The 72,089-nt window shown below is 43.6% G+C and overlaps 4 non-coding genes and 5 pseudogenes across 4 annotated transcripts; all 9 read left to right on the forward strand.

Moving 5' to 3' along the window:
- The first annotated feature begins 8,063 nt into the window (after nt 1-8,063).
- On the forward strand, nt 8,064-8,236 carry LOC137080107 (U2 spliceosomal RNA; annotated as a pseudogene).
- A 462-nt stretch (nt 8,237-8,698) lies between these two features.
- Nucleotides 8,699-8,851, forward strand: LOC137079755 (U1 spliceosomal RNA; annotated as a pseudogene).
- Nucleotides 8,852-14,369: 5,518 nt separating this feature from the next.
- LOC137080120 (U2 spliceosomal RNA) lies at nt 14,370-14,558 on the forward strand. Its single transcript, XR_010905996.1, has one exon. It is a non-coding gene; the product is annotated as a U2 spliceosomal RNA (small nuclear RNA).
- A 238-nt stretch (nt 14,559-14,796) lies between these two features.
- Nucleotides 14,797-14,960, forward strand: LOC137079746 (U1 spliceosomal RNA). Its single transcript, XR_010905688.1, has one exon. It is a non-coding gene; the product is annotated as a U1 spliceosomal RNA (small nuclear RNA).
- Nucleotides 14,961-28,038: 13,078 nt separating this feature from the next.
- On the forward strand, nt 28,039-28,211 carry LOC137080083 (U2 spliceosomal RNA; annotated as a pseudogene).
- Nucleotides 28,212-41,003: 12,792 nt separating this feature from the next.
- LOC137079757 (U1 spliceosomal RNA) lies at nt 41,004-41,141 on the forward strand (annotated as a pseudogene).
- Nucleotides 41,142-48,489: 7,348 nt separating this feature from the next.
- LOC137080111 (U2 spliceosomal RNA) lies at nt 48,490-48,661 on the forward strand (annotated as a pseudogene).
- Nucleotides 48,662-63,925: 15,264 nt separating this feature from the next.
- Nucleotides 63,926-64,115, forward strand: LOC137080121 (U2 spliceosomal RNA). The gene has a single exon (XR_010905997.1). It is a non-coding gene; the product is annotated as a U2 spliceosomal RNA (small nuclear RNA).
- A 5,997-nt stretch (nt 64,116-70,112) lies between these two features.
- LOC137079754 (U1 spliceosomal RNA) lies at nt 70,113-70,275 on the forward strand. The gene has a single exon (XR_010905695.1). It is a non-coding gene; the product is annotated as a U1 spliceosomal RNA (small nuclear RNA).
- The last annotated feature ends 1,814 nt before the right edge of the window (nt 70,276-72,089 follow it).

A 72,089-nucleotide genomic window follows, 5' to 3' on the forward strand; every position in this document is an offset into this window, starting at 1 on the left:
ATTTCATATGGAGATAGCCCTTTAAGACCCTTATGGGGTGCCATTCTCATCTCGGCTAGGACAACGGGCAACAATTTTGGCCAGTCACTGTGGCCTACTGTATGCATTGCTTTTCTTAATTTGTCCTTAATGGTTCTATTGGATCGTTCTACCACCCCGGATGACTGTGGATGATACGGGATATGGTGTTGCCACGTGATTTGTAACTGTTTTGTCATATCCATTAATACCCTTGCAATGAAAGCAGGGCCTTTGTCTGAGTCAATGGCGAGTGGTATACCATATCTGGGTATAATTTCCCTCATTAGATGTGTTACAACTGTCTTTGCATCCTCCTTAGCGCACGGGAAAGCCTCAATCCATCTTGAAAACTTATCAAAAAAAACAATAAGTATTTGAACGGACCTTTTTTAGGTAAATGCGTAAAATCTACTTGCCATTGTTGTAACGGGCTATCCGGTAGCGGTAAAGTCTGATGCTTTGCTACTGGTTTTGTGGTATTATTCATTGCACATGTCACACATCTCCCTAACGTATCTTGTATTCTTGCTGCCAAATCTTGTATGCATAAGAATTTAGACATATCCTCATATACCCCTCTTTGGCCGCGATGTGTGACACCATGAAATTCCCAAATGAGGAAATAAGCGCATGAGGCTGGCACACAAACGCGGCCATTATTATCAATAACAATGCCCATTGCATTCTTGGTACATCCAATTATGCAATCAGGAATCCACTGCCGGCAATAATTAATCAAACCAAGTAATGCCATTAACACATGCTTATTGGCTGGTCGTTTTGTGTCAACAATTATTTTTATTCGCTCTGGCGAAAGCAGCTTTTGGCCCTTCGAGAGCACATGACCTAAATAGTTGACTTGTGATAAGCAGAACTGCATCTTTTGTCAGTCGCTGCAAAAGGCAGACAGTAGCCTCCCTACAGTCTGCAGTGGTTTCACCAGTAACCAGGATGTCATCTGCATACTGCAACATGCATGAATTCGTGGGCAATTTAAGATCAGACAAGCAGTCCCTGATTACCTGTGTGAAGACTGCTGGTGAATCAACAAACCCTTGTGCCATTCTTGTCCAGGTAAACTGGCGGCCCCGGTGCGTAAATGCGAACAATTGCTGTGTGTTCGGGTGCACTGGGACACTGAAAAAGGCAGAGCACAAGTCAACAACAGAAAAATATTCATGATCTGATTTTATCGATGACATGATGGCCGGTACATCAGGAACCACAGGGGCCACTGGAACAATTATTTCGTTAATTGCCCTTAAGTCCTGAGTGAATCTCCAGGTACCATCAGCCTTCCTCACTGGATTCACAGGCGTGTTATATGAACTTTTACATGGTACGACCACTCCCTGTTCTATTAGAGAATTCAAGACCTTGTCAATACCCAAAGCTTTGTCTTCTGACAGTGGGTATTGCTTCCTATATACAGGGTCGTGGTGTTTAACAGTGGCTTCGTATGGTGGGCAGTTAACGAAGCCCACATCATTCTTATGTGCCGCCCATAAATGATCAGGTAGGCCCAGACCATTTAAATTTTGATTTAAATTTTGATCCCCTGTTTGGGACATGCAAGCGAAATTATGAGGAACCACAGCCCCATGGATGGCCATCAAACAGGTATTTTATGTCGCAGAGCTATTGACAGTTAGCTTAGAGCCAGAGAAACAGAAGCTTAAACACAGCTTTGACATTAAATCCCTTCCTAAAAGGTTAAAGGGGGACCCTTCCATAAACACAAAACGATGTCTTAGTCGAGTGTCAGGGTCATCAGCGCAAAATACTAAAAAAGGAGGAGTTAAGTGACTTTGAAAGGGAACCCCATCAATTCCCACAGAGCTAATGGTTTGTCCAGAGACAGGTCCCTCATAAGTAGACCCCAGCGAGGACATTGTAGCCCCTGTGTCCAAAATGAAGCTGTATATAGAGCCATTTACATTCAAATCTACAGCTGGCACATCGCTGCTGAGCAGCGAGTCAAAGTTGACAGATAATAAAGCCTCATTGCAGGAGCGATCGCTGGGGTGTGTGCTCTGTGGGCGGCCCTAGTGATGGTAATATGGGCCAAGCCCCCCTCTTCCTTTGATTTGAGGAGGAGGGGCATCAGCAGGCCCAGTGCTGCGCTGGGGGTCATAATTACCATGCCTCGCTTGCTCATAGTGCTGAGGACCCTGGAAACCAGGTCCAGCACCATACATAGGCACAGACAGTGGCCCATTTTCAAGACAGCGCCGGTCTGTCCGTCCGATATGCGCTTCCTGCACTCCCTATACCAATGTCCTGACTTCTGACAGTAATTACATTTACCCTTCTTCCTACCCTTATTCTGGCCTTGATTCTGAGGTTGGACTGCGACACAGGCGACGTTTTTCTTAACACCCTGAGTTTGAAACAACCCGTCAGACTCTAACGTTCGAATTTTGGCTGCAACATCTTTAATTTTCAGCGTACTTCTATCACTGAGGTGATGTTTTAGTGTATCCTGATGGGCGGGAGTACAATTAGCCATGAAAGTAGACAAGAACATAGGGTGTTCCTTGTTAACATCTAAATCCAGCCCACCAACATTCATCCAAACATCGATAAATCGCTTCATAAACTGCGATGGCGGTTCATCCTTTTCTTGTTTACAATTAGTGACCTGTGACAAGTCACAGTTCGCTGCTTTTAGATTTAGCAAGTATTTTTTCAGGTTTTTTTCCAATTCTTTGAGCATTTCGGGCGCCTGATCACGCCATCTGAGACTAGTGACCGTTTTTTTTTTTGTTCTTCGAGTTTCGTCCTTTACCTCTTCCTTTACCGTCTCTATTTTATCGGTTCATATTCGTTATCATCACACTCATAATTGTCCGAATTGGTCCCTTCACTTGTAGGAAGTGACGGATAAATTTTGGGTATTTCTCTTATTTTTTGTTCTTTTTTTGTTTTCGCGAGGTTTCTCTGAAACCTGGAGGGGTGGAGACGGCGGCGAAGTTTTCGAAACGCACGCCAAATTAGACGGTGAAACATAAGGTGGAGGATTTTCCCGTGGCAAAGTACAATGTTCTGACACGGCAGTCGTGGGTTTGTTCTTTTTTGGACTGTTCTTTTTGAGTTTTTCTGGGTTAGGAACAGTTTTTAAGACGGCTTTTGGCACGTATGCCCGAGTTTTGTCTCTCCATACATCAGCCATTTTATACCACACGTCATATCCCCATTTCATATAATCATAGTCCCAGTTTGGATCACCCTGTTTACCATAAATTGGGTCAAATGCATTACGTAGGAATCCAGGGTCGAAAGTTCCTTCCCTAGGATAACTACGCCATTGTGTACCCTCTGTCCAGCCGGCTAAATTATCCAAATATGGATTTGTATAATATCCCCAACTACATCTTTCCATCCATGCTTTAGGAGTTTCACTTGGTTCTGGTTTTGGATATGTTTGCCCCATTTTCAAAGATTAACTGGCCAGACACTGACACATACAGTTCAATCAATCTATGTATTTCTTTATACAAAAGTAGTATAACTTTTTTCCCTTAAGTTTCTCAAGATACAACCAGAACAGGTAGTGAATCAATTTAATCTCTTACCTGTCTGGATGTATCCCGGACGAGCCCCCAAAACACTGTAGGAAATTTTTCCGTGTCTTTGTGTGCCTCAGTCTCTGCTCAGCAATCAGTCACGAGATCTCGGGAGAGTGCAGGTCAATGAACCACACGAATGAAGTCAATATGGTTTATTCAGAATGCAGCTCTCAAAGTACAACAGGAAAAACAGTGATATTTATACCATCAATCCACGCCCTAATAGTTGGACGCACCCTGCATAGGAAACAGAAAGATAACTCCATATATGTCAATAATATGATAGAAATGAACGCCTTTAGCTGTCAAATACCAGGAACAGATAGCTCTGCAGTTAAATGATAACAGCTGGGTGGGTGTGCGCTTTACATGCACACAGCAAAACAGGAAACAAACACCAGTTCCCTTTTTATGCTTGCAGAAGGACAGTTTGCAGAAAACACATACACAGAATATATTTGCACATATAATCTTTCAGTTATTTTCTATTATAAAGGTTTGATGTTATTTATTGAACAAGTTGTTATTTATCAGTTGATGTTACACATATTAATAAATTAAAGCATGTATCATTTTGACCAAAATTGTTTTAATTTGTTCATTTAATGTTTTAGTGAAATCAAAGTCACATTTTTTAACAGACAAATATTAAGAATATACCAATTATATTTAATTTGATGTTTAACTAAATTATTTACATACCATTAACACATTATACATACAAAATATAAATTCATTCACTCTTCAAAACAAAAAGGTCCTTGATAATTGGCTAAAACACAGCAGTTAAGCCACATCTGATTCACACTGCCAATCAGTGTGAGCGGCACAGGAGAGTCCCAGATGTGAAAAGACTTTACCCTACCGATCACTCTCTCCACTATAATTCTGAGGCGGGCAATGGCTTGGGTTTGTTCTGTTTCCTCCTTGCTAAATTGAGCTGAACGCTTAAAAGGTGGAATGATGAGATTAGCTCCAACGTCAGCAAGGAGGTCTTGAATGTGGAAACCTTTATCTGCCACTATGTTATCTACTGGCTCCAGCAAGGGAAGGACTCCACTGATCCTGGTGATCTCCTTATCAGAGATGCACCCACTGTACAGGGGTGAGACGAATGTCACCAAACCATTAGGAGCAACTCCAATCAGCCCTTTCAATGTCGTCCTGTTTTTATAATTTGAAAAGGTTTCTGACTGCAAGGTCAGGGATGAGGCTGTCTCCAGGGCAATTTCTGTGCAGTCCAGTATCACTCTGACATTGGGACAGTACCTCTGAAATTTAAGGGGCATAGTGGATTTAACCTTTTCCCTGCTTATCCAGATGGGAAGAGTGAGCCCAGCATCATAAACAGATAATTGGCCCAGGTAATGGTAACCCTGCTGACCCTGGCAATGCTCACATTAAACATGTCAACAATGAGCTGCTCCTTCATGCCAACAGCAACCCGCATGGAGTACATCAAGAACTCATCTATTAATGGCATGATGCGTGGTGGGCTGGGATCTTGGCAGCCTTCCTCACCTGCCCTCTTTGCTTTGGTCCAGTACACCAGTCTGAGGGCAGATGGTGCAATTGACTCCCAAAAAATTGTAAAAACGCTCTCAGATGGGAATTTGGTGTAGAACCGCATTTGGTCGTCCGAAGCACAATATCGACTGAAGAGAGCAGGGGGTGGTAGGTCAGTGTTTTTGAACATGGCTTCTAAATCATGTATGTAATCTAAAGCCTCATCCAGAGCACCTGTAAAGATAAAAATAAATTAAAATAATATTATATCATATATCTTTAATATATTATAAATGCTACACATACACAGACACGCACGCACACTCACTCATACACACACGCACAGTCACATTCACAGACGCGCGCGCACGCACACACACACACACACGCACACACACACACATTAACTCAGTCACTCACTCGCAGGCAGGCGCGCACGCACTAACGTGCACACACACACACACATATTGACAAGCGTTAATTACGCATTATGAACAATCTTACCTGCAGGTGGGTGTGTCACGTAGTCGTGATCCATCCTTACTGCCTTAGCCACCATGTCTCTATCTTCACAGGGTTGCTGGATAGACTGACGTTTGACGGTCCTTTCATACACTGACTCCCGTCTCAAAGGAGCAGTAAAATTGTTCCAAGGGAATGGGCTCGGGACAACACCACTTTTCAGGCGAAGAACGACGCAGCCACCAACATAGTCATCCAGAGCGAAATGCCAGCTGCAGACATAGGTGCTACCTCTTTTTACATTATAAGAGTGGCCTCTTATAATGTAAAAAAACCTCCACTTAGGTTTTAGGGTTGGATCCACAGGAAACGAATGGAATGAAAGGTAAGGCTGTTTTTGGGTGGAACACGAACAGCCTGGAACACAACAGAAACTGTGGCTCTTTGATTCTGACATTTTTCGTATCTGCCGCTTTGACAACAGGAAGTTCTATGCACTTCAGTGACGTATTTCCGTTCGAAAAATGCGGAAGTGCGTAAAAGGTCTATGGTCTGGTTAGCAGGATTTTGGTTAACGGGCATTTGTCCAAAGCTGTAAATATCCACAGCGGTGTCCGTCAGGGGTGTCCATTATCTCCCCTTCTGTATGTGGCCTGCATTGAGCCACTGGCACAAATCTTGAGAAGGGATAAATGGATTAAAGGACTGGACGTCCCAGGGACTGGTGGACTGACAGCAACCTGCGTTTTATATATGGACGACATAACTGTCCATATATAGAGCATTGGACTTGACTGACTGGTACGGTCGGGCCTCGGGCGCCAAGCTCAATAGGAACAAGTCCGAGGCCCAGCTCTTCGGGCCGTGGGGGGACGTCGACACAGGTGGACTGGATCTGGATTTTAAAGACAATGATTTGAAAGTTTTAGGTGTAAAATTTGACAGAGAGGGTGGAGGACGGAGAAACTGGACTGACATCTTAGGGAAAGTTAGGCAAAGACTGGGTTTTTGGGGACTAAGACAGATGACAATAGAAGGGAAGGTTTTAATTTTTAAAGCCGTAATTTTACCACTGATTTTACTTGTCTGTTCTGTTATTAGTCCCCCAAGAAGATTCCTGGCCAACCCTGAGAGGGTGGTATTCTTTTTCCTGTGGCGGTCCAAGTGCGAATGACTGAAAAGGGAGGTCTTTAAAAAAAGAAAGGAAAATGGCGGGAAAGGCCTCCCTGACCCCCACTTGTTTTTAGGTAGCCGCTTTACCGCCCTCCACATCGGCTATGCACTGACCCCATCCAGAGAGAATAAGACAGCGGCCATGGCTCGTTTCTGGATGGGGTCCTACCTAAGAAGCCTAAAGATTTTACCTACTGATTTGAAAACCCCAGTGTCTTTTAACTTGCCAAAAGAGTATATTTTTATCAAGAAATTTTTAAAGAAACACTTTTTTACAAACAGACGATGTGACAATTTTAACTAACCATAAGTCTCTTATCTCTCTTGTGCAGGATCGAGAAAAGGTGAGCCCAGTTCCAGGCCTCACGCCAAGTGAGGCCAAAGAAGTTTGAAGGAACGTTGCCCACCCAGCTCTCCAGAACAGGCTTAAGGACTTGGCGTGGATGGTGGCTCATGAGATCCTCCCGGTCAGGGCGGTTATGCACTCCATAGGCATGGCCAAAAATCCCACCTGCCCACGGTCTGGGTGTAAATTCCCGGAGACCGTCTACCATCTGCTCTGGGAGTGCGGTGCTGCGCGGGACCTGTGGGCCAGGGCCGGCCCCCTGTTTTTCCCGTGCCTGCCAGCGGGTGGGGCCCAGGTGGATTACAGGCTCGCCATCCTACGGGTGGGTCAGGGCCTAAAAGCCCTAACAACACAAGAATTTGCATCGCTCTGGCTCACCCTTAACCTGATAAAGGATGCCATCTTGGTCACCAGAAACCTGCTGGTGGGGAAACGCGTGACGGTCTCCCTCCACGCGAGCTAGCAGAGGATAAAATCAATGCTGCAGGGTGGACCGCACGTCATTATTCGGATGGGGGGGCCAAGACCACACGAGAAGGTCCCAGCCACCACCGACCTTGGCCCCCCGTAGATGCACCCTCACCACTCTGGCTACGGAAACAGCGGGCCAGCGGGCCGAAGGAGAGGGGATTTCCGCTGGGCTCTGGAAGCGAGGAGTCTTGAGCCTGTTCTGGAGAACTGGAGTGAATGGACATGTTTTGTAAGGGCTCGCCCTCGATCCTGTACAAGAGATGGAGTTTTAATTGTCACGTTTTAGTCTGTTTTAACATGAATATATTTATTGGTTATTTTTTTCATTCATTTTATCCCTCTTTTAACACCACACTGACATACATGGACTTTTACACAACACATCAACTGATTTAAACAAAAAATTGTCTGTTTTAATTGGTGTAACTATGTATTTTTATTTTTAAAACAAGAAGAAAGAAATGTGTGGCATAAATATGAAAATGAATTGAAATCAATATGAAAAATGTAACAATAAAACTTTTCGAAAGAAAAATCTGTTCTTATCAGTTTAATATCTGATACGTTCCCTATCCGGGGACTGCATTTTAAATTGATTTTTGGCACATGGAGCCGGAACCGGGGCTTGCTCCGTCCACTCCACGCATCGACCTGGTATTGCAGTGCCTCCAGGAACGGTGTGCTTCCCCTTTTTGGGGACTGCGAATTGTTGTGACTAATAGAAGAACCAACAACACCACTGGAATTTTGTCAGAGAATACAGAAATACGCAGGAAGCGCATACAAAATGACGATGACGTGACGCAACAATGACTGTGCTATAGAGAAAGCAGCAAGCTGCGGTCATATGAGCATAGAAAAAAAACAAGAACAAAAGCGTCGGTTGCCGGCCGGCTGACTCATCACCGTCACAGCACGTTTTTTGATGTCCCTCTTATTTGAGAGTCTTTACCAACAAGCTGATGAGTCGAATCAGGTGTTTGTGCTGGATGGATTAGGGACACCTGATTCAAATCAAGGTCACGCATGCACGCAGCAGTCAAGCGATGGAAGGTGCCCCGCCCTTCCTTTTCTTGGGGGAGGGGAAGGTCACCGTGTTTGAGGATGGCGAAGGGGGATAGGGCGCCTCTGCCTGGAGGCCAGGCAACTCATACTTACCTGGAAGGGGAGACAACATGATCAGGAAGGTGGTTCACCCAGGGTGAGGCTCGGCCGTTGTGCTGACCCCTGCGAATTCCCCAAATGTGGGAATCTCGACTGCATAATTTATGGTAGTGGGGGACTGCGTTCGCGCTCTCCCCTGTACACACTGGTTAAAAGCAGATAACGTGGAGGGAAAAAGCGTGCGGTTCTTAACGGTTGTGGCGTCGCCCACTGCCCAAATGGGTGAAGTTGCACCAGTTTTGTCATGTTTCTGTCTTTTTCTGCTGTGTCAGCCAGTGACCCGGAGAGTTCAGAGAACTGAACTGCGTTTGTTTTCATCGAGGTTGTCGAAACCTGCAACCGTTTGCCGAATGTGGTTTTTCCCACAAACTTTGATATTCAACGGACGAGTTGATTGACAGCAGTGGTCCCAAAGGCAAAGTTGTTCGGATGGAGGTTTTCTGTCCTATGGTACGACTGTCTCGTGCGCGTGCGTGAAAAAGCATGCGACAAATGTTCGCCTATAGCCGCTCTCATGTTGTTGCTTTTTCATTTTAAAAAGCGCCACTAGGTGGCCATTCACTGCGTCCTTTCTCGCCTGACCCCAGACTGAGACCGTGCACAGGTGTACCGGCTTGGGCGAAATTGTCTCGTTCCGTCCAAGAGCTATAGCCGTTCTGGCAGACCCCATGTCGCCCACACCGTAGGTTTCGGCCTGCCGCCGCCAAGCTGAATCGAAATTCCCACTTTTTTTCCGATCTGGACGGACAGTCAGACTCCAGAGAATCTTTCTGCACTGGTTTGGGCCAGATCGGGCAAAAGACCTAGGACTAGTGTGCAAAAGTAGGTTTTTCACAAAATCCCAAATACCCGAAAATCCGAGGCCTGCGTCTCACTTGGCTCGAGCCAAAGATTCCGATGATATAAGACACTTGGTTCTGCGGCATGCGGTTTGGGAGATACGAGCCATTTCGTACTTTCGGTGGCTTGTACCATCTCTCAAAGTTTCAGGTCTCTACGACGTACGGTTCGGTCTGCCCGGTCACATTTAGGGCAGAGTGCGTTGACGACTGAAGGTCCTCGCAACAGCAGTAGGGTTTCCGGGATGCACTCAAAAGTTGTGGATCGATTTTTGGGGTCAGGCAGCGCTGGAGCGCTGGCGGCCCTGAGGTTGGATCCATCTATGCCAGGAGGCCTGGTTCATCCGCCTGGGTCATTTTCCATCAGGCCAAACAGAGGCTTCCTCTACTACCCAGGGCAGCCCATGTACTGCCGAAGGTGTGGAGGTGAAGGGCACGTCAAGGCAGACTGCGAGGGACTGCGGTGTCGTCTTTGTGGGGCAGCGGATCATGTCGGTTCGGGCTGTTCTGCCCCAAAACATTACAGTCTGTGTGGGAAGCAAGATCATCTGTATCTAGCGTGTCCACTGCGGAGCAAGTCATATGCAAGTTTGCTGAAAGAAGGGGAAGACCTGCAGGCTGATCTGGAGGCGATACTCATAAGCTTACCGGCTGTAAGGGAAGAGCGGTCCGGGGGGAGGACAATGGTAGAGGTGCAAGAGAAGGATGGTGAACCAGACCGGGGAGAGGTGTATGTGGATAATCAACCAGCCACTGGCAGTGGGGACTTGATTAGTCTGTCCTTGGATGAAAGTAAGGGGGCAGTAGAACAGCAGACAAATCCTTCTCAAGTCTGGTCGGAAATGGACATCGCAGAGGTGTGGTCGGGAGCCTTGGGAGTGGGAGAGGAGCAGGACCTCCTGGAGCCGACACTGGGATTGTCGGATCAATGAGATGGAGTGTCTAATGGGTCCGAAAGGGAGAACTCAGCTGACTCGAGGCCTGGATCAAGTCGACGCCGGACCTGGGATGATCTGAGGGATCGGAAGGAGGAGGAAGGATGTAAACTTAGCAAACTGGAGGACGCTGTAAGTCAAGATACGGCAGGAAAGGAGGACAGAGAGGAGGGGTCTGAAGAAGAGGAAGAAGGAGAAATGGACGCTGAGTGGGGGTACAGAGTGGAAAAGGATGAGATGATAACTGGATCTGGTGAATGGACTGAGGTTGCTAGAAGGGTAAGAGGAAGAGGGATAAGAAGGGGTCCACAAAGAAAAGGGAATGGGGAGGGATAATATGAGGAACAAGTGGGATGGGGGGAATCTTGATGGAGGGTGGGGTTTGATGGGGGTTTGGGTAGCCTTCAAATGGGGATAATTAAAGTAGCAACTTTCAATGTAAGGGGAATGAAATCTTTCTGTTAGAGATTTGTGTTATGATGTTTTGTTTCTACAAGAATGCCATTTGGAGAATGATAAGGATGTGGAGTGTTTTTCAAAAGAATGGATTTTAGGACCATCTTTTTGGGGAGTGGGAAATGTGAGGGCGGATGGGGTGGGGATTCTTTTTTTTTCCGTGGGAGGTGTCAATTGAAGCGCCAGGGGTAATTGTCCCAGGAAGAGTGATTTTTGTGGATGCTCGTTGGAGAGGGGTTGCTGTCCGTTTTATAAATGTGTATGCACCCAGTAAGCAGGGGGAAAGGGAGGGGTTTTTGGAGATTTTTTTTCCTTTACTGTACACTAACCGGCTGGTAGTTCTAGGAGGTGATTTTAATGTATCTATAGGCAAGGGTCAGGGGGGAGGGCTGGAAGAGGTAATCCAGGTTTTTGGGCTCCAGGATGCCTTTCGGGCAGCGGGTGATGGGGGTCCTGGTTATACGTGGTGGAATAGTAGGCAGGAGGCTTCGCGGCTAGATTATTATTTTTTTCCCCAAGTCAGTTAAAGTTAGTGGGTATACTGTGCAGCCTATGTGGTGCTCAGACCATGGCCTTGTGGGTTCTTGGGTGGAAGGGGAGTTTGGGCAAAGGGGGCGGGGGAGGTGGAAACTGAACACCACGTATCTTCTGGACCCAATCTTTTGCAGGGTTATGAAGGAGTTGTTTATGGGGTGGAGGAATTTAAAAGGGTTTTATCAATCTCATTCGGACTGGTGGGAAGGGGTTAAAGAAAGGCTAAAGTTTTTTGTAAAGAATGGGGCCTGGCGCTGGCGCCGAAAAGACGACAACAGGCACAGCAGTGGACTAAGGAGTTACAGGGATTATGTTCGCAGGGGTTTTTAAACTCTGCACAGGGGTGGAGGAAGGCAACTTTTCTGCAAGAAGCTTTAAAGGAATATTATAGGGGGGAGGCAAGGAAGTTCCTGGTTCAATCAGGGGTATGTAAGCATGGGTTGGATGAGAGACCTACAAAGTTTTTCTTTGCAACGGTGAAAGGTAGGCAGAAGCGAAGTAGTATAAATACTACTAAATACGGCTGCTGGTAAAGTTGATTCAGTGGAGGGGATGTTGAAGGCTGCAGCCACCTTTTATAAAGATTTGTTTTCGGACAGGGAAAGGAGGGGAACAACAGCAGAGCTTTTTCTTAATGATCTAGATAAGAGGTTGGAGGATGCAGAAAAAGTTAGCCTGGAGGAAAAGGTCACATTAGAGGAGGTAGAGGTAGCAGTAAGATCCCTGAAGGGGGGTACGTCCCCGGGTGGCGATGGTCTTCCAGCCGAGTTTTATCAGGTTTTTTTGCCGTTAGTAGGTTTGGATTTGGTTAAAGTATATCAGGAAAGTTTCGAAAGAAAAGTTTTGGCTCTTTCTATGAGAATGGGAATAGTGACCCTGCTTCATAAGAAGAATGAGAAAGAAGATCTGGCAAATTGGCGGCCAATAACCCTGTTGGCTACGGATTATAAGATCCTGGCGAAAGTCCTAACTACGTGTCTTAAGAAAGTAGTAGGATCGGTAGTCCATCCTGATCAGACATGCGGAGTCCCAGGAAGATCGGGTAGCCTTAATTTAGCTCTAACTCGGGATGTGTTTAGTTGGGCAGAACAGCGTCAGCTTCCGTTGGCTGTTCTGAGTTTAGATCAGGAAAAGGCATTTGATAGGGTGAGCCACTCTTTCTTATGGTCTGTGCTGAAGAGACTTGGGTTTGGTCCTGTTTTTAGAGCCTGGATACGGTTATTGTATAACGAGGTAGGGAGCCGGATCGGGGTGAACGGGTTCTTTTCTGAAATGGTGGAGCAATTAGGAGGTGTGAGGCAGGGGTGTCCATTGTCACCCCTGCTTTATATACTATCATTGGAGCCTTTGGCTTGCCGGCTGCGTGCGTCAGCAGCATCAGCTGGATTAGTGCTGCCAGGGGGAGCAGGAATAAGGGCAAAAATTTATGTATATGCGGATGATATGACGTTTTTTTTTTACCACGGAGCAGGACTTTGTGGGGGTAGGGGAAGTTTTGCGCGCTTTTTCCGGGTGAATGTGAATAAGTCTTCAGTGATGTTTGTAGGACAATGGAGCGGGAGGACTTCCGTCCCAGGTGGGTATGCTTTGTGTATGGATGGTCTTAAAATCTTGGGGGTGCGGTTTTTCAGGGTTAATAGTGGCCAGCAAAATTGGGAGGAGTTGTTAAAAACTTTGCAGGGGAAGGTCAGGAAATGGAACGGAAGGGATCTGTCCTTATGGGGCAGAGTGCAGGCGGTTAAGACAGATATGCTGCCCAGTATGAATCATCTGGCATATGTCTTCCCCCTGCCCTTTTGGCAGGGGAGGAGAATGGAGAAGTTAGTATTCTCATTCATTTGGAAAGGAGGAACAGAGCTGGTGTCGAGGGCACAGATGTTTAACCATCTGAGGAAGGGTGTGAGAGGAGTGCCATGCCTCACTTGGAAGACTGCAGTGCTTTTTACTGCCTTTGCGGCTCACCTGGTTGTTCAGACCCCAGAGCACAAAGTGTATTTTTTATTACGGTTCTGGTTAGGATGGCCATTGAGGCATTTAATAGAATGGAGCAATAGGGTACCTTGGTCAGTGGATAGGCCTGAGCACTATAGGGTGGCTGCAGACATTATCAAGAGGAACCAGTGGTGTTTGGAGCAGTCATTGGTGTTGGACCATAGGAAACTGTATGCAAGTTTGGTAGAGACTGCAGTAGTAGAAATAAGGTGGACGAGGACTCCTGTGGAAGTAAATTGGCAGGCTTTGCAGCCAGATTTTTTGATTGGGGTGTGTAAGGATTTGAACTGGTTGGTGGCTTTGGGGAGGCTCCCAGTGCGGGAACGTTTGTATAGGCATGGTCAGGGTAGATCTCCGTGGTGCCCGGGGGGCTGCGGAAATGAGGAGACCATTGAGCACGCTTTGTGGTCTTGTCCGGGAGCAGTCTCTTTCTGGAGGGCAGTCGCAGGATGGTGGAGAGAATGGGGAGGGCCAGCGATCACTTGAGATTTGGTGTTATATGGTTCAGGGTTGAGGAAGGTGGAGAAGGATAGGAGACGGGTGGTGTTGGTAGTAGTTTCAGAGGGGAAGCGAATATTATGGGAATGGCGGTCAAGGTGTTTAAGAAAACAGTTGCCTAGTATAGAGCCCCAAAGACTGTTCTGGGCTCTTATGGCTTGTGTGTCTAAAGAGGTAAAGGGATATAGAGCTTCTATTGGGGAGGAGATGGTGCAAAGGGTTGGGGGGGGGTCTTGCTCGAGTTGGAGTGGGATAAGGGTTTGGAGGGGGTTATTGGTTATTGTGTGTGTGTGCTTTAAAATGTTATATTTGTATTAAGATTAGGAGATTTGTGTTCTGTTTCAAGGTACTGTAAAGACTGTGAAGGAAAGAAGGAATTATGTTGAATTAATGTGTGTGATGTATGGTTATGGTATAATAAATAAAAAAAATAAAAAAATCTGTTCTTATCAATTTAATATCTTATACGTCCCCTATCCGGGGACTGCATATTATATTGATTTTTGGCACATGGAGCCGGAACCAGGGCTTGCTCCATCCACTCCACGCATCGACCTGGTATTGCAGTGCCTCCTGGTGGGCTGACCCATCACAGCACGTTTTTGATGTCCCTCTTATTTGAGAGTCTTTACCAAGGAGCTGATGAGTCGAATCAGGGGTTTGTGTTGGATGGATTAGGGACACCTGATTCAAATCAAGGTCACCCACGCAAGCAGCAGTCAAGCAATGGAAGGTGCCCCGCCCTTCCTTTTCTTGGGGGAGGGGAAGGTCACCGTGTTTGAGGATGGCGAAGGGGGATAGGGCGCCTCTGCCTGGAGGCCAGGCAACTCATACTTACCTGGCAGGGGAGACACTATGATCAGAAAGGTGGTTTACCCAGGGAGAGGCTCGGCCATTGCACTCCGGTTGTGCTGACCCCTGCGAATTCCCCAAATGTGGGAATCTCGACTGCATAATTTATGGTAGTGGGGGACTGCGTTCGCGCTCTCCCCTGTACACACTGGTTAAAAGCAGATAACGTGGAGGGAAAAAGTGTGCAGTTCTTAACGGTTGTGGCGTCGCCCACTGCCCCAAAGGGTGAAGTTGTACCAGTTTTGTTATGTTTCTGTCTTTTTTTGCTGTGTCAGCCAGTGACCCGGAGAGTTCAGAGAACTGAACTGCGTTTGTTTTCATCGAAGTTGTCGAAACCTGCGACCGGTTTGCCGAATGTGGTTTTTCCCACAAACTTTGATATTCAATGGACGAGTTGATTGACAGCGATGGTCCCAAAGGCAAAGTTGTTCGGATGGAGGTTTTCTGTCATGTGGTACGTCTCGTGCGCGTGCGTGAAAAAGCATGCGACATACGTTCGCCTATAGCCGCTCTCATGTTGTTGCTTTTTCATTTTAAAGCACCACTAGGTGGCCATTCACCGCGTCCTTTCTCCCCTGACCCCAGACTGAGCCCGTGCACGGGTGTACCGGCTTGGGTGAAATTGTCTCGTTCCGTCCAAGAGCTATAGCCGTTCTAGCAGACCCCGCCTCGCCCACCCCGTAGGTTTCGGCCTGCCGCCGCCAAGCTGAATGGAAATTCCCACTTTTTTCCGATCTGGACGGACAGTCAGACTCCAGAGAATCTTTCTGCACTGGTTTGGGCCAGATCGGGCAAAAGACCTAGGACTAGTGTGCAAAAGTAGGTTTTTCACAAAATCCCAAATACCCGAAAATTTCTTTCTGCTACCCACCTTCAATTTTTATTATTTACACTCTTGTGCATTTTCTTAAGAATGTGTCAGGTTCAATTACTCTTTCGTAGCTTCAGCTTTGTTGTTTAACGTGGCGGAGAGACAAATGTACAGACACAGATTTGTTGATGTGATGTGAATTTAATTGGAATTCACCGCTTCCCATATGGGCGTCGCCTTTGCCGGCTCCCCTGCCGCTGCGTCATCGTGTCATCACTTCTCGGCCTTTTGGCTAAGATCAAGTATCTAGTCAGACGGTTGAGACTGCGATCGCCTCTCTGAGGTTTCCTGGCTCGAGATCTTTTTGTGTCCCGAGCCGCACAACTTTTGAGAGGTAGAGTGATACTGCTTTTTTACGGTTCAACAGTTTTAAGGTAAGACTTTTATTATTTTATCTATTTATTGTATTTATTGTTATTTTACAGTTTTTAGACTGTTGGTGCCTCTACCATGTCGGCTGCTCGTGCTGGCACGCGGAAGCAATACAGCGTGCGCTTTTTATTTAGAGAGGTGGATGGTAAGCTCCTGGGGTTGTCTCGCCTAGACTTCTCCAGGAAGCTGATCCAGAAAACCCTCAATTTTAGACCTGAGGATCTAAACTGTTTGATGACTCTGCCCCTGAACAAGGGTTTTGATTTGAGTTTGAAAACTGCTTCCCTGCTGAATGACTTTTGGCAAAGGTTTGACTCTGTTAAGGCCCAGTTCTCCATGTTCAATGTGGAAAAACTTTCAGATAACACACTTAAAACTGTGATTGTCAGAATGTTTAACAAAACAGTGACATGGGATGATATTTGTGTCTGGTTGGGTAGATTATGCACTGTTAGAAGTCAGCCTATCAAAGTGCTAGATGAGGACGGCATTTGGAACTGCTCCTGGCGGATTCCCATTAAACAATGGGAAGAGAACCAGAAGCCTTCGCTCAGCTAATGAGTGAAGGCTTGTGGTACCATCACAGAGAGGCATGAAATCCCTCTCTCGAACTTTTTCTTTCATTGTTCCGGGTTGGTGGAACGATCTTCCGTCCTCCATACGCACAACAGAATCACTCACTTCGTTCAAAAGACAGGTAAAAACTCATCTCTTCCATGAACACTTAATCTTACATAAAAAAATAAAAAAATAATAAAAAAAAAACATTCTTTCCCCCTCTATTTCTCCTTTCTTCTTTCCTTTTCTGGTCTTTGCTACTCTGAGCAGTGTACAAATCTTAGTATTTAGGGCACTTTTTGTGTTTCGTTGCCTCTTCTTGACGGATCGCTTCCTGTTCTCCTGAGTTGTAAGTCGCTTTGGATAAAAGCGTCTGCTAAATGCATAAATGTAAAATGTAAATGTAAAATGTAAGAGGCTGGGGGCTATCAAGGCCTAAGTTGTGTAGAAAATGTGGAAGAGTTGGGCATCTAGCCGATGCATGCCAAGAGTTAGTGTGTGGGAAGTGTAAAGAAATTGGGCCCATTTTTGATGATTGTACCAATGGCAGGCGGTGCAACCTATGTGGAGAATCAAACCATCTCTACAGAGATTGCCCAAAAAGTTTTGCCAACAAACTCAATAAATGGCAATAAAATGGCCGCCCCACAACCAGAACAATCAAAAGAACAAAGAGAGGAGGCGGTCCCTGAGGTTTTGGCGGGAATTTCAATTTCCCAGCCAGCCTCAGGGAGTGGTCAGGAACAAGGAAGTGGGGCGGCCACAGGGGCGGAGTCATGTTCTCCAACAGAACCTGACAAAGAAATGGAAGAAGAGGAATGGGAGGAAACAATAGAACATGTGAAAGAAATGGAAGAAGAGGAAAGAGAGGAAACAACAGTTTCCTCCCTAGAAACGGTTTCAGACCTAGCGGTGGAATCCAGTGGGAGTGAAATTAACTTTTCACTCCCAAATGCTCAGGTGCAAAAAAGACCTGAGGGATCTCCTCTATCTGATACAGAGGAGAAGAAAGCTAGGGCAGCACATAGTTCAGATAGTTCCGTTTTGGAAGATCTGGAACATATATGGCCCCTAGAATCCCCAAATGAGGTATCTTTTTTGCACATAAAGCTAAGAACATCATCACCAAAGGAGATGCAAGAGGATTCCTCTGTAGCTCCTGGGGTGGTGAGCACATGCTTACCCGACCCCAGTCCTCATGGGAGAAAGGAAAAGCAGGTGAAATAAGATATAACATATTACGTTTTTAATGGTTTTATTGTAGTCTTTTTATCATTGTCTTAAATGTCTCATACCTTTTTTTTAATTATCTTTTTTATTGGAATATGCAAAGAAAACAATATTAATAAATCTATACATTCCTCTTTTTTTCTTTTTTGTTAACAACTACTAAGGGTGGACACAAACATGAGCAGTCACAACCCCATGAACCCAAAACCCCACCCACCCCCAAGGAGGAGAATTAATCTTAAAAAACATTTCCAGAGGAGGAAGAAAAAAAAGAAGAAAAAAAGAGAAATAATAATAATAAAACAGTAATACAAATTGAATGAAACCGAAAAACAAACAATTAACTCCATAGAATAATAAATAAAATAAAATAATATATATATATATATATATATATATATATATATATATATATATATATATATATATATATATATATATATATATATATAATATAATTTTATTTTATTTTATTTTATTTTATTTACTATTCTATGGAGTTAATTGTTTGTTTTTTGGTATATATATATATATATATATATATATATATATATATATATATATATATATATATATATATATATATATATTACAAATCATCAAATATAAGTGGCGTACTTTTGACAAAATTAAGTAGAGGACCCCAGTTTTATAAAAAAATTTAGTGGAACCTCTTAGTGCAAATTTAATTTTTTCAATATATAAAAAAGACAACAGATCTTCTAACCATGAAAGAGGAGGAGGAGGTTTAGAAGAGCGAGCTTCGTCTGCGAGCTATCAACGAAGCAAAGGCAAGAACATTGGCATACTTTTTTGCATTCCTGCTCGAAATCGATGGGACACCAAAAATGGCAATTAGAGGGCATGGTTCAAGGGAAATATTCAAAACTTTAGAAAAAGTATCAAAAAAGGAATACCAAAAGTCTTCCAGCTTTGAACATAAATAAAACATATGGGTATGATCAGCAGCAACCAGAGAGCATCTATTGCACATGGCATCCACACCTGAAAAAAGCTCAATTTGAGGTTTGTAAAATGAATTCTGTGAAAAACCTAAAATTGAATCAAACTCAATCTGGCACAGGATGATGAAGAGTTAATACTGCCAGCAGCTAATTCCCACCATTCTGAGTCCAAAATACATCCGAGTTCCTCCTCCCATTGATGTTTAAAATGAGTGGATGATGGCAAAACATAAGGAAGAATTAAATTATATAAAAAAGATATGGACCTCTGTTTTCTGTATTAAGCACTTCTCATATAAAGAAGGTTCAGACAAGTATGGAAAAGAAGACCAATGGGAATTAACAAAGTTGCGCACTTGAAAGAAACGAAACAAGTTAGACTGTGGTATATTGAATTTTTTTGCACGATCAGAAAAACTTGTGAAAACTCCGTCAATAAATAAATCTGAAAAATATACAAGGCCTTTGTTTTTCCACAGAACAAAAGCAGAGTCTAAGGTTGACGGAATAAATAAATGATTATTGCAAATGGGGCCATAAAGAGAGGCAGCAGCAAGTTTAAAATGTTGTCTGAATTGCCTCCAGATCCTGAGAGAAGCGCATACCACTGGATTTGTGGTAAACTTTGAGAGGCGACAGGATAAAGGAGCACATACCAAGGCAGTGAGTGAGGATGAGGAACAGGACTGTGCTTCTAACCTACACCAATCTAAATGGGGAGAATTATACCAGCAGTGGATTTTGCTGATATTTGCTGCCCAGTAATAAATCAAAAAATTGGGCAGTGCAAGACCTCCATCTTTTTTATGTTTTTGAAGATATGCCTTGCTTAGCCTAGGAGGTCTGCCCTGCCAAATATAGGTAGAAATAGCACCATCTAACAGTTTAAAGAAAGACTTGGGTAAAAAAACAGGGAGGGACTGAAAAAGAAACAAAAATCTAGGTAAAATATTCATTTTAATTGATTGAACTCTACCAAATAAGGTAAGAGGTATCTTATCCCAACGTTGCAAATCTAATTTAACTTGCTTGAGCAACTTAAGCCGGGTGCACACTGTGCGATTTTGGCCACGATTTGGCCGTCTGGGACAAATTTAGCAAATCCTAAAAGATTCCTCTGATCCTAGGCTAAAATCTGACGTCTTTGGTCGTTAGTTTGACATGTTCACCGGCAGCCGATTAATGAGCGCTGCGATCAAATTTTACCTCAGACGAAATTCTGGCAGTGTCAGAAGATTTGGCACACAATCCTGCAGTGTGACTTCTCCTACGACGACAGTCAAATATCTCCGTTTTTCAAGACAAAAACTATGACCAAAACGAGTACTAGAGATTTCTTTGTAGCCAGCATTTCAGTCCCGCGTGTAATTCAGCTCACTGTCACTGAACGCGTCATTCATTGATGATATAAAACTCCGGGTGAGTTTTCTTCCGCGCGTCCGTTTTTAGCGCGCCTTCACTATCGTGCAGTCTGACATTAATGTCAACTGAGATCTTACAGTGTGACATGGCGATCATGTTCGTACAGTCTGACAAGGGACATTCGCAAAGGATTTTGAAAAATCGCACAATGTGCAGGACCCATTAGAGAAATTGTACTGATATAATAAAACTGGTGAATGTGAAATATATACTCCCAGGTAACGGAACTTTGTAGAGGATAACTGAAATGGGATCACCCCAGCTAGAATTTGTTTAGCCAAATTATTTACTGGGAAACATTCACTTTTATTTATGTTAAGTTTGTAACCCAAAAAGGATCCAAATGTGTTAAGAATATGTAGCAAATCAGAAACTGAACCGATCGGGTTTGACACATAAAGGAGAAGGTCATCCGCATAGAGCGAAACACAATGTGCTATCCCTCCCCTAGTGATACCTGAAAAAAGCAATGCATTTTTCAAAGCTATGGAAAGCGGTTCTATCGCTAAAGCAAATAATAGAGGAGAAAGGGGACAACCTTGGCGGGTACCTCTTGTGAGGGGAAAATATTGCGAACACAAAAAGTTAGTTCTCACGCTGGCTACAGGTGCAGTGTACAAAAGACGTATCCATGATGTAAAAAAAGGGCCAAAACCAAATCTATCTAATATAGCAAACAAATACTTCCACTCGACCCGGTCAAAAGCTTTTTCCGCATCCAATGAAATAATAATTTCACTGGATGTAGAGGTGGATGATGGAGAAAAAATTATATCCAAAAGTCTACGAATATTTGAAGATAATTGTCGGCCCCTGATGAAACCGGTCTGGTCTTCAGAAACTATTTTAGGAAGACAGGGATCCAGGCGGCTAGCCAGCACCTTAGCTAATAATTTAACATCTGAATTTAACAAATTTATGGGCCTCCAGCTACCACATTCATCTGGATTCTTATCACGCTTAAGTAAGAGCGAATTAGAAGCCTGAGTGAGTGTTAAGGGAAGAGAGCCATTAATTAAGGAATTGTTATACATGTCTAACAATAAAGGTGCCAATTGTTAACTCCACCTTCTTAGCATGCAGCTCAGGAGTAGGATTATTAAGAAGCTGCCTATCAATTTCAATAATGGAATTAACCAGGTCTTGTAATTTTAGTTTTCTTTGCTTGTACTTGTAACCTGTGTATGAAATAATATGACCTCGAATTACTACTTTGAATGTTTCCCATAATAAAGAGGGAGAAACGGACTTATTAGTCTCGCAAAATACATCAATATTATTACTGATATATTCGCAGAATTGTTCATCTGATAGTAATCCTGAATCGAATCTCCACTGGATTGTCCTCCCTTTAATATGGGCAAAATTCAAGTTGAGAGAATGCGGGGCATGATCAGAAATAACTATAGCTGAATATTCACAAGAACTAACTAATGGCAAGAGTGCTTTATCCAAGAAAAAATAATCAATCCGAGAGCAAGATTGGTGAACACTAGAAAAAAAAAGAGAATTCTTTTTTTGATGGATTTAGATGGGGCCATGGATCAACACAACCAATCTGATCCATGAATGCTGACACTGCCTTGGCCATAGCTGTTTGGTCAAAAGATTTAGGATTTGACCGATCATACCTTGGGTCCATAACACAATTGAAATCGCCTCCCAGTATAAGATAATGAGAGTTTAAGTTTGGAATAGAGGAAAAAATGGAAGTAAAAAAAGTGGGATTATCCCAGTTTGGAGCATAAATGTTTACAAACACAACTGAAATGTGAAAAAGATTGCCAACCACTATAATATAACGTCCTTCAGGATCCGCAATAATCTGAGAAGGAGAGAAATTAACTCGTTTATGCATAACAATAGCGGCACCTCTGGCTCTGCTGTTAAAATTAGAATGAAACACCTGGCCTATCCAGGGTTTTCTTAATCTAATGTGAACTTCATTGCGCAGGTGTGTTTCCTGGAGAAAAATAATATCAAGGTTCTGGAGTGTGCTCTACCCTTTGTAAACAAGTATAAAAAAATGGAGGAGCTATGGCCCGCTGGTTCCTCCATATGGAGCGGCTCAAACCTTAATAAGAACGACGGTGTTGCCATTTTAATTAAAAACCCAAATATCTTGGTGAAGGGCAGCACGGTGCTGAAGGAAGGGCGAGCGCTTTAAGCAAATCTTAATTTTTTAGGTAGAGATTTTAATGTTCTTAATGTGTATGGTTTTAAGGGGAAAAATGATAGTTATGAGCTTTTAGAAGACTTGCAGCCCCACATGTTAGGAAGAGTTCCGGTAGTGGTGGCAGGGGATTTTAATTGTGTGTTATCCAAAAAAGACAGAAAGAGGGTAGGAAAAGATTTTAAAATTGATAAGACATCGGTTTTATTACAGGGTTTAGTTAGAGATTTTAATTTAGTCGACTGTTTTAAAAACATGCATCAAAGAGAGGAGGGCTACACTTGGTTCAGTAGTGATGGCGCCAAAGCCTCTCGAATCGACTATATTTTTACAAGAGACTGCCCGCCAACCGATGCTACATTGACTCCCCTCTTCTTTTCTGACCACCTAATGCTATCCTGCACCCTTTCACTACCCACGGGTGTGACGGTAGGGGGAGGGCTGTGGAAGCTGAACTGCTCCCTCTTAGAAGATGAGGACGTAGTAAAGGAATATAGGGAGCAGTTCAGCCAATGGCAGACCCTTTTATGAGACGCATGCACATTGGTGGGAGATGGTAAAAGACCGGACGAGACAAGGTAAAGATAAAAGGTAGGTAAAGATAAGAAAGATAAGGAAAAGAGACACATGATGGGGCTGCAAAAAAGATTACAGAGATATTTTACCCTTTTTAACAATGGTTTTGATTTTAATGATAAAATACAAGAGGTTAAAAAAGATTTTTTTTTAATTTTATCCAGTCTTCAGAGCAAAGGGGTCATTTTAAGAAGTAAAGAAAGAGAAATAGAAGAAGGTGAAAAATGTATTAGGTACTTTAAAAAAAAAGATAATGACACAAAGAAGGACTATAGTCAATGTAAAGGTAGAAGAGAGGGAAGCAAAAACGACAAAGGAAATTTTAAAAGGTATTGAAGATTTTTACAGAGAATTATATAGAACAAAATATGTAAACAGTGAAACTGTAAAGGAAGTTTTAGAATTTATAGTCAGTAAAGTCAACAGTGAAAATGAGCTTTTAACCCAAGATTTTACCATTTTAGAAATGCACAAATCCCTCAAAAGTTTTAAAAGAGGGAAGTCCCCAGGAGTAGATGGACTCCCCCTGGAATTTTATCTAACCTTTTGGGATATTTTAGCTCACGAACTATTGACTGTTTTTAAAGACTTTGAGGCGGTTGACAAACTTCCAGACAGTTTTAGAACAGGGATAGTTTCTTTACTTTACAAAACAGGAGACCGGACTGACTTCAAAAACTGGAGACCAATCACTCTTTTAAATTTTAATTGTAAACTTTTTAGTAAGATTTTAGCCACACGTATGTCGACAGTTTTAGAGGACGTAATCCACCCGGATCAAGCTTGTGCTGTGCCCGGAAGAAGGATAACAGACAGCCTGGTTCTGATTAGAGATGCCATCTGTTTTGCGAGAGACAGAAACATCCGGCTAGTAGTCCTAAATTTAGATTTTGAGAAAGCTTTTGACCGAGTCTCACACCAGTACCTGTTTCAGGTACTGCAAAAAATGGGTTTTCCGAAAAGGTTTATAGCTTGGGTGGGACTGCTGTACGAGGGCTTAAGCCCTATTCGGACTGGATTAGTTTAACATGGGGACGTGGGGGTAAAGTAATTATTACCAGATGTAGCGACTCAGGCGAATCAAACACACAATCGCCAGTTACATTTCACAAATATGTTTTGAATGCTTTGTGCTCAGTAACAGACCTTCCCCCAACACAACAGAGAAAGATTCTCCGTTACCCTGGAAACCATCTGATAAGACGTTTTATGGCCCAAAAGAATTTGGCCACAGAAAAGTGTCTTAGACACAAAGAGTTTAAGACACGAAGCTTGTAAAACACACGTTTTTGCCTCAAATTATAGACAACCATCTATAAATGAACATGCACCCCAGGACATTGTATGTAAACACATAACTGTCTTGTAAAATGTTTCTTCTGTATGGTATTTTGCATCTTTTTGTCTTTGTCTTAACAACTTACTAGTTCGGGTAACCTCATATATGTCATGTCTCCTATCAAGTTAATGCTCACTTCACGACTTACACTTCCATGTATGTCACTTATTCAGAAAATGCAGTGTGTGTTTGTTCCATTAATTAGAATATGAATGGTCAGAGACCCACTGATTCAAGCTTTGAAACAAAGAGCCATAAAATCTTCTGAGGAATTTCCCGCCTGGAAATCCCAACAATCTCATTGGTTAAGTCTAACCCCGGAGGGTGGGACTACTCCCAGACCCTTAAAAGGGAGGTGCTCGGATGCCCTCCCTCTCTCCTGCACTCTTCTCTTCTCTCTCTGGCGGAACACACCCACGGTGGCTGGCCTTTGAGCCAGGCCACCAATGTAGGCCCTCCAAGCAGGCCCACACACGACAAATGGGCCAGCAGGCCCCAATGCTCTCTTCCTCTCTTCCCCTCTTCCCTGGTTCTCCTTGCTTCCCTACTGATTCATCAAATTCCTAGCCCCGAGGGCATTTCTTCAGGGAGAACACAGAGCATCTCTAGAGCAACCAGCCGCTCCCCCCGACCTCGGAAAGAACTGCCGGACACGCAGGACATTTGAACTCGGAACACACGCGAGAAGCCAATACTAAAGCAAGTATTCTTATTTCCAAATTCAAACTGCTGTAAAGAGGGTGTGTTATTCTCCCGTTGGGACAAGTTAACTCCGTGAAGGTTGTATTTGATGAACTGAAGGAAAGCTGTTCCCCCCCACTCTCTTTGTCTCTCTCTCTCTCTCTCTCTCTCTCTCTCTCTCTTTATCTCTCTAAGTTCAGTCTATTCATTATCTTCGTTTATGTACCATATTCTTTCGTTTACTATCTATATTTCTACTCTCTTGATGCATATTTAGTGTGTACTTTCTGTGTGAATCGTAGTGTTATTTTTAGTCTGTGTTTATTAAACCTCCAAAAGACATTTAATGAGTTGAATCTGTTATTCTGCCACATACACGAAGTCAATGAAACTTACGATCTAACGTTACCTAACTGCTTATGCTACTATTTTAGTAAAGTAAACTGTACGACCACTTGAAATATTGATTTTGTCCTGATCAGTAAAGTTAATGTTTCTTATGTGCTCGTAAAGCAGTAATCCCTTATTGAGAATTGATTTGAAAGTCTATAACTAATTTGCAGGACAAACTTAGTAGGATAATTTCAAGCAATTCCGTAAAGGGTTACTTGTATTTAATTGAATCGGAAAATTTTATCGCAAATAATCGCAAAACCCCGAGAAGATTTTGGGACAGTAGAAGAAGCAAGAGACGTGTAAACCTTGGAGAAGCCTTTGAAAGATGGCGAAATCTTCGTGACAAACTCGGACTGCAGAGAGATGCTGATCTCGCTTGCGTTTTAATAAACAGGTCATTTAAGTAACCATTCAGCTAACATAATCCATATAATCATAACATGCTGTATGTTTGCATATTGCATTTGCATAGCGATCTTGACCACATTGAGACGCGTTTAGCTGAATACGTATATATTTTGTATTGTATCGGCGTTTCAAACAGGCGGATTCTCTGTTTTTGGAGACTGAAACAGCTATTTTTTTAAAAACTGATTCAAAAGTATATTTCTATCCGTATATTTGGTGACACGATGATGTCATGTGTAAAACGGAAGAGGGACTAGCTATTATTGGTTTTATATGTAGCTGGAGAAAGTAGCTTCATAAGGTAATATGCCACTATCTTGGTCAATTAATATAAGGTGACCATCACTTTTATCATATGTTAATACTAGCTACATATAATATTGATTTAATAATGATCTACTTATTCATATATCTCTGGGTTCCAAAATAAATGTTTATTAGAATGATTGATGAGCGTGGGGAGCGACACAGCGCGTTCCAATAAACAACGTATTGCTGGTGCTGGTTCTCTCATTTACTATGTTTTATGTTGGTAACGATAAACTAAATTGAAATTTATTTCCTTATTGAACAGTTGATATACAGAATGTTCGACAATCGCGGATGCCATGTCAACATATCTATAATTTGAGTAACTTAAATTATGATGTGCGGTTAATATGTCAACATAGCCTACCAACTTATAGGTATGTTGACATAGCGACCGCCCGCACAACATTCTGTCTCACACATTAGCTAACGTTACTGATAAGTTTGTTACGTAACGGTAGCTCGCTGCTATTTCATTAGATTGACATTACATAAAGTGAAAATCCGTAACTAAACTTAACAATAATAGAGATGTAATATAACAATTACCTTGTCAGTGAACATGTTTTCGGCTGGAGATGCCAGATTCGCTGGTTGACAGAGACAATGACAACAACTCCCATGAGCCCACGCACTTTCCCGACGTCATCAAAGTACGTCTGTTGTTATTATTTTGAATGAGTGACCCCTAGTGGCCAAAAGTTGCATACTGCATGTTTAAGATATGCCACGACCCCATCCAAAAAAATAAGGCGGCAGCCATGGCACGGTTTTGGATGGGGTCTTACCTAAGAGCACTGAAGATTTTACCAATTGATTTGAGAAGTCCTGTATCTTTTAATCTACCCACAGAGTACAGTTTTATAAAAAAGTTTTTAAAGAAACATTTTTTAGAACAACAAGACGTCACCCTTTTAACCAACCACAAGTCTCTTGTCTCCTTTGTGCAGGACCGGGAACCAGTGAGTCCAATTCCAAACCTCACTCTAAGTGAGGCAAAATTGGTCTGGAAGAATGCTGCTCACCCCGCTCTCCAGAATGGACACAAGGACTTGACATGGATGGTGGCTCATGAGATCCTCCCGGTCAGGGCGGTTATGCACTCCAGAGGGATGGCCAAAAATCCCATCTGCCTACGGTCCGGGTGCAAATCCCCGGAGACCGTCTACCATCTGCTCTGGGAGTGCGGTGCTGCGCGGGACCTGTGGGCCAGGGCCGGCCCCCTGTTTTTCCCGTGCCTGCCACCGGGTGGGGCACAGGTGGATTATAAGCTCGCCATCCTAGGGGTGGTTCAGGGCCTAAAAGCCCAAACATTGCATGAATTTGCATCGCTCTGGCTCACCCTCAACGTAATCAAGGATGCCATCTGGGTCACCAGAAACCTGCTGGTGGGGAAACGCGTGACGGTCCCCCTCCATGCATGCGAGCAAAGAATAAGATCAACGCAGCAGGGTGGGCCGCACGTCGTCATTCGGACGGGGGGGCCGAGGCTGCACGAGAAGGTCCCGGCCACCACCGACCTTGACCACACGTAGATGCACCCTCACCACTCTGGCTACGGGAACAGCGGGCCGGAGGAGAGGGGATCTCCGCTGAGCTCCAGAAATGGCAGGCCAAGTGTTCTTCCTGGAGACTAGGGGGGGAATGCAATCTTGACAAGGACTCACCCCCAGTCTTGCACAATGGATTTTATCATTTTTATTTTATTTATTTACTGATTTTTACATGCAAACACCACACCCCTTTTAAGAAACACAACACACTCATGGACTATTAAACAAGACTTGCACAATGGTTTTAGTTTTATTATTTTAAACACTGAATTCTTCATTTTAAACCATGTGTATTAAATGTTCTGCTTGTTTTAAATGTGTTGAAAGGAAAGTGTGTTTGTGAAATATGATTGTAAATGGTGACAATAAAACTTTTCAAAAGAAAAATCTGTTCTTATCAGTTTAATATCTGATACGTCCCCTATCCGGGGACTGCATATTAAATTGATTTTTGGCACATGGAGCCGGAACCGGGGCTTGCTCCGTCCACTTCACGCATCGACCTGGTATTGCAGTGCCTCCAGGAACGGTGTGCTTCCCCTTTTTGGGGACTGCGAATTGTTGTGACTAATAGAAGAACCAACAACACCACTGGAATTTTGTCAGAGAATACAGAAATACGCAGGAAGCACATACAAAATGACGATGACATGACGCAACAATGACTGTGCTATAGAGAAAGCAGCAAGCTGCGGTCATATGAGCATAGGAAAAAAAGAAGAACAAAAGCATCGGTCGCCGGCCGGCTGACCCATCACAGCACGTTTTTGATGTCCCTCTTAGGCCTAGTTCAGACTGCACGATTTTCAAACTCGTCGGGTCACTGCTCTTTTCACACTGCATGACTATCTGGGGTATCATTCAGTCACTGCTGTGTTCACACTGACCGATGGTTTGACGACAGAGGAGTTCACACTGCATGACTGAATAAGAGGAAGAATCGCCGACAACTCTCTCTCTCCGGTGACCAAACTACGTTTCCCAATTACACTTGCGATGTGTAGCGACTCAGGCGAATCAAACACACAATCGCCAGTTACATTTAACAAATATGTTTTGAAAGTGTGCTGATGGACAGACCTTCCCCCAACACAACAGAGAAGGATTCTTCAGTCACCCTGGAAACCATCTGATAAGGTGTTTTATGGCCGGAAAGAATGTGGCCACAGAGCTTTTGACACAGAGACACAGAGCTTTTTCCTCAAATTATAGACAAACCATCTATAAATGAACATGCACCCCAGGACATTATATGTAAACACATAACTGTCTTGTAAAATGTTTATTCTGTATGGTATTTTGCATCTTTTTGTCGTGGTCTTAACAAAGTACTAGTTCCGATAACCTCATATATGTCATGTCTCCTATCAAATTAATGCTCACTTCACGACTTACACTTCCATGTATATCACTTATTCAGAAAATGCAGTGTGTGTTTGTTGCATTAATTATAGTATGAAGACTCAGAGACCCACTGAGTCGAACCTTCAAACAAAGAGCTATAAATTCTGCTGAGGAATTTCCCGCCGGGAAATCCCAACAATCTCATTGGTTAAGTCTAACCCTGGAGGGTGGGACTACGGCCAGACCATAAAAGGAGGACCTCGGATGCTCTCCTCCTCCCTCTTCTTGTTCTCTTACTCCGCTCTGTTCACTTCTTCAACTCTCTCCTGTGGGAGCCAACACCCACGGGGGGGGGGGGCTGGCACTCAAGCCAGGCCACCAATGCAGGCCCTCCAAGCAGGCCTCATCTCTTCCAAAAATCTTCTCTTCTACAATCCGATCTTCAAGAACACGAAGCATCGCTAAAGCAAACAGCCGCTTCCCTCCCAACCTCGGAAAGGACCGCCGGACCGCCGGACACGCAGACACACATGCACACAAGCGAGAAGCCAAAACGAAACCAAAAAGAATGCAAGTATTCTATTTCTTACTGCTGTAAAGAGGGTGTGTTATTCTCCCGTTGGGATAAATTAACTCCGTGAAGGTCGTATCTGGTGAATTGAAGGAAAGCTGGTTCTAAATGGACTGCATTTAAATGCAGTGGTTCTCACCCTCCCCCACTCTCTTTGTCTCTCTCTCTCTCTCACTCTCTTTGTCTCTCTCTCTCTCTTTTATCTCTCTCTAACTTCAGTCTATTCAGTATTCTCTTTTATGTATTCTTTCGTTAATATCTATATTTCTACTCTCTTGATGCATATTTAGTATGTACTTTCTGTGTGAATTGTAGTGTTATTTTTAGTCTGTGTTTATTAAACCTTCAAAAGACATTTAATGAGTTGAATCTGTTATTCTGCCACATACACGAAGTCAATGAAACTTGCGATCTAAACGTTACCTAACTGCTTATGCTACTATGTTAGTAAAGTAAACTGTATGACCATTTGAAATATTGAACTTATCCTGATCAGTAAAGTTAATGTTTCTTATGCGCTCGTAAAGCAGTAATCCATTATTGAGAATTGATTTGAAAAGTCTATAACTAATTTGCAGGACAAACTTAGTAGGATAATTTCAAGCAATTTCATAAAGGGTTACTTGTATTTAATTAAACAATTTTCCCTATCGGAAAATTTTAATACGTAATGAACAACCGGCAAATCATATTCATAAATTCATGAATATTGAATATTAAATCCCTTTTGAGTTAATTATTCCCCGAGACATTAAACTCATTAGTCGTTGTTGTTACAGATGTGACAAGTAAACAACGCAAGATCACACATGCGTCAGACCGGAGTTCTCGCGCGAGATTTGGAATTGTTATTAAAAATGATAAACTGCACAAAGTTTGCTTCAAATTGTATGTGCGCTGATTTTTGGAGAAAAAGAAAAAAGATTATGCCGGAGGAAATTGTTGGAGAGACAGAGGGAGCCAGGATTGTGTTCTGCAAAGACAGTTTGAGGTAAATACACAATTTTGTAATGTGCTGCTGCTGTGGCTGGATGTGCAAATGTTTGGCCTTTGTTTCTGTTTGATAGAATTGTAAATATATCTATTAAAATACTGAAATTCTGCTCTATAACTCCTCCCTGAACCTCCTGCTGCCCTGTATCTCACTCTCTCATTGGCTGTCGGTGTAATTTTTAGTCACAGCAGGAGTTTGAATCGCCGACAGGTCCAGATATTTAGCATGCCAAATATCTCACCGGCGTCGGCGACTCGTCGGCGATTCTCTCTGATCGCGTCTTTGATTATTCACACTGCGTGATTGTCACTCGCGTGCACGAGCACCGATTTGCCTGTGATCACGGGCATTTGTCGGCGATTTCACAAAACCTGTCGGCGACTCAAAATCGGGGCAAAAATCGGGCAGTGTAAACTAGGCTTTATTTGAGAGTCTTTACCAACGAGCTGATGAGTCGAATCAGGTGTTTGTGTTGGATGGATTAGGGACACCTGATTCAAATCAAGGTCACGCACGTAGCAGTCAAATAATGGAAGTTGCCTCGCCCTTCCTTTTCTTGGGGGAGGGGAAGGTCACCGTGTTTGAGGATGGCGAAGGGGGATAGGGCGCCTCTGCCTGGAGGCCAGGCAACTCATACTTACCTGGCAGGGGAGACACCATGATCAGGAAGGTGGTTCACCCAGGGTGCACGTTGAGTTTTCTTCAATCCTCATTTATCCTGCTTCCAGAAGTAATGATCCCTTGGTTCAGATCCCTTGTCTGAATTTTCATCTTCGTTCCTTGGGGACTGGAGAGAGACGATGGCGGCGCAAGCACCATGACGGAATGCAGCAAGATTTGTGCTGTTGGAAGAACTGGAAATGGATCGGTTGACCTTCAGTAGAAGGATATTGCAAACAGAATTGGGTTTCAACCCATCCCAACTGGACTTCATTTTCGCCTTACCGGGTAGGAAAAGTTTGAAGTTATTTGTGCTACTCTACTGCTATACGAACAATGCTTGGAAAGATTTCAAATTAAAAAGAGTGAAGCTGCTTGCTTTCAAAAGATTTAATTGATCCCTTTGGCTGAGAGAGAACTGAGAATTGTGACTGTGATGATGTATTCAGAGAGGATTAAAATTGAGGATATATCTACATGGCTCTCAATGCACTGCTCAGTTACAAAAGCCTTTCAAATTAAAGATGAAGATGGAATTAAGATGGGAGCATCCAAATTCCATGTTCGCTTGAGAACCAATGAGAAAGGAGAGCTTCTCCACCTGCCGTCAATTATCCAATTGGGCACCATTAGAGGCCTTGTTTTTTTACAACGGCCAACCCAAGGAATGTAGGAAATGTGGTTCTCTAAAAACTGTAAAAACTGCAAAAAACATGGCCATCTACCAAAAAATTGCCCGGTACCAATGAAATGTAATCTGTGTGGTGCAGATAATCATAGATTTCATGATTGTCCATCTGCATATGCAAATAAAGCTCAACAAAAACCTCAGATAGCTTGGGAAAAGGAGTCTTATCAACCTGAAGTAACTGAAATAGAGGAAAATCTCTTTAGTAACCAGCGCCCTTCAGTTACCAACATCAACACCATAACAGATCAGGGTGAAAATATCAATTTGAGAGATTCTCCCCCTTTGATTCCTGGCGAGAGGGATGTTAGACCACAGAGACAAGGCCGCAGGGCCGCACGGTCTGCTAGACCACAGAGACAAGGCCGCAGGGCCACACGGTCTGCTAGACCACAGAGACAAGGCCGCAGGGCCACACGGCCTGTTAGGCCACAGAGAGAAGGCCGCAGGGCCACACGGAGACAAGGCTGCAGGGCCACACGGTCTGCTAGACCACAGAGACAAGGCCGCAGGGCCACACGGAGACAAGGCCGCAGGGCCACACGGCCTGTTAGACCACGGAGACAAGGCCGCAGGGCCACACGGACTGTTAGACCACAGAGACAAGGCCGCAGGGCCACACGGTCTGCTAGACCACAGAGACAAGGCCGCAGGGCCACACGGCCTGTTAGACCACAGAGACAAGGCCGCAGGGCCACACGGTCTGCTAGGCCACAGAGAGAAGGCCGCAGGGCCACACGGAGACAAGGCCACAGGGCCACAAGGAGACAAGGCCGCAGGGCCACACGGTCTGCTAGACCACAGAGACAAGGCCGCAGGGCCACACGGTCTGCTAGACCACAGAGACAAGGCCGCCGGGCCACACGGCCTGTTAGGCCACAGAGAGAAGGCCGCAGGGCCACACGGAGACAAGGCCGCAGGGCCACAAGGAGACAAGGCCGCAGGGCCACACGGTCTGCTAGACCACAGAGACAAGGCCGCAGGGCCACACGGAGACAAGGCCGCAGGGCCACACGGAGACAAGGCCGCAGGGCCACACGGCCTGTTAGACCACGGAGACAAGGCCGCAGGGCCACACGGCCTGTTAGACCACAGAGACAAGGCCGCAGGGCCACACGGTCTGCTAGACCACAGAGACAAGGCCGCAGGGCCACACGGAGACAAGGCCGCAGGGCCACAAGGAGACAAGGCCGCAGGGCCAAACGGTCTGCTAGAACACAGAGACAAGGCCGCAGGGCCACACGGAGACAAGGCCGCAGGGCCACACGGCCTGTTAGACCACGGAGACAAGGCCGCAGGGCCACACGGCCTGTTAGACCACAGAGACAAGGCCGCAGGGCCACACGGTCTGCTAGACCACAGAGACAAGGCCGCAGGGCCACACGGCCTGTTAGACCACAGAGACAAGGCCGCAGGGCCACACGGTCTGCTAGACCACAGAGACAAGGCCGCAGGGACACACGGCCTGTTAGGCCACAGAGAGAAGGCCGCAGGGACACACGGAGACAAGGCCGCAGGGCCACAAGGAGACAAGGCCGCAGGGCCACACGGTCTGCTAGACCACAGAGACAAGGCCGCAGGGCCACACGGCCTGTTAGACCACGGAGACAAGGCCGCAGGGTCTTCTAGACCAGAGAGAGGAGCGCCGTTGTGAAAAATAAATATAAGACTTAGCCGAACATTTAGATAATTAATCACGGAACTGAAGGTAGGATACATACCATATAAGATTAAAGGAGTTCATTGAAGTGTAGCTTACTTGACTCTTAAGACAAATGAGAATTCTTAGTATTACCTGTAGATTGGGCATACTATAGGATTAGAGTCCTGAAGATGATCATCTTGACCATCATAAAAACTTGTTTAGTAGTTGCTGTGGCTGAACATAATCCTGAAGAGTGTCCGTTATACAGATGAGCTGGTCAGCAGTACTGTAGGTCTTTCATAAGGTAAATTTTAAATCGCCTTCTTGATATGGGGACCCGTTGGAGAGTAGGAAAAGTGCAGAATGATTAGGGATACTGTGCTTAGAGATATTTCCTTTAACGAAAACAAAGCCCCACAGCTAACAGCAGTAGGTCTCATGGTGGAAAAGGCAAAAATAGAGATGGCGCACAATAGTCCACATTAGGCCATGGACAAGTTCATGAGAGCTATAGATACTAATGAAAACAGGAACAATGAGCATTAGTAAAGACAAAGAGCATACCACCACCTGTGATTGCATGAAATTATGGCTTGAAGTTGAAGTGTTGAGCTATTTTGAGTCAGAACTTGCTTGTACTAGAATACATATAGTGCCATGCACACAGCACCTTGATAGAGGAAGCAGATTCTGCGCATTTGAGCTGCATTTGTAGCAACCAGATCCATGAGAATGTCCTATACGTATACGAGTTGGAGAACTGCAGTTCTTTGCATCGGCATTTGGAGAAGTTGAAACCATTGGTGTGACTTCTGCTTACAGCTTGATAAACTGCTAGCTATTGGACCCTGAAAAACATATGAAAAAGATAATTATGCAATTATCCTCATTGATACCCTAATCCTGGTTCGTACTGTGCGATTGAGACAAATATCGGAATCCTGAAAACTCCTTTTACCCAAGCTAACATGTCTTTGATAGTTATTTATATGTTCTCACCGACAGCTGCTGGAGTTTTTTTTTTTTTTTTTAGATTATTCGGAATGCAAAGTGCATTATTAATAAAATATATTAATATTAATAAAGGGAGCACCATCCGCTCACTTACCGAATTCATAAAATATTTGAATATTGTTCCTGCACTGTGGTTTAGTTGCCATACAGGATGCAATCATTGTGAAGCAGTTAATTGAGCGCAGAATAAAATTAGTGCTGTGTCACATATAGTTGAATGCAAACCTGGCCAACCTTGGTGCTGTGAGTGAGCGAGAATCGCGTATGAGTTTAAATTGAGGCACTACATCCAAGCACAGAAGGGCAGAGTGATACGCAACACTATAAAGTTTCTAAAAAAAAAAAAAAATAGTATTGATAATACTATAATAATACTCTACTACTACTAAAAAAATAATTAAAAAAAACAGACATTTCCAGATATAGGTGAATAAAACGGAGCCAGAGTTAAATTACCAGAAGTAACAAAAAGACAAAGCACGCAATTACAAATATGCGTGTTTGATTTGATGACCTAATTTATAATACATAATTAATAGATGCGCATGTTTAAGGCAATATGAAGCATCTTCAAGGAGCACATTCGCAACACTTCTTCCTAGAAAGGAAGCCATGTAAATGATGAAGAGACGTTTCCAACACTGGGATCCACATAAATTTGATCAAAACATGTATGAATGAACTCTCCTGGATGACAGGCCCAAACTTTAAGCTTGATATTTTATCAGTTTAAATTATGTCTTGGAGTTGTGATTGATGACCAGTTAAACTTCACTGACCACATTACTGCAAAAGCCCGGTCCTGCAGATTTGCTTTATACAACATTAGAAAGATTAGACCCTTCCTATCAGAACAGGCTGCACAACTCCTGGTTCAAGCTCTTGTTCTCTCCAGACTGGATTATTGTAATGCTCTTCTGGCTGGGCTTCCAGCATGCACTATCAAACCCTTGCAGCTGATCCAGAATGCAGCGGCGAGAGTGGTCTTTAATGAGCCGAAGAGAGCGCATGTTACGCCTCTCTTCATCAAACTGCACTGGTTGCCAATGGCTGCTCGCATCAAATTCAAGGCACTAGTTATCGCCTACAAAACAACCTCTGGCTCGGCACCAATATACCTAAATTCACTTGCTCAGACTTACACACCCTCCAGAAGCTTGCGTTCTGCGAACGAGCGGCGCCTCGTGGTTCCATCCCAAAGAGGCATGAAATCGCTCTCACGGACATTTTCCTGGACCGTTCCTACCTGGTGGAATGACCTGCCGATCTCAATTCGTGCTGCCGAGTCTGTAGCCATTCTTAAAAAACATCTTAAGACACATCTTTTCCATTTGCACTTGACCAATACAGAATAGCACTTACTGATCACCACAGCAACGACCAAAAGCGTACACTCCTGGATCATATCTACGTCTCTCATCCGGATTTGCGCCTTCAGGCGGGTATGTTACATAGTAATCATAACTATCAGAATCCAGTGTTCTGTATATTGCGTACGTGAGTTTTTGTTGTAGATGGCTATTGCTGCGCGTTTAGCTAGAATACAAAACCAACCCATTGGGCCACTGAATCTGCATTAACGACAACAGCTGGGGCAACAGCCTTAGTCCTAATGGGTTGTAGCTATCTTAGCTATCAAAATCCAGTGTTCGGCACTGTGCGGACGTGAGTTTTTGTTGTAGATGTCTGTCTTTAAAAAAAAAAAAAAAAAAAAAAAAAAAAAAAAAAAAATTGTGTATTGTGCTAATTAATTGAGATTTCTTACAGCTCTTACAGGTTTTTGGCCTTGTCTGTTCCGTTGCTTCTATTACTCTCCCCTTTTTTGTAAGTCGCTTTGGATAAAAGCGTCTGCTAAATGATTAAATGTAAATGTAATGTTGTATGGGGAACTCGCTGCTTGCAAAATAGCATTATTTAATGAGCCAATACACTGATGCTGGTGCTGTACTTTTAAGAACTACTCAGAGCACGTTAACATGTTAATTTACTTCAGCAATCTCATAATACTGAGCTGATCCGTGATTCAGCTTAGTTCAAGAGACGCCCCGATTAAAGGGTTACTTTAAACCCCATGATTGCCTTGCATTGATGGGGAGAATGATAGAGGCAAATATGCAAAAATATGCATTCATGGGGAGAATGATAGAGGCAAATATGCTGTTCCGTCGGTTCTGTTCAAAACTATTGTCAATGATAGCCCGTGCATAATATTTTCAAGGCATTATGTGGTTACGACACAAACAAGCCACAAACAATGACCGATCGCGTTGCACGAGCAGGTGCTGCGTCCCAGACGCGTGCGACAGCTCTAAACACGCTTGCAAAGAAAATGAGAGAAAAATACTACACCCAATCGTCATCGAAAAAGCATAACCATATCCATGCGATGAATGCTTGATGTAGTTATGACGCCAGATGGTGATGAAGAACGCAGCCGTATGTTTGATAATATGCCAGTCCTCCATTAAAGTGATTGACTGAATCTGAACTCGAGATTTCCTCGCACAAGCGACTTTTGCCGCGACAGCCCAAGGAACAAAATGATAGGCTGACATGGACTTAAACGCCACTGTATTGTACATTGTTACTTTATAGTAGGGCCGTCGATCGACCGCTACGAGACGTTAGGATCGTCAACTAACTGTAGCGTCAGCTCTGCACCGTGGAGCGTAAGCATGCGTTGAATTGGGGCGTCAGCATCTGCGAACTCAAACATGAGTAAGTACCGATCTTTTATACCCAAGTATTAGAATGTGATTGGATAGATAGAAGTTGAAGTGACGTAACAATTAAGTCTTCCTGGCAGAACTTATGCTAAAGCTATCATTTTCTTAATGGAAACTTACTACTCGATGGACTGGGAACTCTTCCTGCATCATTTCCACTTCTTTCAGATTCTTCCTCGTCAGCTGATCATATGGCAGAAGAGGTGGACCCCCCTTCATCAACCAATGTTCCATCGGAAATCTACAATCAAGAGGATTTATCCAATTGGTCATCAGTGTCATCTAATTCGACCCCTTTTCTCGATTCCAAGGAAATGGATTCCTTATCTTGTACTATGCATATGAACAAACAACCGCTTCAAAAATGAAACAGAAATACAAGATACAAAGAAGAAGAGAAAGAGGCAAAAAAACAACAACTTGAACTTTCTTAAAGTTAGCTGCCTGTCCCCCCTTTCTTCTCTCCACAATGGCCCCTTTATCAGTTTCCACTATTAACACTAGAGGCATTATGGATCCAGGGAAATGTGTTTTCTTATTTATATAATGCAGATCATGATATCATTTTACTTCAGGAATGTAATATCTCCTTTAAGTCAGACTATAAATATTTAGAAAACAGATGGACATGGTCAGTCAATGTGGTCTGGAGACAACGATAATAGATCTTCTGGGGTAGCTATCCTTTTCAAAGGGAATGCTTTAAAAATCCTTAAAACACAAGAGGTTGTAAATGGGAGATTAATATACGCAGATGTTAAATTAGACAATAATTGTTTTCGTGTGATCAACGTATATTGCCCCACAGATTTAGAGTCGAAAAGAAATTTTGAAAGCAATACCACCTTTACTAATTTGTGGGAGGTGACTTCAATTGTCCCTTAACCCAGAAGGACAGAATTTCTTCCTCTATGGTTAATTTAGACTCAAGCTCCCAAGAATTAATTAAATTAGTTAAAGACTTCGGATTAGTTGATTCCTTTAGAACCAAACACCCGGACAGCCCTGGGTACAGTTGGTCAAATGGTCGGAGTTGTTCCAGGATTGATTTTCTTTTTACTTCATCGCAGATAAAAGTATTGAATGCTGGAGTAAACCCAACCTTTTTTTCTGACCATGCAAAAGTAGACACTGAGATAGAATTTGGAGGGATATGAACGAAAGGTATAGCGTATTGGAAACTGAATATTAGCTTACTAGAGAATCAGGAAATTGTGCGTCGATACAAAGGGAAATTGTGTCAATGGAAGAGTTTACAGTTGTTATATAACTCAATGGGCGAATGGTGGGAACATTGTAAAATTAGAACAAAAAAAAATTCTTTATGAATAAGGGTAGAAAAATCAAGAAGAAAAAAGCACTTTTATGTAAATTACACCAAAAGAATTTACAACAATTCTATACTATGGCCCATTCTGGGTTTGATGTTATTGATGATATTAAGAGACTCAAAAAAAGAATTTCAGATATCTATGCTGATCAGAATAGGAGCTTGATGATAAGAAGTAGATTACAACATAAAGAATCTAATGAGAAATGTACTCGTTACTTCTTTAAAAAAGTGCTCCGGTCAAGATCAATTAGAGATGAATTAAAAAAATAAAAATAATGAATCTATTACTGAAACAAAAGATTTAATATTATACATTCATTCCTTTTATCAGGATCTCTTCTCTGAAAAGGAAATAGATGATGAATTAATGGGTAGTTTTATTCCTAAACGTCAAATTAAAGAAGAGTTATTGATTGAAATGGAAAAAGATTTCACGATCGACGATCTGACAAAAGCACTCAATAGTATGAAAGGTAATAAATGTCCAGGAGCAGATGGTTTACCCAAAGAATTTTATATAATATTTTGGAAAGAGTTGAAAGATACATTGTTGTCAATGTTTAAAGAAAGTCTTAATTTGGGTAAACTTCCCCCGACATTGAGAGAGGGTACCATTTCTATTTTATTTAAGAAAGGGGATAAATCTGATTTAAAAAATTGGCGCCCTTTGACCTTGCTGGGCACTGACGTAAAGATATTGTCCAAAGCAATATTTTTTCGTCTTCAGCCTATTATGGAAGGTTTAATAGGGATCGATCAAACAAGTGGGGTCAAAGGTAGATCCCTACATCAAAGTCAGGGTTGTGGCCTATCGCCATTACTTTTTGTGTTAGCTATAGAACCATTAGCTTTAGCTATTAGGCAGAAATCAGAATTGAAAGGGTTAGTAATTCCGGGGAGCTCGGGAAAAGAAGCAAAGCTATCGTTATATATGGACGATCTTACCCTTCTACTGACAAATAACCACTCAGTAGAAAAGGCACTACAGGTATGCAATCTTTTTATGCTAGCAACTGGTATGAAGATCAATAGAAGTAAAAGTGAGACTCTATATCTTAATTGGACAGAACCTAAACAAAATTTTGGACTAAAGAATCAGGACAAAGACATTCAAATCTTAGGAATGGTATGGTGTAAAGATATGGAGGAAAGGAATTGGAATTCTAAATTACATCAAATAGAGTTGAAAATAAAACAGTGGGAAAATAGAGATCTTACACTTAGAGGGAAAGTGTTAATAATCAATGCAGAGATCATAGCACCACTTACATATGTAGCGGCAACTTTGCCTGCTCCAAGACGATTTTTAAACTCAGTAAAAAAACTGATGTTTCGTTTTTTATGGAGTTCCAATCAAGAGAAATTGAAACGTGAGATAGTATGTAAAAATGGAGAAAGGTGGATTAGCAGTTCCTGATATTAATGCCAAATTAGATGCTATGTTTTCTCTTCCTATAATTAGAGCTTGTCTAAATGAAGAAGAATCCAACCTTAGTAGTTTCTTTGCAAAGTTTTGGGTAGGCCAAGAAATAAGGAGAATATGGAATAAGAGAAAGCCACAAAATACCCCACATGCAGAAACTAGACCAGTCATGTATGAAAGAGTACTAAGCTTATTTAAAAAATCGTTGTGGTCCAATACTTCAATCAGTAATTTGAATAGACGGCTAATAGAAGAAAAGTTATCCCCTTTCTTACTTAGAATGTGCCCTGTCGGTAAGCTTATAGAAGTAGAATGTGTCAAAGTTTGGAGGAATGTGAACGATGACTTTTTATTCAATTGTCATAAAGATATTGCTTGGCAAGTTGTACAAAACTGTTTACCTACTCAGGTTTTTTTTAAGAAAAGGAACTGTACTCTAACTACTTTGTGTCCTAGAATGAACTGTGGTGAAGAAGAGACAATTAGACACTGTTTGTGGGAATGTTCATATGCCCAGAAGGCATGGAATTCAATTCATCCATGGTTGTTAAATCTCTATAGAGTGCCAAGCGAGGGAGATATTTGGTATGGAGAACTAAATGAGACACATTTGAAAAAATGGATTCGTTGGTGGAATTTTATAAACATTTTTAAAGAACCGTTATGGAAATCTAGAAATATTTGTGTGTTCCAGACTTATGAGATACCGGTTAAATCAGTGGTAAAATCAAGTCTAGGATGAATTAGGGACTATATATTAAGAAACACACAGAAATTGAGTGCTTATGAAATAGAACAGATGTGGAACATACCAAATGTCTCTCCCTTTAACATGATATTGAAGATGAATTAATCACTACAAAGTTTGGATAAGTTTAAACAGTAATTTGTCAACAATGTAGTTTTTTATTTGTAAATAAATAAATAAATAAATAAATTTAAAAAAAGGTTCACCCAGGGTGAGGCTCGGCCATTGCACTCCGGTTGTGCTGACCCCTGCGAATTCCCCAAATGTGGGAATCTCGACTGCATAATTTATGGTAGTGGGGGACTGCGTTCGCGCTCTCCCCTGTACACACTGGTTAAAAGCAGATAGCGTGGAGGGAAAAAGCGTGCAGTTCTTAACGGTTGTGGCGTCGCCCACTGCCCCAAAGGGTGAAGTTGCACCAGTTTTGTTATGTTTCTGTCTCTTTCTGCTGTGTCAGCCAGTGACCCGGAGAGTTCAGAGAACTGAACTGCGTTTGTTTTCATCGAAGTTGTCGAAACCTGCGACCGGTTTGCCGAATGTGGATTTTTCCCACAAACTTTGATATTCAATGGACGATTTGATTGACAGCAGTGGCCCCAAAGGCAAAGTTGTTCAGATGGAGGTTTTCTGTCGTATGATACGACTGTCTCGTGCGCGTGCGTGAAAAAGCACGTGCCATATGTTCGCCTATAGCCGCTCTCATGTTGTTGCTTTTTCATTTTAAAGCGCCACTAGGTGGCCATTCACTGCGTCCTTTCTCGTCTGACCCCAGAATGAGCCCGTGCACGGGTGTACCGGCTTGGATGAAAATGTCTCGTTCCGTCCAAGAGCTATAGCCGTTCTAGCAGACCCCGCCTCGCCCACCCCGTAGGTTTCGGCCTGCCGCCGCCAAGCTGAATCGAAATTCCCACTTTTTATCCGATCTGGACGGACAGAGGGACTCCAGAGAATCTTTCTGCACTGGTTTGGGCCAGATCGGGCAAAAGACCTAGGACTAGTGTGCAAAAGTAGGTTTTTCACAAAATCCCAAATACCCGAAAATTTTCCGATGGTATAAGACACTTGGTTCTGCGGCGTGCGGTTTGGGAGCTACGAGCCATTTCGTACTTTCGGTGGCTGTAGCGCCACCGCCGGGCCCATCGGGGGCCACCATTGGTGATGTTGTAGAGCGAGTGGCTAGTACCATCCCTCAAAGTTTCAGGTCTCTACGACGTACGGTTTGGTCTGCCCGGTCACATTTAGGGCAGAGTGCATTGACGACTGAAGGTCCTCGCAACAGCAGTAGGGTTTCCGGGATGCACTCAAAAGTTGTGGATCGATTTTCGGGGTCAGGCAGCGCTGAGCTGGAACGCTGGCGGCCTTTGTCAACCTTCGATGTTAGTTTTAGATCTGCTTCCTTGTTGCAAGATTTCTGGCAACGATTTGAGCATTGCAAGACCCAGTTCTTCATGTTCAATGTTGAGAAACTTTCTGACAATTCTATTAAAACAGTGATTGTTAGAATGTTCAATGAAACAGTGAGTGGAGATGATGTTGCTGTATGGCTGGGTAGATTTTGCACGGTTCAAAGTTCACCAGTCAAGGTGCTTGACGAAGACAGCATCTGGAATTGCGCTTGGAGAGTTCCCATTAAACAGTGGGAAGATCCAATCGGATTCCAGGGTCTGAGTCATTTACCCTCAATGATTGTGTTGGAAGAGAACCGTGGCTACATTCATTATCAGGGAATGCCCAAATTGAGCCAAAAATGTGGGAAAATGGGACACCTCGTTGAGGCATGCCAAGAAATTGCGTGTAGGAAGTGCAGAGAAATTGGTCACATTTTTGAGGAATGTACCAATGGCAGACGGTGTAATGTCTGTGGAGATGCTAACCATTTCTACAGAGATTGCCCTAAAAGTTTTGCCAACAAGTTGAAAGGGAATAAAATGGCCGCCCCACCAAAGGAACAATCAAAAGAACAAAGAGAGAAGGAGGCGGGCCCTGAGGTTTTGGCTGGAATTTCACATTCCCAGCCATCCTCAGGGATTGGACAAGAAGGAGGAAGTGGGGCGGCCACAGGGGCGGAGTCAGAATGCATTAGTGAACAGGGGGAGGAAGCCGCTCCCCAACAAGAAAAAAGTAAAGACAAAATGGAGGAGGAAGAAGATGAAACGCCTTCTTCCCTCTACACCGTATCGGATAGTGGGAGTGAAACCAAGTGTTCACTCCCAAATGCTCAAGTGCAGAAAAGGTCTGCGAGATCTCCTCTGCTTCAAACAGAGGAGAAAAGACTGCGGGCATCGCATCGGCCAGATAGTTCCTCTTCGGAAGATCTGAACCGTATGTGGCCTGCAGACTCTCCAAATGAAGTCTCTTTTCTGCACTTTAAGCTAAGAACATCGTCACCAAAGGATCCACAAGAGGTTTCCTCTGTGGATTCTGAGGCGGTGAGCACTTGCCCCCCTGATCCCAGTTTATCTGGGGAAAAGGAAAGGCAGGTGCAACAAGAAGTAACATGATTTTAATGTAATTTCTGTAGTCTTTTTATTTGGTTTTATTTTCATCAATGCTTGTATTTTTAACCATACTGCTCATGGCCCTCACTATCTCTACAATCAATGTGAGAACTGTGAGGTCTACCTTGCGAGCACAGAGTGTTTTATCATGTTTAAATAATTTTAAGTCAGATGTCCTTTTGTTGCAAGAGTGTGCTCTGCCCTTTTTAACCAATTTTAGAAAATGGGAAGAGCTGTGGACCCAAGGACCCTCCATCTGGAGTGGCTCCAAATTTAACAGAAATGACGGTGTGGCAGCACTGTGGTGAGGGATGGGCGGGCAATTTTAGTTAATCTGACTTTTTTAGGTAAGGATTTTAATGTTTTAAATTTGTATGGTTACACGAGGAAAAATTACAGATACAAGCTTTTAGAAGATTTGCAGCCCCACATGTTAGGTAGGGCTCCCCTAGTGGTAGCAGGGGATTTTAATTGTGTTTTAACAAAAAAAGATAGGAAAAGGGTAGGAGAGGATTTTAAGGTCGACAAGACATCGGTTTTATTAAATAAATTGGTCAAAGATTTTAAGTTATTCGACTGTTTTAAAACAATGCATCAGAGAGAGGAGGGCTTCACCTGGTTCAGTGGTGATGGCGCCAGAGCCTCTCGTATCGACTATATTTTTACAAGGGACTGCCCGCCAACCGATGCAACATTGACCCCCCTTTTCTTCACTGACCACATAATGGTCTCCTGCACCCTTTCACTACCCACGGGTGTGACAGTAGGGGGAGGTTTGTGGAAGCTGAACTGCTCCCTATTAGAAGATGAGGAAGTGGTTCGAGAGTATAGGGAGCAGTTCAGCCAATGGCAGACCCTCCAAGACTTTTTCAACTCACAAGCACAGTGGTGGGAGATGGTAAAACAAAGGACAGGACATTTTTTTTAGAAAAATAAGAAAGGAGTAAAAGAATAAAGAAAATAGACGCATGATGGGGCTGCAAAAAAGACTGCAGAGATATTTTAACCTTTTAAATAATGGATTGGATTTTAAGGAGGAAATAAAGGAAGTAAAGAAAGAAATGTCAGTTTTATCCGAAACTCAAAGTAAGGGAGTAATTTTAAGATGCAAAGAAAAAGAGATAGAAGAAGGAGAAAAATGTACAAGATATTTAAAAAAAAAGACTATTTCACGGGGAGGGTCAATAACAATCTTAAAAACTTTAAGAGGGAGGGAGGCAAAAAACATGGAGGACATTTGAGGTGAAATAGAACTTTTTTATAGTAATTTATACAGCCAAAAGAATGTACACAATGACATCTTAAATGAAGTTTTAGAATTTTTAGAAACAAAGATAAAGAGTCCAAACGTGCTTTTAGCCCAGGATTTTACTCTTTTAGAATTAAATATATCTCTCAAAAGTTTTAAAAAAGGGAAGTCCCCAGGAATGGATGGACTTCCCTTGGAGTTTTATTTGACTTTCTGGGACATTTTAGCACATGACTTACTGACAGTTTTTAAAGAATTTGAGACTCTCGACAGACTTCCGGACAGCTTTAGAGTAGGGATAGTTTCGCTTTTATATAAAAAAGGAGACAGGACTGACTTGAAGAACTGGAGACCAATCACGCTTTTACATTTTGACTGTAAACTTTTTTGTAAGATTTTAGCTACACGCATGTCAACTGTTTTAGAGGACGTAATCCACCTGGATCAAGCATGCGCTGTGCCCGGTAGGAAGATCACAGACAGCCTGGTACTGATTAGAGACGCCATCTGTTATGCGAGAGACAGAAACATTCGGCCAGTAGTCCTAAATTTAGATTTTGAAAAAGCTTTTGACCGCATCTCGCACCAGTTCCTTTTTAAGGTACTGGGAAAAATGGGGTTCCCAGGGAGGTTTATAGCTTGGGTGGGACTGCTATACAACAGTCTAGTCAGTAAATTTGCAGTTAATGGGCATTTATCCAAAGCTGTAAACATTCACAGCGGCGTCCGTCAGGGGTGTCCTTTATCTCCCCTTCTGTATGTGGCCTGCATTGAGCCACTGGCACAAATCTTGAGAAGGAATAAATGGATTAAAGGACTGGACGTCCCAGGGACTGGTGGACTGACCGCAACCTGTGTTTTATATATGGACGACGTAACCCTTTTAGCGACTGACCTTTTATCAGTACGAAGAGCACTTGACTTGACTGACTGGTACGCTCTTCGGGCCGTGGGGAAACGTGGACACAGGCGGACTGGATTTGGATTTTAAAGACAACGACCTGAAAGTTTTAGGAGTAAAATTTGACAGAGAGGGTGGAGGACGGGGAAACTGGACTGACATCTTAGGGAAAGTTAGGCAAAGACTGGGGTTTTTGACAATTGAAGGCAAGGTTTTAGTTTTTAAAGCTGTAATTTTACCACTAATTTTACTTGTTTGTTCTGTTTTTAGTCCCCCAAGGCGATTCCTGGCCAACCTGGAGAGGGCGGTATTTTATTTCCTGTGGGGGTCCAAGTGGGAACGATTAAAAAGGGAGGTCTTTAAAAAAAAAAAGGAAAATGGTGGAAAAGGCCTCCCGGACCCCCTCTTGTTTTTAGGTAGCCGCTTTACCGCCCTCCACATTGAATATGCGCTGACCCATGGCTCGTTTCTGGATGGGGTCCTACTTAACAAGCATAAAGATTTTATCAATCGACCTGAAAACCCCAGTGTCTTTTAATTTGCCAAAAGAGTACAGTTTTATAAAGACATTTTTTTTTTTAAATTCCTTTTAGAGACAAATGATGCCAGCATTTTAACTAACCACAAATCCCTCATCTCTCTTGTGCAGGACCGGGAAGTGGTGAGTCCAGTTCCAGGCCTCACACTAAGTGAGGCCAAAGACGTTTGGAGGAACGCAGCCCACCCAGCTCTCCAGAACAGACACAAGGACTTATCGTGGATGGTGGCTCATGAGATCCTCCCGGTCAGGGTGGTTATGCACTCCAGAGGCATGGCCAAAAACTCCAACTGCCTATGGTCCGGGTGCAAAAACCCGGAGACCGTCTACCATCTGCTCTGGGAGTGAGGTGCTGCGCGGGACCTGTGGGCCAGGGCTGGTAAAGCCCTGCATTTATGCCCGAGCCCGACGGGCCCCGACTTTTTTACGCCTCTAGGGCCGGGCTTCGGGCCAATTTTCACGTCATACCTAAAACGCGGGCCGGGCTTCGAGCCTTTTTTAGGCATCTCCTTCGTTTTATATTTATTTTATTAATTAAAAGGAACAATGAGATGTTCTGCTGGTGGAAACAACACGAGACCATAATAGCTAACGCGACTGTCAAGATATGGCTCGCACAGTGTTCAGAGCATAGGTTCAGAGTCTGCGCCAGCAGCAGCAGCGCGCGTATTCTGTTGCGTGTCATCCGCTGGGCGTCTGCTGCTATTAATGTACAGGGAAGCCCTATACTTCATGTTAAATATGAATATATTGCCTATTGATACAGCAAAGACAACGTCGGCAGTAGCCGGCCCATACCATATCCATGGTATTGACGGCAAAAGGCTACAGAATATTTTGTTCTATATAGACAGGTTTAATATTTCAAAATCGATAATTATGTTGTTTTTTATTACAATTCGGCCTATATCTGAATTTATGTTAACCTACAGACTTTCAAACATGAAAATGTCATTTTTATTAATATATATTCGTGTCAAAATGGCATATAAACATCTTTTCCTATTATATTTCGCCTGGAAACGCTTCCAACACGCTCGCGTGTCGCGTGAAAATAGGCATATCTTCTATTTGAAGCATGCATGCGTTTTCCGCGTGGCTCGGACCGACGCAGGCAGTATGCAAGCTCTAACCGGTTAACATGGGAGCCAAAATAAAAATGGACATGCCACGCAGCTGAGACGCCCACGACACGCTTGCAGTGTCCCCGGCGTTATGGCCTTTTCACAACTGGTTCCTTCATTCGTTTTCTCTGACCAGGTATTTATCTGATGAAATGACTAAATGATCTTACCAGTGCTTAGGTCGCGCTCTCTCTTTTGTGGTCTTTGAATTTGAAATTAGCTGCTGAATAAAATGCATCTAATCTTATGCTTTCGTTGCTGTAAACTCCCTTAAATGAGCATATACCACGGGAATTGAAGATCGGATTTATATTCATTTTGTGTAGGTGTAAGGTAGGCTATAAGACAACCTGGATGTTCTTTTTTTATTTTTATTTGTTTTTAGATTGTTTAGCTCCGTTTGCGAGAGCCGCGAGCAGAATCTGCCTGCCTCAGCTCGTCAAAAATGCCTTTTACTGTGGTGGTAATAGTTGGCGAAATTAACTAACATTGTGATGCTTGAAGTGTTTTATAGCTATGGATTTTATTATAGGCAAGACAAGAGTTGATTTGAGAGACTAAATCGATTAAATATGTGGTTAACTCACTGTCGGCCGCTGGCCGCTTTTGGTCGTTAGCCTACTTAAAAAAAATAAAACTTTAATTTAACGAACAAAAAAATGCTCTAAACATTTTTCTAAATTAACTTAATAAAGAAACGAAACAAAATATAACTACTTTGACATTAAAAACAAAACAGAACTATTTTAATGGCTGCAACAATGTAAAAAAAAAACTTGATAAGCTGTCAGACACGGGCCGGACTAGGGCCTCAGCGTCTCGGGCCAGGGCCTAGATTTGAGGCCTGTGCAGGGCTCTAAGGGCCGGCCCCCTGTTTTTCCCGTGCCTGCCAGTGGGTGGGGCCCAGGTGGACTACAAGCTCGCCATCCTGGGGGTGGGACAGGGCCTTAAAGCCCAAACATTGCAGGAATTTGCCTCGCTCTGGCTCACCCTCAACTTGATAAAGGATGCCATCTGGGTCACCAGAAACCTGCTGGTGGGGAAACGCATGACGGTCCCCCTCCACGTGAGCGAGCAAAACATCAGATCAACACTGCAGGGAGGGCCGCATGACGTCATTCGGACGGGGGGGCCGAGGCTGCACAAAGAGGTCCCGGCCACAACCGAACTTGGCTGCCCGTAGATGCACCCTCACCATTTATCCTTCTAACACCACACTGGCTTGCATACATGGATTTTACACAACACACTACACAGGCTGATTTTAACTAGAAATGTAAAATTGTTGCTTTTAATCTGTGTAAACAAGTATGTTTTAAAGAAAAGAACTGTGTGGTTTTGAATGGAAAAAAATGTGACAATAAAACTTTTTTCAAAAAAATCTGTTCTTATCAGTTTAATATCTGGTACGTCCCCTTTCCGGGGACTGCATATTAAATTGATTTTTGGCACATGGAGCCGGAACCGGGGCTTGCTCCGTCCACTCCACGCATCGACCTGGTATTGCAGTGCCTCCAGGAACGGTGTGCTTCCCCTCTTTGGGGACTGCGAATTGTTGTGACTAATAGAAGAACCAACAACACCACTGGAATTTTGTCAGAGAATACAGAAATACGCAGGAAGCACATACAGAATGATGATGACGTGACGCAACAATGACCGTGCTACAGAGAAAGCAGCAAGCTGCAGTCATATGAGCATAGGGAAAAAAAAGAACAAAAGCGTCGGTCGGTCAGTTTTGTTATGTTTCTGTCTTTTTCTGCTGTGTCAGCCAGTGACCCGGAGAGTTCAGAGAACTGAACTGCGTTTGTTTTCATCGAGGTTGTCGAAACCTGCGACCGGTTTGCCGAATGTGGTTTTCTGTCGTATGGTAAGACTGTCTCGTGCGCGTGCGGTAAAAAGCATGCGACATACGTTCGCCTATAGCTGCTCTCATGTTGTTGCTTTTTCATTTTAAAGCGCCACAAGGTGGCCATTCACTGCGTCCTTTCTCGCCTGACCCCAGACTGAGCCCATGCACGGGTGTACCGGCTTGGGTGAAATTGTCTCGTTCCGTCCAAGATCTATAGCCGTTCTAGCAGACCCCACGTTGCCCACCCCGTAGGTTTCGGCCTGCCGCCGCCAAGCTGAATCGAAATTCCCACTTTTTTTCCGATCTGGACGGACAGTCAGACTCCAGAGAATCTTTCTGCACTGGTTTGGGCCAGATCGGGCAAAAGACCTAGGACTAGTGTGCAAAAGTAGGTTTTTCACAAAATCCCAAATACCCGAAAATTTCGCTGCGCAACCTTCAAATCCGAGGCATGTGTCTCGCTCGGCTCGAGCCAAGGATTCCGATGATATAAGACACTTGGTTCTGCGGCGTGCGGTTTTGGAGCTACGAGCCATTTCGTACTTTCCGGGCCCATCGGGGGCAAGCCTTGGTGATGTTGTAGAGCGAGTGGCTTGTACCATCCCTCAAAGTTTCAGGTCTCAACGACGTACGGTTTGGTCTGCCCGGTCACATTTAGGGCAGAGTGCGTTGACGACTGAAGGTCCTCGCAACAGCAGTAGGGTTTCCGGGATGCACTCAAAAGTTGTGGATCGATTTTCGGGGTCAGGCAGCGCTGAGCTGGAATGCTGGCGGCCTTTGCCAACCCTTCCCCCCTCTCACCGCTTCCCAGATGGGCGTCGCCTTTGCTGGCTCCCCTGCCGCTGCGTCATTGTGTCATCGCTTCTCGGCCTTTTGGCTAAGATCAAGTATCTTGTCGAACGGTTGAGACTGCGATCGCCTCTTTAAGGTTTCCTGGCTCGAGAGCTTCTGGTGTCCCGAGCCGTACAACTTTCTAGAGGTAGAGTGATCCTGCTGGTTTTACAGGTTAAAAGTTTTTAGGTAAGACTTTTTATCTATTTATCTATTTTATTGTATTTTTTTGTTTTTTTTTAAACAGTTTTTTTAGGCTGGTGGTGCCTCCACCATGTCGGCTGTCAACAACCCAAATATCTTGGTAAAGGGGAGCACAGTGGTTAAAAATGGGCGGGCTATTTTAGCAACACTGACCTTTTTAAATAAGGATTTCAATATTTTAAATGTATATGGTTGTAATGAAAAAAATGAGAGGTATGAGCTTTTTGAAAACTTGCAGCCCCATATGCTAGGTAGGTCTCCCCTAGTGGTGGCAGGGGATTTTAATTGCATCTTAACTCTTAAAGATAGAAAGAGGATAGCCGGGGATTTTAACTTAGACAAAACATCTTTTTTTTTACAAGGTTTTTTTTATCAAAGATTTTAATTTAGTCGACTGTTTTAGAAAAGTGCATCAACGAGAGGAGGGCTTCACTTGGTTCAGTAGTGATAGCACCAAAGCCTCTCGAATTGACTACATTTTCACAAGAGACTTCCCGCCCATGGATGCTACATTGACCCCCACCTTTTTTTCAGATCACGTCATGCTGACCTGCACTCTTTCACTGCCCCCGGGTGTGACGGTAGGCGGAGGACTGTGGAAGCTAAACTGTTCCCTACTAGAAGATCAAGAAGTAGTTAAGGAATATAGGGAACAGTTTAGCCAATGGCAGACTCTCCAAGACTTTTACGATTAACGTACACAGTGGTGGGAAATGGTCAAAACAAAGACAGGACTCTTTTTTTAAAAAGATAGGGAAACAAAAGAAAAATAAAGAAAAAAGATGCATGTTGGGGCTGCAAAAACGCTTACAGTGATATTTTAACTTGTTAAACAATGGTTTTGATTTTACAGAACAGATCAAAGAGGTGAAGAATGAAATGGAAAAAATCGAAGTAAAGGTGTGATTTTAAGAAGCAAAGAAAAGGAGATTGAAGAAGGGGAAAAGTGCACTAGGTATTTTTTTTTAAAAGTTGTGGCCAAAAGAGGAACCATAACGACTTTAGAAGTACAAGAAAAGCAGGTAAGTACCACAAGTGACATTTTAAGCGAAATTGAATGTTTTTACTCCAAATTATATAAGAAAAAGAAGTAGACGAAGATACACTTCAGGAAGTTTTATCTTTTTTAGACAACGAGGTTGATGAAAAAAAATTGTTTTTTCTCTTTTAGAGTTAAAAAAATTCTCTTAAAGGTTTTAAAAGGGGAAGGTCCCCTGGACTGGACGGACTTCCTCTAGAATTTTACTCAACCTTCTGGGATATTTTAGCTACGATTTATTGACAGTTTTTAAAGAACTGGAGACTTTGGACAGACTTCCTGACAGTTTTAGATTAGGAATAGTGACTTTGCTACACAAAAAAGGAGAAAATAACGATTAAAAAAATTGGTGACCTATCACACTTTAAAATTTTGACTGCAAGCTTTTTAGTAAAATTTTAGCTGCACGTATGTCTATGGTTTTAGGAGACGTAATCCACCCAGATCAAGCTTGTGCTGTGCCGGGAAGGAAGATCACGGACAGCCTAATACTGATTAGAGACGCCATCTGTTTTGCGAGAGACAGAGACATTCGGCTAGCAGTCCTAAATTTAGACTTTGAAAAAGCTTTTGATCGGGTCTCGCACCAGTACCTCTTCCAAGTACTGAAAAAAATGGGTTTCCCTGGGAGGTTCATAGCTTGGGTGGGACTGCTATACAATGGAATAGTAAGCAGATTTCTAGTAAATGGGCATCTATCCAAGCAGGTAAATATCTGCAGTGGGGTCCGTCAGGGCTGTCCTTTATCTCCCCTCTTGTATACTGCATGTATCGAGCCTCTAGCACAGGCCTTGAGGAGGGATAAATGGATTAAAGGACTAGATATTCTTGGAACGGGAGGACTGACATTGACATGCATTTTATATATGGATGACGTGACGCTTTTAACCACAGATCTTTTATCTCTAAGAAGAGCTCTTGACGTGATAGACTGGTACAGTCAGGCCTCGGGTGCACTTTTTAAACAGAAACAAATCCGAGGCCCAGCTCTTCGGGCCGTGGGGAAATAGAGACATGAGAGGACTAGATTTTAATTTTAAAGAAACTAATTTTAAAGTTTTAGGTATACAATTTGACAAAGATGGGGACGACAGAGTAACAGGACTGACATTTTAGGAAAAGTCAGACAAGGACTACGACGACTGACACTGGAAGGTAAAATTCTTTTTTTTTAAAGCAGTAATTTTACCCCTGATTTTACATGTCTCTTCCGTTTTTTGTCCCCCGAGGAAATTCCTTTTAAACCTGGAAAGAGCAGTGTTTTACTTCCTGTGGGGGTCCAAGTGGGAGAGAATCAAGAGAGAAGTCGTCACGGCAATACATATAAATTATGCTGTGACCACATCCAGAGAGAACAAAACTGCTGCCATGACTAGATTCTGGATGGGGTCTTACTTACGTCGCCTTTGCCGGCTCCCCTGCCGCTGCGTCGTTGTGTCATCGCTTCGCTTCTCTGCCTTTTGGCTAAGATCACGTATCTTGTCGGACGGTTGAGACTGCGATCACCTCTCTGAGGTTTCCTGGCTCGAGAACTTTTGGTGTCCAGAGCCGCACAACTTTTGAGAGGTAGAGTGATCCTGCTTGTTTTTACGCTTGAACAGTTTTAAGGTAAGACTTTTATTCTTTTATCTATTTATTGTATTTATTGTTCTTTTACTGTTTTTTTAGGCTGTCGGTGTCTCCACCATGTCGGCTGTTTGTGCCGGCGTGCGGAGGCACCACAGCGTGCGATTTTTATTTAGAGAGGTGGAGGGTAAGCTCCTGGGGTTGTCTCGTTTAGACTTCTCCAGGAAGCTGATCCAAAAAGCCCTCAATTTTAATGCCACTGACTTAAATTGTTTAATGATTCTGCCCCTGAACAAAAGTTTCGATGTTAGTTTTAGATCTGATTCCTTGTTGCAAGATTTCTGGCAACTATTTGAGCATTGCAAGACCCAGTTCTTCATGTTCAATGTTGAGAAACTTTCTGACAATTCTATTAAAACAGTGATTGTCAGAATGTTCAATGAAACAGTGAGTGGAGATGATGTTGCTGTATGGCTGGGTAGATTTTGCACGGTTCAAAGTTCACCAGTCAAGGTGCTTGACGAAGACGGCATCTGGAATTGCACTTGGAGAGTTCCCATTAAACAGTGGGAAGATCCAATCGGATTTCATCCTGACTGGATGAAAGAGCATCATCTTAAACTCAATCTTGCAAAGACAGAATTACTTGTTTTCTCAACCAACCCAGCACTTCAAAATTTCTCCATTCAGCTTGGTTCTTCGACCATAACTCCATCAAGGACAGCCAGGAACCTTGGAGTTGTGATTGATGACCAGTTAAACTTCACTGACCACATAACTGCAACAGCCCGGTCCTGCAGATTTGCTTTATACAACATTAGAAAGATTAGACCCTTCCTATCAGAACAGGGTGCACAACTCCTGGTTCAAGCTCTTGTTCTCTCCAGACTGGATTATTGTAATGCTCTTCTGGCTGGGCTTCCAGCATGCACTATCAAACCCTTGCAGCTGATCCAGAATGCAGCGGCGAGAGTGGTCTTTAATGAGCCGAAGAGAACGCATGTTACGCCTCTCTTCATCAAACTGCACTGGTTGCCAATGGCTGCTCGCATCAAATTCAAGGCTCTAGTTCTCGCCTACAAAACAACCACTGGTTCTGCACCATTATACCTAAACTCAATTGTTCAGACTTACACACCCTCCAGAAGCTTGCGTTCTGTGAATGAGCGGCGCCTCGTGGTTCCTTCCCAAAGAGGCATGAAATCGCTCTCACGGACATTTTCCTGGACCGTTCCCACCTGGTGGAATGACCTGCCGATCTCAATTCGTGCTGCCGAGTCTGTAGCCATTTTTAAAAAACATCTTAAGACACATCTTTTCCAATTGCACTTTTCCTATTGCACTTGACCAATACAGAATAGCACTTACTGATCATATCTACGTCTCTCATCCGGATTTGTGCCTTCAGGCGGGTATGTTACATAGTTATCATAGCTACCAAAATCCAGTGTTCTGTATTTTGCGTACGTGAGTTTTTGCTGTCGATGGCTATTGCTGCGCGTTTAGCTAGAATGCCATACAAAACCAACCCATTGGGCCACTGAATCCGCATTAACGACAACAGTTGGGGCATCAGCCTTAGTCCTAATGGGTTGTTATCATAGCTATCCAAATCCAGTGTTCTGTATATTCCGTACGTGAGTATTTGTTGTAGCTGGCTATAAAAAAAAAAAAAAAAACAGTTGTGTACTGTGCTAATTAATTGAGATTTCTTACAGCTCTTACAGGTTGTTGGCTTTGTTTGTTTCGTTGCTTCTATTGCTCTACCCTTTTTTGTAAGTCGCTTTGGATAAAAGCGTCTGCTAAATGATTAAATGTAAATGTAAATGTAAATTCCAGGGTCTGAGTCATTTACCCTCAATGATTGTGTTGGGAGAGAACCGTGACTACATTCATTATCAGGGAATGCCCAAATTGTGCCAAAAATGTGGGAAAACGGGACACCTCTCGCTGAGGCATGCCAAGAAATTGCGTGTAGGAAGTGCAGAGAAATTGGTCACATTTTTGAGGAATGTACCAATGGTAGAAGGTGTAATCTCTGTGGAGATGCTAACCATTTCTACAGAGATTGCCCTAAAAGTTTTGCCAACAAGTTGAAAGGGAACAAAATGGCCGCCCCACCAAAGGAACAATCAAAAGAACAAAGAGAGGAGGAGGCGGGCCCTGAGGTTTTGGCGGAAATTTCACATTCCCAGCCAGCCTCAGGGATTGGACAAGAAGGAGGAAGTGGGGCGGCCACAGGGGCGAAGTCAGAACTCATTATTGAACAGGGGGAGGAAGCCGCTCCCCAACAAGAAAAAAGTAAAGACAAAATGTAGGAGGAAGAAGATGAAACGGCTTCCTCCGTCTACACTGTATCGGAGGTTAGTGTGGCGGATAGTGGGAGTGAAACCGAGTGTTCACTCCCAAATGCTCAAGTGCAGAAAAGGTCTGCGAGATCTCCTCTGCTTCAAACAGAGGAGAAAAGGCTGCGGGCATCGCATCGGCCAGATAGTTCCTCTTCGGAAGATCTGAACCGTATGTGGCCTGCAGACTCTCCAAATGAAGTCTCTTTTCTGCACTTTAAGCTAAGAACATCGTCACCAAAGGATCCACAAGAGGTTTCCTCTGTGGATTCTGAGGCGGCGAGCACTTGCCCTCCTGATCCCAGTTTATCTGGGGAAAAGGAAAGGCAGGTGCAACAAGAAGTAACATGATTTTAATGTAATTTCTGTAGTCTTTTTATTTGGTTTTATTTTCATCAATGCTTGTATTTTTAACCATACTGCTCATGGCCCTCACTATCTTTACAATCAATGTGAGAAGTGTGAGGTCTACCTTGCGAGCACAGAGTGTTTTATCATGTTTAAATAATTTTAAGTCAGATGTCCTTTGCCCTTTTTAACCAATTACAGAAAATGGGAAGAGCTGTGGACCCAAGGACCCTCCATCTGGAGTGGCTCCAATTTTAACAAAAATGACGGTGTGGCCCTTTTAATAAAAAAATCCCAACATCTTGGTGAAAGGCAGCACTGTGGTGAGGGACGGGTGGGCAATTTTAGTTAATCTGACTTTTTTAGGTAAGGATTTTAATGTTTTAAATTTGGATGGTTACACACAGGGCCGTGCACAGGGGGGTGGCCCGGTGGCTAGAGCCACTGCCCCTTTGCCCTCATCGGCTAAGGTGCCCTTCTTGCCCCCTTCCCTCCCTCAACCTCAGAGGATTCCCATAAAAGCGTTCTGTTCCGCTAAAAATCCACTAATTACACTAATCCGTTCCGTGTTTTCCCGCTCGCTCCGCAGCATCGCGTGGCTGTGTCCTCTGTCTGTGGAGACGACAGTTCCAGAATGTCGTCCCATTAACAGGTATATTCCAAACTACAATCCACATTACAGACAGTGGTTGATCCGCGGAATTAGTAGTTTGTTTCAACAGAGGAAACATGGATTCAAAGCTCCAGCATGCCAGCGGGTAAATCGTCATATACTGAATACTGAATATTTAGCTGACAGTTTGTCACTCTTTAACTTCTGTAAAATAGATTTCCAATTATAATCCATTTTACGAGTTAATACTAGTATCTATAACATACGTCATATTTATGATATTATTTAGAGCATATTAATCGTATACACAATAAAAAAAGGTAATACAGGCTATTACATAAATGAGTTGTATCAGGGTACAATGGGGCAAAAGCACACCCTAATCAAATGCATAAGAAAAAGCATTTGTTTTTTAAGCATTTTTATCCCTATTTTAATTCCTTTCTATGTAAAGCACTTTGAATTGCCATTGTGTATGAAATGTGCTATATAAATAAACTTGCCTATAATAATAATGGCAACTTTTTCAAAAAAGTTCATACTTGTGCAAAAAATCTCTAGCAACGTTTGCAGCATTTGCTGTTTATCTTGATGATTAAAATAATTAATTATTATTCAGTAAATATTAAAATGTTAATATAAAAATATTTTTAAAATACAGACACAAATGTTTAAGTAAATAATCTGAAAATATTGAATGTATGAGATCCCATAATAATTTAATAAAGTTTTATCGTTACAATATGTTATCGTTATCGTAACAACTAAATATATTTGTATTATATGATATTATTATCATATTTTTATTATAAATATGATGTAACCTCTAAGATGGACACCCAACTTAAGATATTTACCAGCTGAATCTTAACCATGTCATGTCAACAAATGGAAGTCAGTCAGCTGTTTATTATCATGTTAATTATGCCTTTTACCCCAAATACCATACTTTTACATATTCTGTTATTAAAAAAATGTTGCATATGATTTACATAAATCATAAACAAGACCTTTGACTCAAAATATATTCAATAATTTTAGCGATTCTCATTTGCTACTTAAATCTCCAATAAAAAATAAAAAGAGAAAAGAGATCAAATTAGCACAGAATCGACTTTTTGGAAGAATAATTAGAACAACATAAATTCAATTAACACAAAAGCCTAACAATTGTATTTACAGTATGATTGTAAAATGTTTGTTATTCATTCTCTATATTAAATGATACTCAACCCCTTTATAGTGCCCCTTTTTTTTGGGTTTGGACCACTGCCCCTCAAAATGTCTGTGCACGGCCCTGGTTACACAAGGAAAAATGACAGATACAAGCTTTTAGAAGATTTGCAGCTCCACATGTTAGGTAGGGCCCCCCTAGTGGTAGCAGGGGATTTTAATTGTGTTTTAACAAAAAAAGATAGAAAAGGGGTAGGAGATGATTTTAAAGTTGACAAGACATCGGTTTTGTTTAAAAAGTTAGACAAAGATTTTAAGTTAGTCGACTGTTTTAAAACAATGCATCAGAGAGAGGAGATTTTCACCTGGTTCAGTGGTGATGGCACCAGAGCCTCTCGAATCGACTACATTTTAACAAGAGACTGCCAACCGATGCAACATTACCCCCCCTTTTTTTTCACTGATTATATGATGCTCTCCTGCACTCTTTCACTACCCACGGGTGTGACAGTAGGGGGAGGGCTGTGGAAGCTGAAATGAAAGCTTCAGCATAAGTTCTGCCAGGAAGACTTAATTGTTACGTCACTTCAACTTCTATCTATCCAATCACATTCTAATACTTGGGTATAAAAGATCGGTACTTACTCATGTTTGAGTTCGCAGATGCTGACGCCCCAATTCAACGCCATCCTCCCCACCACCTCCAAGTCAAATCCTTCCCTACTCCACCCCACCACCACCACCAGGATGGTCCCTTCCATACCTCACGAGGGGGTCGGCTGCGCCTCTGCCTTCGTCTTCAGGCAGGATATGCAGAGTCCATACCCTCTGATTGCGAGCTACGGACGGGGCCTATGCCAAAGTACTTTATTGCTTGCTGGATTGTTAATAAATGGATTATTGTCACAGTATTTATTCTCTTTCTGGCAGAACTGGGTCAAAAACTTTTAGAGGGAGTGAGGCAAAAAACATGGAGGAAATTATTTTTAGAAACAAAGATAAAGAGTCCAAACGTGCTTTTATCATGGGATTTTACTCTTTTAGAATTAAATAAATCACTCAAAAGTTTTAAAAAAGGGAAGTCCCCAGGAATGGATGGACTTCCCTTGGAGTTTTATTTGACTTTCTGGGACATTTTAGCACATGACTTACTGACAGTTTTTAAATAATTTGAGACTCTCGACAGACTTCTGGACAGCTTTAGAGTAGGGATAGTTTTGCTTTTATATAAAAAAGGAGACAGGACTGACTTGAAGAACTGGAGACCAATCACGCTTTTAAATTTTGACTGTAAACTTTTTTAGTAAGATTTTAGCTACATGCATTTCAACTGTTTTAGAGGACGTAATCCACCTGGATCAAGCATGCGCTGTGCCCGGTAGGAAGATCACAGACAGCCTGGTACTGATTAGAGACGCCATCTGTTACGCGAGAGACAGAAACATTCGGCTAGTAGTCCTAAATTTAGATTTCAAAAAAGCTTTTGACCACATCTCGCACCAGTTCCTTTTTAAGGTACTGGAAAAAATGGGGTTCCCAGGAAGGTTTATAGCTTGGGTGGGACTGCTATACAACAGTCTAGTCCATAAATTTGCAGTTAATAGGCATTTATCCAAAGCTGTAAACATTCACAGCGGCGTCCGTCAGGGGTGTCCTTTATCTCCCCTACTGTATGTGGCCTGCATTGAGCCACTGGCACAAATCTTTAGAAGGGATAAATGGGTTAAAGGACTGGACGTCCCAGGAACTGGTGGACTGACTGCGACCTGTGTTTTATATATGGACGACGTACATTTACATTTACATTTAATCATTTAGCAGACGCTTTTATCCAAAGCGACTTACAAAAAAGGGGAGAGTAATAGAAGCAACGGAACAGACAAGGCCAAAAACCTGTAAGAGCTGTAAGAAATCTCAATTAATTAGCACAATACACAACAATTTTTTTTTTTTTTTTTTTAAAGACAGACATCTACAACAAAAACTCACGTCCGCAAAGTGCCGAACACTGGATTTGATAGCTATGATAACAACTCATTAGGACTAAGGCTGTTGCCCCAGCTGTTGTCGTTAATGCAGATTCAGTGGCCCAATGGGTTGGTTTTGTATTCTAGCTAAACGCGCAGCAATAGCCATCTACAACAAAAACTCACGTACGCAATATACAGAACACTGGATTCTGATAGTTATGATAACTATTTAACATATCTGCCTGAAGGCACAAATCCGGATGAGAGACGTAGATATGATCCAGGAGTGTGCGCTTTTGGTCGTTGCTGTGGTGATCAGTAAGTGCTATTCTGTATTGGTCAAGTGCAAATGGAAAAGATGTGTCTTAAGATGTTTTTTAAGAATGGCTACAGACTCGGCAGCACGAATTGAGATCGGCAGGTCATTCCACCAGGTGGGAACGGTCCAGGAAAATGTCCGTGAGAGCGATTTCATGCCTCTTTGGGATGGAACCACGAGGCGCCGCTCGCTCGCAGAACGCAAGCTTCTGGAGGGTGTGTAAGTCTGAGCAAGTGAATTTAGGTATATTGGTGCAGAGCCAGAGGTTGTTTTGTAGGCGATAACTAGTGCCTTGAATTTGATGCGAGCAGCCATTGGCAACCAGTGCAGTTTGATGAAGAGAGGCGTAACATGCGCTCTCTTCGGCTCATTAAAGACCACTCTCGCCGCTGCATTCTGGATCAGCTGCAAGGGTTTGATAGTGCATGCTGGAAGCCCAGCCAGAAGAGCATTACAATAATCCAGTCTGGAGAGAACAAGAGCTTGAACCAGGAGTTGTGAAGCATGTTCTGATAGGAAGGGTCTAATCTTTCTAATGTTGTATAAAGCAAATCTGCAGGACCGGGCTGTTGCAGTAATGTGGTCAGTGAAGTTTAACTGGTCATCAATCACAACTCCAAGGTTTCTTGCTGTCCTTGATGGAGTTATGGTCGATGAACCAAGCTGAATGGAGAAATTTTGAAGTGCTGGGTTGGTTGAGAAAACAAGTAATTCTGTCTTTGCAAGATTGAGTTTAAGATGATGCTCTTTCATCCAGTCAGAAATGTCTGTCAGACAGGCAGCGATACGAACACTGACTGTAGGATCATCTGGTTGAAATGAGAAGTAGAGTTGAGTGTCATCAGCATAGCAGTGATAGGAAAAGCCATGTTTCTGAATGACGGAACCTAATGATGACATGTAGATGGAGAAAAGAAGTGGTCCAAGCACTGAGCCCTGGGGAACCCCAGTAGCTAGATGATGTGACTTAGACACTTCACCTCTCCATGACACCCTGTAGGACCTACCAGAGAGGTAAGACCTGAACCACTGGAGAGCAGATCCTGAGATCCCCGTCCTCTTAAGTGTTGACAGGAGGATCTGGTGGTTAACTGTGTCAAAAGCAGCAGACAGATCCAGCAGAATGAGCACTGAGGATTTGGAAGCTGCTTTTGCCAGTCTCAGTGCCTCAGTTACCGAGAGCAAGGCAGTCTCGGTCGAATGGCCGCTTTTGAAGCCGGATTGGTTGTTGTCTAGGAGGTTGTCCCGTTCAAGAAACATAGAGAGTTGATTGAACACAACTCGCTCAAGGGTCTTTGCAATGAAAGGCAGAAGGGATACCGGTTGGTAGTTTTCTAAAAGTGCTGGATTCAGAGAGGGTTTCTTAAGCAGTGGGGTTACCCGAGCCTGCTTAAATGCTGTGGGAAAGGTGCCCGTGTAAAGAGAAGTGTTGACAATGTGAGTGAGTGCAGGAGTGATTGAAGAAGAAATAGCCTGAAGGAGGTGAGTGGGAATAGGATCAAGTGGACAGGTAGTAGGGTGATTGGAAAGGATGAGTTTAGAAATATCTGCCTCGGAGAGTGGAGAGAAGGATGGAAGCGTGTTCGTGTTAGTTGTTGAGATGTGCGTGTCAGTTAGTGATGAGGAGAACTGTTTGCTAATGAGAGCTGTTTTGTTGGTGAAAAATGACGCAAAGTCATCAGCTGTAAGAGTTGATGAAGGAGGAGGAGGAGGTGGACAAAGGAGAGAGGAGAATGTTTTAAAGAGTTGGCGAGAGTCAGAGCAATTGTTGATTTTGTTGTGGTAGTATGTTGTTTTAGCAGTGGAGACATTTGTAGAGAAAGAAGAGAGAAGAGACTGATAAAAGGCAAGGTCAGTATTGTTTTTAGATTTATGCCATTTCCTCTCTGCCGCCCTGAGTCCAGAGCGATGTTCACGGAGAACTTCAGACAGCCAGGGGGCAGATGGGGTGGGGCGGGCTGGTCTGGATGAAAGGGGGCAAAAACTGTCTAAGGAGGATGTTAGAGTGGAGCAAAGAGTGTCGGTAGCACTGTTAGTGTCCAGTGCTGAGAACTGAGCAGGTGGAGGGAGTGACGATGAAACCATAGTGGATAGGCGAGAGGGAGAGAGTGAGCGTAGATTACGCCGAAAGGTAATCTGTGTAGGAGTACGTTTTGTATCAGGAGTCAGTATGAGGTTAAGAGTGATGAGAAAGTGGTCTGAGGTGTGTAATGGAGTAACTAAAGTGTTGTCCGTGGAGCAGTTGCGTGTGTAGACCAGGTCTAATTGGTTACCTGATCTGTGAGTAGCCGTAGTAGATACTAACTTAAGGTCAAATGAAGTCAGTAGAGTGCGGAAGTCTGCAGCTAGGTGTTTATCAAGATGGATGTTGAAGTCACCAAGCAGAATCAGTGGAGTGCCATCCTCAGGGAAGCTAGAAAGTAACACATCCAACTCCTCCACAAAGTTACCGAGGTGACCTGGAGGACGATAGACCACTACCACATGGATTTTAACAGGGTGAGTAATAGTGATTGAGTGCGATTCAAATGAATTGGCCGGTAGAGACGGTAATGGATCAAATTTCCAATCATTTGAGATAAGCAAACCAGTACCCCCACCCCTCCCAATAGGCCGAGGAGTGTGTGAAAAAGTATAATTGCTTGAGAGGGCTGCAGGAGTGGCAGTGTCCTTTGGTTTGATCCAGGTCTCAGTTAGGGCCATGAGGCTAAGCTGAGAATGAGTCCCAATAGATGAAATAAAATCTGCTTTGTTTACAGCCGACTGGCAATTCCAGAGCCCAATTGGAATAAAGAGTAAAGTAGCAGAGGATGTTAGGATATAGCGCAAATTATTAGGATTACGGCGTCTCGTGCGTACAGAGCGTGATTTACGAGTGCTAGTAGTTATAGTTGAGATTTGAAAGCACATGGTGAATACAAATCAGAGAAAAGGCCAGATAGGAATTAGAGCCGAACACAAATAATGAAAGGAAGATGATACTCAAGTGCCTTGTCAGGGTCCTTGCTCGCGAGGAGTTGCACTGGGAAGAGTTGAAGCCTTTCCACTCGTCGGTCTTCACACAAGGAGGGCTTCACACTGCCGCTTCCGCTGCCGCGGACTATCACGCTATTTATACTCACTTGAGTATCGTTATTGAAAGCAGCTGGGAACGCCCCCAACAAACTCGCTCCCAACGTGGCAATGACCAAACAAATGCTAACTCAACAAATGCTAACTCCCACACACACGAGAGAATATACCAAAACTAATAATACACACCTCTGCACTACACAGACACACTTATCCAACAACAAATGAACAAACAATCAAATGAGAAAAGTTACAAACACTTACAGAGTAGTTGTCTATCAGTCAATTGAATTGCTCCTCTCTAGCCAAAATGTTTCAAACACACAAGGCTTTTAATACCTCGCTGGCCACGCCCCCAACAAACTCGCTCCCAACGTGGCAATGACCAAACAAATGCTAACTCAACAAATGCTAACTCCCACACACACCGAGAGAATATACCAAAACTAATAATACACACCTCTGCACTACACAGACACACTTATCCAACAACAAATGAACAAACAATCAAATGAGAAAAGTTACAAACACTTACAGAGTAGTTGTCTATCAGTCAATTGAATTGCTCCTCTCTAGCCCTTTTAGCGACTGACTTTTTATCAGTACGAAGAGTACTTGACTTGACTGGTACGGTCAGGCCTCATGCGCCAAGCTCAACAGGAGTAAGTCTGAGGCCCAGCTCTTTGGGCCGTGGGGAAACAGAGAAATTGGACTGACATCTTAGGGAAAGTTAGGCAAAGACTGGGGTTTTGGGAACTCAGACAACTGACAATTGAAGGCAAGGTTTTAGTTTTTAAAGCCGTAATTTTACCACTAATTTTACTTGTTTGTTCTGTTTTTAGTCCCCCAAGGCGATTCCTGGCCAACCTGGAGAGGACGGTATTTTATTTCCTGTGGGGGTTCAAGTGGGAACGAGTAAAAAGGGAGGTCTTTAAAAAAAGAAAGGAAAATGGCGGAAAAGGCCTCCCGGACCCCCACCTGTTTTTAGGTAGCCGCTTTACCGCCCTCCACATTGGATATGCGCAAAGAGGTCCCGGCCACCACCGACCTTGCCCGCCCGTAGATGCACCCTCACCACTCTGGCTACGGAAACAGCAGGCCAGCCGGGACGGAGGAGAGGGGATTTCCACTGGGCCTTGGAAGCGGGGAGTCACGAACCTGTTCTGGAGACCTGGAGTGAATGGACACTCTTGATAGGGACTCACCCCCGGTCCTGCACAACAGAGATTTTTAAACAGAATGATTTTGTATTTTAACTGGCTTGTATTTATTTGCTCTTTATTTTTTCATTCATCTATCCTTCTAACACCACACTGACGTCTATTGCATACATGGACTTTACACAACACACTACACTGACTGATTTTAACTAGAAATGTAAAATTGTTGGTTTTAATTTGTGTAAACAAGTATGTTTTAAAGAAAAGAACTGTGTGGTTTTGAATGGAAGAAAAAAATGTGACAATAAAACTTTTTTTCGAAAGAAAAAAAAAAATCTGTTCTTATCAGTTTAATATCTGATACGTTCCCTATCCGGGGACTGCATATTGATTTTTCCGGGGACTGCAATTGATTTTTCGCACATGGAGCCGGAACTGGGGCTTGCTCCACGTATCGACCTGGTATTGCAGTGCCTCCAGGAACGGTGTGCTTCCCCTTTTTGGGGACTGCGAATTGTTGTGACTAATAGAAGAACCAACAACCCCACTGGAATTTGATCAGAGAATACAGAAATACGCAGGAAGCACATACAAAATGATGATGACGTGACGCAACAATGTGGGAATCTCGACTGCATAATTTATGGTAGTGGGGGACTGCGTTCGCGCTCTCCTCTGTACACACAGGGAAAAAGCGTGCAGTTCTAATGGTTGTGGCGTCGCCCACTGCCCCAAAGGGTGAAGTTGCACCAGTTTTGTTTTGTTTCTGTCGTTTTCTGTTGTTTCAGCCAGTAACGCGGAGAGTACAGAGAACTGAACTGCGTTTGTTTTCATCAAGGTTGTCGAAACCTGTGACCAGTTTGCCGAATGTGGTTTTTCCTACAAACTCTGGTATTCAACGGACGATTTGCTTGACAGCAGTGGTCCCAAAGGCAAAGTTGTTCGGATGGAGGTTTTCTGTCATATGGTACAGCTGTCGCTTGCGCGTGCGTGAAAAAGCATGCGACATACGTTCGCCTGTAGCCGCTCTCGTGTTGTTGCTTTTTCATTTAAAAGCGCCATTAGGTGGCCATTCACTGCGTCCTTTCTCGCCCGACCCCAGACTGAGCCCGTGCACGGGTGTACCGGCTTGGGTGAAATTGTCTCGTTCCGTCCAAGAGCTATAGCCGTTCTAGCAGACCCTGCCTCGCCCACCCCGTAGGTTTCGGCCTGCCGCCGCCAAGCTGAATCGAAATTCCCACTTTTTTCCCATCGGGCAAAAGACCTAGTGTGCAAAAGTAGGTTTTTCACAAAATCCAAAACACCTGAAAATTTCGCGAATCAGAGGCCTGCATCTTGCTCGGCTCGAGCCAAGGATTCCGATGATATAAGACACTTGGTTCTGCGTCGTGCGGTTTGGGAGCTACGAGCCATTTTGTACTTTCGGTGGCTGTAGCGCCACTGCCGGGCCCATCGGGGGCCAGCCTTGGTGATGTTGTGGAGTGAGTGGCTAGTACCATCCCTCAAAGTTTCAGGTCTCTACGACGTACGGTTTGGTCTGCCTGGTCACATTTAGGGCAGAGTGCGTTGACGACTGAAGGTCCTCGCAACAGCAGTAGGGTTTCCGGGATGCACTCAAAAGTTGTGGTCGATTTTCGGGGTCAGCCAGCGCTGAGCTGGAACGCTGGCGGCCTTTGCCAACCCTCCCCCCCTCACCGCTTCCCAGATGGGCGTCGCCTTTGCCAGCTCCCCTGCCGCTGCGTCATTGTGTCATCGATTCTCGGCCTTTTGGCTAAGATCAAGTTTACTTTCTTGGCAAGATGGAGGTGCGAGAAGAGACGATGATGCAAACCATGATGGTGCGGCTAAAGAACACGGTCAGGATACAGGTGAAAACGGATACGGATGTGGAAGTTAAGAGAATATTTGGACAGGGTTTTGTGGTGACTGAACTCTTATGGGAAGTTTTTGGAATTTCGGCAAGCTTAATTTTTTGTCTGCAAGATTTTTCATCATCTGGATTCATGGATCTGACTTTTTTTCAACTGAAGGAGTGTGTGGCATTTTTTTAAGCTTGGGAGAGAAAGAAAAACTTTAAAGGGTCTTTGAAGGGGCTTCAGCTTTTGCTCAAGATTTTTTGCCTTTGATAATCCACCTATACAATCCTTTTGTGGATGATGGATATGTGCTTACTTTCCTTACTAGATATTGTGAGACTGTGAAAGGGGGTGAGCGCTTGAAAGATCGCTTTGGAATCTGGACGGGGAAACGGAGGTACTTGGTGAAACTTCGAGTAGACCCAGCAGTGCCAGGAGGCCTTGTACATCTGCCGGGGTCTTTTTTCATTGGATCAAATAGAGGATTTCTCCATTATCCAGGGCAGCCAGTGTATTGCAGAAGGTGTTGCGCTCAAGGACATGTAAAGGCAGACTGTGTAGGCCAGCAGTGTCGTTTTTGTGGATCATCGGAACATGTGGCCACAGAATGTCCAGAACCGAAGAGTTGCAGTCTGTGTGGGAGGAAGGACCATTTATTCTGGTCATGTCCTAGTAGGCAGAAAACTCACTCTAGCCTTTTTAAAGAAGGCAGGATCTTCAGACAGATTTCGAAGGCCTAATGGCAAGCATACCAGCATTGGGGTGCAGTCAAGAGGCAGGCCCTTCTGGGTTGAACCCTGGAGGGATTTCGGCAGTGCAAATTGAGGAAAAAAGGAATGGAGATGGGCCAGGGGGAAAAGGAGATGAGGATGAAAACCAGCAGATGGCGCCTTCACAGGTGTGGTCGGAATTTGACGTGGCGGAGGTGCTTTGTGGAATTTATGGGATTGAGCGAGAGGTAACGGAGCCGGCAGGAACTGTGGAGAAAGACCCCCCTGCATTAAGGGGAGAGGGGAATTGTAAGGAGGACACACTGAAGGGGGACAAGGGTCAGGGTGTAAGAAGACGGAGGCTCATAGGGGACAAGACTATGGTTAGAGGGAATAAGTGCAGCAGGATACAGTCCCAAGACCCAATTCTTGACTGGGGGGAAAAGGATGGGGATGAGATGGACATTAAAGTGGGGGTGCCAGAAGGGGAAGGAGCAAAGGGATCGGAGGAGGGGGAGGGGTTTCGGAAAAAGTCAAATCAACTTTGGTTAGGGATGCAGAGAAAGAGGGTGTTGGGGAGGGGGAGGAAGGAGAATGGTTTGAAGTATCAGCAGGGAGGGGTATGAAGAAGGGCTTGGGGAAGAAGGGGATTAGGTGAATCTTGAATTTGGTCGGATTAAGTTTTTCTGTTAAGAAATAATGATATGGTTTGTTTAAAGATGGCAACATTAAATGTAAGGGGCATTAGAATGTTCTATCTCTACAAATGTTGCCTCTTGATGTCTGCTTTTTGCAGGAATGCCATCTAAAGGATAAAAATTATATTTCTGTTTTTTCAGCAGGGTGGGATGTAGGGCCTTCTTATTGGGGAGTGGGGAATGTCAATGCAGATGGGGTGGGTGTTTTATTTTATTCATGGGAATTTGTTATTGAGTTTGCAGTTGTAATCATTCCAGGGAGGGTGGTGGTATTGGACGTGAGGTGGAGAGGGATTGATTTTCGTTTTGTCAATGTTTTTGCACCAAGTAATTTAGGTGAAAGGAAGGGGTTTTTGGATAGCTTGAATGCGGTCTTATACACTAATAGACTGCTAGTGTTGGGAGAGGATTTTAATGTGTCTTTGGACAATGCTTCAGGCAGTGCATTGGCTCGCTTGATGGCAGATTTCTCGCTTAGGGACTCTTTCTGGGAGGCGGGGGGCGGGAACCCACTTTTACTTGGTGTAACAGCAGGCAGGTGGTGGCACGATTCGATTTTTTTTTTTTGCCGTCACATGTCAAGCTGTTGAATTATACGCAGGTACCTATGTGGTGTTCAGACCACTGTTTGGTGGGAGTATGGGTGGAAGTGGGAGGAGAGAAGTGAGGGAGGGGCGTATGGAAGTTTAATACTTCCTTTTTGAGAGACAAAGTTTTTTGTACAGCACTTTTTAATTTGGTAAATGGATGCAAGAATCTGCAAGGTTTATTTCAGTCTAAAGGAGATTGGTGGGAGGGGTTCAAAGAAAGAGTTGTGTTTTTCTGCCGTAATTGGGGAAGGGAAAAGGCAAGAAGTAAACAGGGAAGAATACGCAAGTGGTCGGAAGAGCTTCAGGCTTTATGGGCAGAAGGTGCGCAGGGGTCGGTTGAGGGACGGACTAGGGTGAGATATTTGCAGGAGGAACTGAAAAACCATTACTGGGAGCAAGCAAAGTCTTTTTTGTAAGGGTCAAGTGTCCAAAAACAGCTCTACGATGAAAGGCCAACCAGTTTTTTCTTTGCCATGGTGCGAGGCAGGCAAAGGTAAATTTACATAGAGGGTTTGAAGGGCGAAGGAGGGGTGCAGACTTCGGTGAAGGGGATGCTGCAGGTAGCTGAGGTATTTTATAGAGAGTTCTTCAGCGACAGAACTCCTTCAGGTACTACATATGGGCAGTTTTTGGAGGTCTTGGGAAGGGAGTTTAGAGGAAAAAAAGAGGACAGCAATAGAGGGGCCCCTGACTGTACAAGAAGTTTGTTTGGCAGTGTCTTCTCTTAAAAAGGGCACGGCTCCGGGTTGTGACGGTCTTCCGGCTGTTTTTTATGAGGTGGTTCTGCCTTGGATAGGACGAGAACTGGTGGAAGTGTACCAGGAATGCTTGAGCAGAGGAGAGATGGTAGAAACAATGAGAACCGGGCTAGTGTCACTGTTGAATAAGAAAGGGTTGAAGGAAGAAATGGGAAATTGGAGGCCAATTACTTTGTTAACCACTGACTACAAAATTTTGGCCAAAGTCTTGACAGAGAGGCTTAAGAGAGTCATAGGGTCAGTTGTTCAGGCAGATCAGACTTGTGGGGTCCAAGGCAGGTCAATTTCTATGAATTTGGCTCTAGTCAGAGATGTAACTAGCTGGGTTGAACAACGGCGGCTTCCTCTGGCCATCTTGAGCTTAGACCAAGAGAAGGCTTTTGACAGGGTTAGTCATTCCTTCCTGGAAGCAACTTTGAGGCGCATGGGGTTTGGACCAGTCTTCAGGAATTGGTTGAAATTGCTTTAGGCAAAGTCTTTTAGTAGAATAGGGATAAATGGGCATTTTTCTGGGGAGGTGAAACAGCTGGGGGGAGTGAGGCAGGGGTGCCCTTTGTCTCCCCTGCTTTATGTTCTCTCTCTGGAACCACTGTTGGCGGCATTGAGAGCTGCGCCTTCTTTTATAGGCATTTACTTGCCTGGAGGTGGGGGGATATGTGCCAAAGTGGCGGCTTATGCAGATGACACAACCCTATTTTTGTCCTCAGATTACGATTTTGAGGTGGCTAGCAGAATTTTGGAGGAGTTCTGCAGTATATCGGGGGCACGTGTAAATGTGGCTAAATCTTCAGTCATGTTTTTTGGGCAGTGGACAGATAGAACAGAGACAAGAGGAGGGTATAATATTTGTGCTGATGGGTTGAAAATCCTGGGGATCCATTTTTTCAGAAATAATAGTGCAAAGGAAAACTGGGAGGTAAGATTGAAGGTTGTTCAGGCGAAGATAGTAAGGTGGAAATTAAGAGGACTATCTTTGTGGGGAAGGCTAGAAGTGGTGAAGGCTGACCTTCTTCCAAGCCTGAATTATCTAGCCTATGTTTTCCCGGTTCCTTTCTGGTATGGGAGAAAGTTAGAAAAACTGGTGTTCTCCTTTCTGTGGAAGAATAGCACTGAAATGGTGGCTAGGACGCAGATGTACCGGCTGGTTAAGGAAGGAGGAAGGGGGTTCCATGCATGTAAGGTGTTTAAGAAAGCAGACTCCGCGTCTGGAGTCTGAAAGATTATTTTTGCGTTTACTGGGAAAAATGGCAGCAGAGGTAAAAGTCTTCAAAGTACGTTATGGGGAAGAAGAAACTAAGAGGGTATGGAGAGGGTTGCTGAGGGTTGGTGTAGGGTAGAAGGTTTACTGAGGGGGGGTTGATTTACTTTTGGTGGGGTCTTTTTGGTGTCTGGGATTTTGGAAAAGTATGTCAGAATGTGATGAAAGTTTGAAGAAAGAGTTTGTTTTTTCATTAATGTACTGTTGATTATGGCATGAATATGTATGGTTTTGGAGTTGTGGATAGAAGAACCAACAACACCACTGGAATTTTATCGCAGGAAGCACATGCAAAATGATGATGACGTGACGCAACAATGACTGTGCTATAGAGAAAGCAGCAAGCTGCAGTCATATGAGTATAGGAAAAAGAAGAACAAAAGCGTTGCAGCACATTTTTGATGTCCCTCTTATTTAAGAGTCTTTACCAACGAGCTGATGAGTCGAATCGGGTGTTTGTGTTGGATGGATTAGGGACACCTGATTCAAATCAAGGTCACCCACGCAGCAGTCAAGTAATGGAAGGTGCCCCGCCCTTCCTTTTCTTGGGGGGAGGGGAAGGTCACTGTGTATGAGGATGGCGAAGGGGGATAGGGCGCCTCTGCCTGGAGGCCAGGCAACTCATACTTACCTGGCAGGGGAGACACCATGATCAGGAAGGTGGTTCACCCAGGGTGAGGTCGGCCATTGGACTCCAGTTGTGCTGACCCCTGCGAATTCCCCAAGTGTGGGAATCTCGACTGCATAATTTATGGTAGTGGGGGACTGCGTTCGCGCTCTCCCCTGTACACACTGGTTAAAAGCAGATAACGTGGAGGGAAAAAGCGTGCGGTTATTAACGGTTGTGGCGTCACCCACTGACCCAAAGGGTGAAGTTGCACCAGTTTTGTTTTGTTTCTGTCTTTTTCTGCTGTGTCAGCCAGTGACCAAAGAATTCAGAGAACTGAACTGCGTTTGTTTTCATCGAGGTTGTCGAAACCTGCGACCGGTTTGCCGAATGTGTTTTTTCCCACAAACTCTGATATTCAATGGACGATTTGATTGACAGCAGTGGTCCCAAAGGCAAAGTTGTTCGGATGGAGGTTTTCTGTCATATGGTACGACTGTCTTGTGCACGTGCGTGAAAAAGTATGCGACATACGTTCGCCTATAGCCGCTCTCGTGTTGTTGCTTTTTCATTTTAAAGCGCCACTAGATGGCCATTCACTCCGTCCTTTCACTCCTGACCCCAGACTGAGCCCGCTATAATGCTATAGCCATTCTAGCAGACCCCGCCTCACCCACCCCGTAAGTTTTGGCCTGCCGCCGCCGCCACTTTTTTTCCAATCTCGACGGACAGTCAGAATCTTTCTCCACTGGTTTGGGCCAAATCGGGCAAAAGACCTAGGACTAGTGTGCAAAAGTAGGTTTTTCACAAAATCCAAAATACCAGAAAATTTCGCCAGCGCAACCTTCGAATCCGAGGCGTGTGTCTCGCTTGGCTCGAGCCAAGGATTCCGATGATATAGTGCTACGTTCACAGCAAACGCGAATTGAGCGTCAAAATCGCGCCTACGCAGCTAATTGGACACGCATAGAAATCGAGCATTTGAAGCAAAATAGACACGCGTTAAAAGCGCCCCAGGTGAAATATATTAAGCATTAACAGCCACACATGGTTCAGCCAACGCACTACCTGGATTATCTTCACTGCATGTATATTTAAATAAAATATAAATTAATAGAGAGGAGCAATTCAATTGACTGATAGACAACTACTCTGTAAGTGTTTGTAACTTTTCTCATTTGATTGTTTGTTCATTTGTTGTTGGATAAGTGTGTCTGTGTAGTGCTGAGGTGTGTATTATTAGTTTTGGTATATTCTCTCGGTGTGTGTGGGAGTTAGCATTTGTTGAGTTAGCATTTGTTTGGTCAGTGCCACGTTGGGAAGCGAGTTTGTTGGGGGCGTGGCCAGCGAGGTATTAAAAGCCTTGTGTGTTTGAATCATTTTGGCTAGAGAGGAGCAATTCAATTGACTGATAGACAACTACTCTGTAAGTGTTTGTAACTTTTCTCATTTGATTGTTTGTTCATTTGTTGTTGGATAAGTGTGTCTGTGTAGTGCTGATGTGTGTATTATTAGTTTTGGTATATTCTCTCGGTGTGTGTGGGAGTTAGCATTTGTTGAGTTAGCATTTGTTTGGTCAGTGCCACGTTGGGAAGCGAGTTTGTTGGGGGCGTGGCCAGCGAGGTATTAAAAGCCTTGTGTGTTTGAAACATTTTGGCTAGAGAGGAGCAATTCAATTGACTGATAGACAACTACTCTGTAAGTGTTTGTAACTTTTCTCATTTGATTGTTTGTTCATTTGTTGTTGGATAAGTGTGTCTGTGTAGTGCTGAGGTGTGTATTATTAGTTTTGGTGTATTCTCTCGGTGTGTGTGGGAGTTAGCATTTGTTGAGTTAGCATTTGTTTGGTCAGTGCCACGTTGGGAAGCGAGTTTGTTGGGGGCGTGGCCAGCGAGGTATTAAAAGCCTTGTGTGTTTGAAACATTTTGGCTAGAGAGGAGCAATTCAATTGACTGATAGACAACTACTCTGTAAGTGTTTGTAACTTTTCTCA

Source organism: Pseudorasbora parva, chromosome 6 (assembly GCF_024679245.1).
Source record: "Pseudorasbora parva isolate DD20220531a chromosome 6, ASM2467924v1, whole genome shotgun sequence".
Classification (NCBI taxonomy): domain Eukaryota; kingdom Metazoa; phylum Chordata; class Actinopteri; order Cypriniformes; family Gobionidae; genus Pseudorasbora; species Pseudorasbora parva.